The 72089-nt window shown below is 38.8% G+C and overlaps 1 protein-coding gene across 1 annotated transcript; it reads right to left on the reverse strand.

Annotated features, from left to right (window-relative positions):
* Window positions 1-13419: 13419 nt before the first annotated feature.
* On the reverse strand, window positions 13420-54756 carry LOC121519911 (junctophilin-1-like). The gene is made up of 7 exons (XM_041803016.1): window positions 54197-54756; window positions 35748-36507; window positions 25154-25272; window positions 21706-21972; window positions 19647-20077; window positions 16298-16394; window positions 13420-13960 (listed from the first exon to the last, which is right to left on the reverse strand). Exons 1-6 carry the CDS (start codon window positions 54573-54575, stop codon window positions 16314-16316), a joined length of 2037 nt encoding a protein of 678 aa, XP_041658950.1. The 5' UTR covers window positions 54576-54756; the 3' UTR covers window positions 13420-13960; window positions 16298-16313.
* Window positions 54757-72089: the final 17333 nt, after the last annotated feature.

Here is a 72089-nt window from a genome sequence, read left to right on the forward strand (position 1 = left end):
TTCCGGATAGTCAAACTTAACTTTTAAATGTTAAAACCACTTGCCATATAAAAGTGTGATTATGGAAGCAAAAATCCCATTTGTTTTCTGAATGGGATTTTTGTGAGGCCTTGCTCCATGCTAGTTCCACCCACTTTTCCAAAAGTTTGCCACCAAAGGACATCAACATGGGGTAAAGACAGTTGGTATACAGTTTGTGTATGAGACTGAGTCTTTCATGAATGAGCCTTTTCTATGAGCTGGCTCTTTTATATGAACAGGAGTTTGCTCCTATTTCAGTACCAGTTTCCTTTCTTCTATTTTTGTTATCTATCCACATTTGAAAAGCCTTTCTGGTACCAAATGAAGGGCTGTTTGGGAGCCAAAAGACCTGCTCACAAGACAAATCAGGGTTTGCAGACCATATGTGAGCGTTTTCTAACGCCACCCCTCCAGACTTTAGAAGGAAGCGTTTAATCTATGTTAGCCACCATTTCTCAGTGAGGTTTTCAGACTGTTTTTGCCTGAATTTGTCACAAAAGTAGCGCAAGTTTTTTTGTTTTTTTTTTTTGACCAAAGCAGTAAAACACTATTTATGTGCTGAGTTGTATTTCTTTTTGGCTGTAAGGTGTTTTTTTTTTTTTTTTTTTTTTTTTTTTGAAGACCACACCCTGACATGGTAAGTAGCATTGACTTTGGGGTCGATGGTACTGGTCTGGGGTACTGATATGAAACCATCCTTAAAAGGCTGTCTACCACATGTATCTAAATCATTTTTTTCCCATTTTACCTCCATAAGCAGTTCTTTCATAGTGACCAAATAGTTGTGTTTCTTGTGAAGTGAAGCTTTAAAAAATGCACAAATGCAGAATTTAAATGTAAACCCACTTTTTTAATTAATCACAATAGAAACATCTTCAAAAATCAACACAGTTTTGCTGTAAAATAAGCAGAGATATCATGTGCAGTGTCACCAGCAGCAGTTCAGATTGTCATTCAGTGAAGCCCAAAGTTTCACACACAGCCCTGAAGGAGTTTAGAAAAACCGGCCTTTAGAAGAAGCCGTCAAGATATACAGCAATCATTTTCACACAAACATACACAGAGGGATTGTCTCTGAGAGCAGAAATACTGTGGGCACATCAGGCAGAAATAACATGAAATAACTGTACAAATCTTAGAAATGTTTCATTCACAAACATTCATAATAAAGCTCCATTTGAATCAGTTTTCATCTTTATCAACAAGGCGCCAAAAACTAAAAACCAGAGTTTAATTAAAAATATTTAAAAACCACAAAAAAAAAAACACCTTCAGAATAACCTTCTATTCTTCTCTTAAACAAACATTTCTTCTTCCCTTTGTCTTTCTATTAAAAAAACATTTTTTTTAATCTCGATCAGAGCAAAGCATGACGGCAGAAACAACCCGCTTTCCTAATGATAAAGGCACAACACGCAGGCCTGCCCACAGACATGACTGGGCCCCTAACAGCCCCACCTCCTCAGATGTGATACATTAATATCAGTACATTTGTGCTGGATCAGTAGTGTTGTTGCTAGCCTTTGCCACTTCCCGGAGCCAACAAGAATCTTGACTAGTTATTTTTGGGTCCAAAAGCTCCCTACAAAGTTGTCTTTTGTGCAGCTTATGGCATGGAAATGAAGTCTGACATTACTAGCCAAAAGCTGTGGTTTAAATGTCCCAACCACATTTTAACACTTCAAAAAAAAAAAAAAAAAAAAGAAAAAGGCCAACTTTTAGTGAAGCAAAAGTCAATAAAACATGTATTTTTGTTCTTTTGCTAAGAATGGTGAGTATTTAGGTAATAAATTATGGTTATCACAGCTTGACAATGGACCAAGGTTTTGCTGATCTCTACTGGACCCCCAAATGGGCTGGGCCCCTGAATATTCTCCCTTTTATTTCCTGCTTTATGGGCGACCTTGACAACACAATCTGTAGTCATGATTCTTGTTAATATAAAGATGGGTCTTGATTTGTCAAATATTTTCTTAAGAATCTTAATCCACCATGTCTGAAAAAGTAAATCAGTATAATATTGAACCATCTAAGAAAGAAAAAGAATTAGGGCCACTAGAATTCTTTTTAAACACCAATTTTTCTCAATTTCTGAGAAAAAAAGTAAGAAAAGAAGAAAGTAAGAATTCTGAGATCACAGTCATAATTCGAAGATTGAAGTTGATTTCTGAGATCAAAGGCTGAATTTTAAGATTAAAGTTAGAACACTGAAATTAAAGTCAGAATTCTGAGATCAAAGGTAGAATTCTTAGATCAAAGTCAGAGCTCTGAGACAATACTCAGAATTCTAAGATCAAAGTGAGAGTTTGTATTTTAAATTCAGAATTCTGAGATTAAAGTTAGATTTCTGAAATCAAAGGCAGAATTCTGTGATCAAAGGCAGAAATCCTAGATCAAAGTCAGTGTTCTGATTTTAAAGTCAGAATTCTGAGATCAAAGGCAGAGTTCTGAGATTAGAGAATAGATTAAACTCAGAAATCTGACTAGGTTCTTCTTTTTATCTGAGAATGCTTACTTTTTTATAACTCATCCGTCTTGGTTTGAAGAAGGATACAAGTCATGCATAATAAGGGATATGGCTGATATGACTATGAGCCAGCATGTTGTAACTGTTCGTCAGTGAGATTAAGACCCGCCTCTTTGTCTGATTGTAGGCTGATCTAAAGTTAGTTTGAGGCAGCGTTTTCAATATGGTGGCAACTGGATTGGACTCAAAAGACAGCTTCACTGACATCATTTAGGCTTTAGCCAATATTTAGATCTACCATCTATGGAAAATATTCCTGTAGGACACGCATCTTGTAAATAACTAGATGTTCCTCATTCATCATCCATGTCAACACAATAAACAAGGAAAAATAAAAACACAGTGACCAGGCTAGGCCAGTGTGTTCTGTGTGCATTTAGTGGATTATAATGTTAAAAACATTTGAAGCTTTCCTCTTGTTCTGGGACTTCCACATTTTTAAAATGGATAATATTTATGCAACTTTCAACTTAAGGACTTCAAACTTTAAAAATCGTTAAAAGCCGATGGATTGTCCAGATTCCATGCCTGTCATCAGGCCAGTCCATGTCTTAAAGTAACACCCTGACATGCTCGTTGGCGGTGAGAGAATGACCAGACCAATCAGCATCATTTGAGGAGGAAGAGGCGTGGTTTAGTTGAATTGACTGGAAGCCAGTAAAAAATGGCTGCCAGTAAAGGGATTAGCATGGATGCAGCTATAGTATCAGTGTGATCAGAACAGAATAGACATTTCTGCTCTTCTCCTGACCAACTTCATCAAGAATTTAATTTACCAACAAGCTACACTGATAGCTACGGCTACGGCTGCTTTACTTCTTGGTGGTGGTGCACACCTACTATGTCTTATGGTTTGTTGCTGGCTGCCCTGTAATAAATGTTGTGACAGGCACAACACTTACCCAGTCACCCTCCTTGTTTTATTTTAAAAGGTTTTACCCTTCCAAAACACCTACGGGGTCTACGGGGTGTTGCCAGGATGGATGTGAAATATATCCCACATGTAAAACAGGCTATCTGGCCTGTCACATTTGTTATGTTTTAGGTTGACCCAAGTCATTCAAGTACAAAATGTGACAAAGTGGTGCTTTTTATCTGGTTATCTTCTTTGAACCCTACAGCTTCCACACTCTCTATCTTTAAGAATAAATTAAAGAACAAGAAAATTAACAGTAGGCTATATCTAATGCACTTCCCAAAATAATGAGCTAATAAATATATAATATAATAACAGGCTATGAGCCACTTTATGGCTTTAAACTTCATTCATTCTTTAAAGTCACTCATGATAAAAAGCTATTGCAAACTGTAATCAGCATACAAAATCTATTAATCTAAAATAATATCACCAACGTTAAAAATTCAAAGATTTAGATCCATGTATAATTAATGAACATTACATTTCATTTACATTAAATATGACAGTGTAGAATCAAAGTTATAAAGTCTACGGATGCTAATCCATACCATGCTTGAGCATGTTCAACCCCTTAAAGACCAGTTTCTTTGACTGGTGTTAGTGTTCCTAAGAGATCTGGCTGCAGCCCTCCATGGTGGGGCATACAGCTGCAGACCTCCATGGTGGGGCGACCTCAACCGTGGTGCAGGAAGTGACATACTAAATTACGTATATTTTTCACGTGCTATCAGAGGTTACGGTCAGTGGCTATTATTCACAACAGCAGAATTTTATGAATAAAAATTTACTGATGGGGTTAAATTTCAATTTAACACAACACAAATCAAGGAAAAACCAAAGAGGGTTAAAGGTTAGGGCAAGGATAAAAGGGAAGGGGGCAAAATTAAAAATAACCTACCACAAACTAAAGAAAAACCCAGCGAGGGTTATTACGTCTCGCCCCATGGTCAAGGTTGCCCCATCTTAGAGGTCTGCCGCCAAATGTCTCAGTGTTCTGTACGGCCCTAGAGCAGGGTACACTTCCTTGGCTCTGGCATGAATAGAAATGGTTGGCTTTAGCATAGGCAGATATGATGCATACAGGGTGTCTGCAGGGTCTGGAAAAGTATTTTAAGTCGATAAATAAATTAAAAAAAAATTAAGGCTTTAAATTTGTTTAAGTATCAAATCCAAGACTATAAGGTCTTAAATTTTCAGCTTTGTAATTTATGTATTCGTGATGATACTGTAGGCTACTTTTATATGGTATTTAGTTTTATTTTTAACAAAATACAGTAAGAAGATGTGACAGTCTTAAAATGTATGAAGAGTCTTGAAAAAGGTATTAAAAAGTATTGGTAAATTACTAAGAGAACCCGGGATTAAAATCAGGACTGGTTAAATTTATTAATTAAACAGATAACCCATCACATCATCTTTTAGGTCGACCAAAGAGTGTACAAGACATCTTGAAGGTTTTCATAGCCAGCTAGCCCTGCCCTCTGCTCTAAACGGGATCATAATTTCATTAATAAAATGCAACGCCATCTTTATTTTTAGAAGCACAAGTGACCATTAAAACCATCAACCCTGGCTCCACAATCACATTTCAACGCTCGCTCTAAAAACACGTTTAAGACCAGACCTTTTCTTCTCCTAGTTAACGTCATCAAGAACTCAAATATCTAAACTTTCATCCAACATATAACAACATCCAAAAGTCGTCATGCAGGTAAGTTAAATCTAAAATCAGTCACTAAAAAGCAGTTTTTAAGAAATTAAATCTGCCTTCAAATGTTTTTAAAAAATTAAATCATTCTTTAATAAAATGCAATTCTACAAGAAATGCAGATATCAAACACTAAATAAAAGCTCATGTCAAACTATAAATATACATCTTTTTTTCTTTTCAGAATATTTTTTTCCTTAAGAAGTCATCACTAAAATCATTAATAAAGCACACACCTAGAAGATACAGATTATCTACAATATTAATAAGATTAAATCTTTACAGTAATCATGAGATTAAAATGTCTCCTCTCACGATGACTAATCTAAGTTTCATATCAGAAAATAGATAAATAAATAAATAGTAATTATTATCCGCATATTGCACTCTGTGACTCAGGAAATGCCGCAGAGATTAGAGTCTATTAAAACTGATGTCAACATCAATAAAATTCATTTTAGTGGACAGTTATCTTCTAGTAGGTTAAACATTGATACATTCATACAAAGATATTATTTCCTAACACCCTATAAAAAGTCTTCATCGTACTTGGACTTAATTTGCAAATTGAGTCTTTTTTAAATGGAAATTTAAAAAATAAATAAATAAAATTGATCTCATGTTGTTTTCCCTTTATGTTTGCACACTGACGCCGTAGATTTCCTTTTTTTTTTTTTTTTTTTTAGAAAAGGTTCGGTTTTATGAGTGATTGATGATTCAGATCAGTGCCTGTTATTTTCTTCTCGCTCGCTCACCCTGCCAGCCCCTCCTCTCTCTCCCTCGCACCTTAGGCTACGTTCACACTGCAAGCCTAAATACTCAATTCTGTATTTTTTCTCAGATCAGATTTTTTTGGTTTGACTGTTCACACTGCAGTCGAATTCCAAAAGATCTGATATGTATCTGATTTAGAACCACATGAAAGGCTACTTTCATACTGCAGTTGAAAGTGACAAGAATCAGATTTTTTTTGTTTGCCTGTTCACACTGCATACAATTTCTAAAAGATCAGATATGTATGTGGTTTAGAACCACATATGAAAGTAGCCTGAATCTGATTCGAAACATCAGATTCAGTGTGACTTCTGCTGTTCACTTTTGTCAGAAGAAAATCAGATATGAGTCACATATGAGCAAAAATTGGATTCGAGTCACTTTTAACTGCAGCGTGAACGCTGCCAAAACCTCCCTTTAAACACCGTAGTTGTATTATGTGGATATCAACCATGCAAATATAAAGGCTGAAGTTTGTTCTCACAGCCACCTAACAGAGACTGAATTAAAAGTTGCTCTATCTCTCCAACTCAGCACAGCTGTGACGTACGAGCTTGGCGTACGAGCTCTACAGTTTTTGCAGTGAATACAAAAAAAAAAACGCAACGGACTTAGTGTGCAAGGCTTGGATGTGTGACGTATTTTTGGCGTACGGATCCAGAGAAAATCATGCCCAAAAATAATGGACTCAGTGAGCAGAGACCTTTTGGCTGGTTATGCAACAATTGGCCCCCAACAATCAGGGAAGTGTGACCTGATTGAAGGTGAGTGACATCCAATTGGGCTATAAAGTAGGGATGCAACATTATTGTTAATTTTGTGGTATCATGGTGACAGAAGTGTGGCAATGCCGTCTTGGACATGTGACGGTTCATTTGTTGTTTGTTTTTCCTTTTTTTGATACCTCAATAAATACTGTACCGTGGGCCTGCTGCCGAGCTATTTCGTACCTTGAGATTTGATAGCATTACATCCCTACTAAAAAGACGCTCTGCTGTAGCCATGACTGCCATGCACTGACCTGCCTCCACAAGGACCTATGAACCTGCACACGGCGGCGAAGACGAAAGAAAAAGTCACAACTACTGGTCAGGATCTCACTTGAAGTGTTGACAGTCTGTTGACCGTGACAAGAATTTTTGTTAAGTCTATCATGGCACCAATATATATAAAAAAAATTAGTGTCTGATCTGGCCATCAAACCTCGCTGGAACAGTCAAGCCAACAAACTTCAAGAGCAGTGGTCTTCAATTGGAGGGTCAGGACCTAAAAATGGGTATCAAAAAACTCATGAAACTCTACAAAAACTAAAACTTGGCACTTCTTTTACCCTATGAGGTCCAAACTGAACTTTTCTCTTTAAATAAATCTGGTTAAAAAAAAAATCAGAAATTTGGTACACTTTGAGAACCAACACCTTCATCCAGCGCCGTGACCAGGGATGGCTGAGGAGAGTTAAAAGGGGGCCTTTGCCATCCCACTACACCGCTCTGTAAAACACCTTTACAATAATATCTACACCACCAGCTGGCTTAAAATCTTTCAAATACGCCATGTTCAGCTTCTGATGTGTTAAAATTGAGTAAGGATAGATTTATGCTTAAAGTCAGTTAATTACAGCAGTCATATGACCCAACCTGGTGGATTATTACTGCTGTTGGTTGTAGAATCAAAGATAAAATATAACAAGATTGTAAAATGTCCAATATTTTGATGCCACACTATTTTAAACGATATGATCTCTGATGCTTTTCAGTACTGTGGTTATTAAAATAACAATGTCTAATTCAACCTAGGTATTGGTGTAAGAAGAGCAGCAGTGGTTCACTCAAATCCACACATTTCTTAAATCCTTAAATAAGCTCAAAGAGATGCTAAGTTAGGTTTATGTCTCTAACAGCGCTCTGTACAAAGTAGAAAAATACTCCGTTTAAGTATTTCATAAGACACATGCGTACGATAAAGATGAGTCCATAAAAATTGCCAGAAATCTCCTGCACATCTTTTGAAATGCATAAATACATTGGTAAAATATATTCAGCATTATGGTTTAAGATAATTTTTCTCTTATATTGCACTTTGTGACTACACTACTACACATTTTCTCTGAAGAGAAATAATCACTGTTAGTTTAGACATTCATGTACAAAAACATCATTATACAATGGCTTAACTGAACCATCAAACCCTCGTCTTTCTCAGGCTGAGGCAATACACCAGGCAATTTTGGGCCCAATTAAGGAAGCATGGCCCAATTCAAGGCTTGTTGCATCTGATTATTCATCCAAATAATCCCCAGCGTATGATTACTGTCCTGCTTCTGACTTCAGCAACCCTGACCGAGGAATCAAAAATATCAAACAGCTATTCATGTATGATTCATAATGTGGAGCCTCCAATGGACAACCTAAAAAGGCCAGGTAAAAACGGATGGCGTAACAGACATGATGCTGCACAATTATACAGCACACAAACATGGCTAATTGTATGTTGAGACATTACCATTATATTTCTGCAGTCTAGAAGTGTGGAAGCTTTTACTTGAAATTTTTGAAAACAGAAAATTACCCAGTAACTGGTGTCTGGGGTCAGTGTTTTCTATAGCCAACAGATTTTTAATATGAAAAAAAAAACAAAAAAACGAAACAAAACAAAATCAAGAAAGGACAAGCTTTTTGCCTGTTACTGTTAAAAAATAGGCAAACAAAACAGAATATTCTGCCCTTGGCTCTCCTGGCAGTTCATATTAATTTTAGAACTGTTGATGTGAAACTGTTTTTAGTTTTCTGTGTCCAAAATGAAAAGAATAAAAGAAAAAAAAACATTTTTTCAATGTATTTCCTTTTTTTTTCATTCAGGATCAAAGAACAGAATCCTGGTGATGCAACATTCTTTTTTTTTTTCCACATCTGCACCAAGTAACACACACGGGAAGAAAAAGAATGTTACATAGCTAGTGTTCCATTCTTTGATCATCCCTTTTCTTGATCCGGGCCCCCTTCATGGACCCCAGCCAGCTTGGATTTTTGCATCTTGCATGTTTCCACCAGCAGCCAACAGGTTTATAATTTCTAATGAAAAATACAAAATGACACAGGCAGTTTCCCTATTACTCTTGGTTTCTGTGTAAAAAATAAGACAATAAGTTGGAAAACAAAAAAAAGGGAAATGGAAAATGAAAAACAATGTTTTTGTTTTCCATTTTTTAAAATTCCCAATCAAAAATGAACAGCCCGAAAGTCAAGCTGTAAAATACACTGACCATCTAGGTTTCCCTCTTGTCTCCCTAATATATAAACTCATTACATTTTTTCAAATTTTTAGAATAATCATTTAAGTTTAAATTCTGCTTCCATGACAGCTCCTAGTTATATAGAGATAAACCATTAAAAAACAAGAACTTTCTTCTTAAATAAACATCCATTCATTCTAAAAATACAGTCCTTAAAAATAAAGTTAAGGTTTATTTCTGCATATGTAGCTTTCTTCTATCATTGTGGAGTGAAAGCAAGCTGACGTGGTGCATAAAGCAGTGAGCAGAGATAAAAACAGATCGCAGCAGATCGATAGACAGACGGGTATAAATAGCGGCGCTCTCCCAGGACATGGCAGAGGGAGAACATTCCTGCCCCGGCCCTTCTCACCCACCAACACGTCACTCTGCAAAACGGTAAGGCAGCTGTTGGCTTCCATCAGCTCAAAGTGCATCTACGAACAGATCCAGAGCACCCGCTGCCCACCCACACACTCTCACAATCACACACTAGTATAACTCACACTAAGATAAGCACACGCATGGCCTCCATCCAAACTGGTTTGTGTGGATTTTTATGTAAGAGAAAAGAAGAAACAGAAAAAGATCATCCCCCGTTATGAACGACGGCCGTGCTCACAGGAAGCAGGAAGTGTTTTTAACAGGCTTGCTGCGGCAGGCGGCAGCACAAAGGCTTTGATTGGTGTGACTGACCTGCTGAGCGGTTCAATTAAAGTGCACCACAGTTCAAAATATTTTATGTAACCTTCCTGATCAACATTTCTTCTTCATGTACTGAAGTGTGGAGCTGAATGACTCATGACACCAACAAAAAGGAAGCCTGGGGCTCAATAATCATATCCAGTCCTAAATAATCAAACCGTGTCTGCATTTAGGACAGTGGTCCTTGACTGGTGGGTCATGGGGTTATTTCAGTGACTTAAGGAAAAAGCCTGTCTCAAAAAGTTCTAAGATATACGGAAGCCCACAGTGGACACACATCCGCATTTTCTATTTTACAGCATGTCCTAAAGCATGGGGGCATCAGAAATATCAGACCCTTGAAACAGCATCCATTGAACTCTGGTCAGTTAATTTCCTTTTCACTATGATGTTCTGGGCTTCTTTTTGAAGATGTGGAAACAGAAATTTGATAGAAGGGGTCAGAAAAGCTAACTGCAAACCCCTAACCTTGCAAAGCAGATGGATACGCCCGTTTCCTTGTTTCTCACTGGTGAATCCGTCTTGCTAAGCTCTCGTCTGAACCGTTTTTTTTTTTTCCAAAAACGACAAAAGTCGTGTACTGACACGTCATGATTGGCATTATACAACTCTAACGGAGCTTACTCCTTCGGTAGGGGCGCAGCTCAATGGCAGCTACATCACGTGTTTTGTTGCTCTGATTGGCCTGTAAAGATGTGGCAGATGAAATGTTCATCCAATCACCCTCTGAGTTGTTTTTCAAAGGCTCTGCCCTTTCCAAAAGGCTGTGTATGAGTGGTTTTCCATCCATCTGACCTGCCAGGTCAGCTAACCCCACTTTGAGGGAGAAAATGAGAAAGAAATCAAGATTATCTCCCTTTAGGATACTCCCACTGTCGCGCAGAACTTGGTTGTGACTTGATTGTCATCCATCTCAACCAGACAAAAGAAACAGAAAGGAAAATAGAAATAGGGTGATGCGTCTTCAGGATAAACTCCAAGCTAGTTTTTAGGGTTTCATTTAAATCGTTTTTTTGTTTTGTTTTGTTTTTTAAATAATTTAATACTTGCGACCTCAAATCCTTCTGGCAGTGGCTCCGTATTAGAAAGCATCTTCCTATTCTGGGTGTGTTTGCTGCTCCTTTGGCACTCTAAATTGAAACAAGGATTTCGTCTGTCATCGGAAGGCTGAAAGTTGACGCAGCGTCTCCCAGCCCTAACTCCAAGCTCAAAGATCATTTAAGATGTGCTTTGTCCACCTGTTAGTAAGACTGCTGCTCTTGGGTTTAACTTGGATGCAAACCCTCGCATGAACTCCACAAAGTTCGGGAACTTCCCTGCTTGGAAGAGGGAAGCCTTAGGGAGCTCTAGGAAACGTACATATGGGCCATAATCCCCTAAGGCTGAGTGGGCAAAGCACCCCTTTATACCATTTGAGGTCACTAGTAAAAATGGCAAACGTGAGCTCAGGCAGCCTGTTCTCAATCAGCAGGTTTCTTGAAGAGCACGAACATAGCAATTCCCACATCCTGAAGGTAGGTTGAAAGATGCTCAACCACCTTCACCCAAAGCTCAGCATGCTCGAATGTAAAGCTTAAGGATAACCCGACGATTACCTACCTTACCGTTATTGAGGTCCTGATCGGTCTAGTGATCAGTCCCATTGCAAGGCTGCTCAGGTGAACATTTGGGTCGAGAGCTGATGATGCCCCTTCGAGCATCTGCTTTATCCTTGTCATCGGAAATGTTTTGATACTACACAGCTTTTTGAGCCAAAGCATAGGTAAAAGCACAGATTGCCATGAGAGAAGCACTGACTGTCAGGTGGGTTGGATCAAATTCACAAGGATTTCTCATACATGTCAACTGTCCCGCTCTGAGGGCTCAGGCTGCATCAATCATAGCTGCTGCAACAGCTCTTGCAAGAGGATCCCTCAGGTTATCCAACAGCAGCAAGCTACCGTGCAGTGTTAGCAATACCGGTTTGGAGGGGCACTGCACCCACTCAACGCCCTTAGGTAGTCCTGGCTGTCCCTTATGCCCACCGTGAGAAGCGCTCCCAGCAGCCTCGGCACCCGGTCCGGTGTTCGGTATTCTGACAATCGCCTCAAGAGCGAGTATCATCGCACGCAGAGGATCAGGATGATTTAGACACCGCGGGTCGTTAGCATAGAGTGTCCTCTCTTCTACATGAAAAGTTGCTAGTGCAAAATCGCCATCTTTAACTGCTCGTCTATTGGCTGCCTACATAAGGGTGGGTTCGCCCAGCCTCACTCCTGGGTGTGGATTCATCTTGTCTGACAAGAATAACTTTCTAGATGAGTTTAGCGATGAAGATCTTTGAGTGCTCCATTGAAATCTAATTTTGACAACTTCGTGATCTTTGGTGCTACCTGACCCTGGGTTTGGAACTGTTGTATAGAGTCATTATTGTTACAAAACTCAGGAGCGCATTTGAATGCATAGGGGCCATAACTTATTGATTTTGGGATCAGATTTTTCTTCAATCTTTCCATTAAAACATACTTTTGTTTTCTAAACTGCCTGACGACACTTTCTCTGTGCATGCTTGAAACATTTGCTGCTCTTCGATTTTTTTGATGAACCGACCAATAGGAGACAGATACAGGGCGGCCCAACTATGTCTGCTCTGCCTTGCCTCCCACTAAGAGAGTCCCAACATTCTATCACATACACAGTCATTATAAGTCAACTTCCAAGCCATGTAATTCCAGCTCAGTTCTTCTTACAGACTTCATTTTGGCTAAAAAAAAGTAGACAAATTATTCTCAGACTCAAACTCAGACTCTCAGACTTTTATAATGTGCGTATGTGGTCGAATGTTGCTTTGATGTCTTAGTGAGATCAAAGCTCCTGGAGAACAGCACAGCAACAACGGGCAGAGCAAACCTGATTGGTCGATCCTGCACCTGTGTCCTATCAGCTGGTTCATAACAAAAATCCAAGAGCTGAAATACATAAAGAGCATGCAAAGGAAGTTTCATACACACACAGAGAAAAATCAGTTTCAGTTTCACAAACAAGCAGAAGCAATTTGAATGAGAGGAAACTGTTTTAGCACGGGCGAAGAAAGTTTAAGCACCAAGAGAAAATCTGAGCAGAGGAGGCATTTTAGGGCACAAAAGAAGAAACTTCTAAGAAAAATCAGGGAAAAACAATATGCCTTGCTCTCAAAATGTTAAAATGTGCTCTTGAATTTTGCAACAATAATGACTCCATACCAGTAAAGTAATAATAATGATGGTGCTTTTCCCAAGATATTAAGCTAATTTCTGAAGATCTTGATATCCTACTTATGGCAAAATGGAGTCAAATGCAATCTACATATGTCCTCTTCCTGCATCTGTAAGGTCCAAATTCAAGTGTCAATGACATTTAAATGCATCTGACTGATGTTTCTACATTTGAGTCCTAAATAAGGATGTGGAGGGTCCTGAGGCTGGACCAGTTAAGAACCACAGGTTTAAGGAAACAAACTGTCTTCCACTCAGCTGGACGACGCACAAGCTTTTTTTATTGCAGCATTTCAAAGCTTCAAACGAGCTGAACAGTTGGCTGAGCACACACACGACGCAGGCACGCTCGCACACACACGTTACAGGCATTTATGGTTACGGCGCTCACTCGCTCCCATTCACTCTCCTCTGCAGGCCTCCTGCTATTTCAGCCCGCGATGGAGGGGCTCAGGGGCCGTTTTTCTAAACAGCGACTGCTAGCTTCAGCTGTCACTGCGCTCTGAGTGGAGTCACAAATCATCGCCAGTCCAATCAGGGTCCACCCTGCACCCCAGGGGGGCCGGGTGGGTGGGTGATAGTTGAAGTTTCATCTTTCTCTCTCTCTGCTTTTTCCTTCTCTCTCCTCACTGTGTTCTCTCTCCCTTCACACCTCCTCCTACTCCTCCTCCTCCTCCTCCTCCTTCCTTCGTCTATTTTCAGTCCTCCGTCCTGCTGGTGTCGGCCGTTTGACTGGCGGCATTTTTTGTAAAGGCCCCTGTGGCTGACGGAGAGTTAGCGACTCCTGGTTTGGATGAGTCCACTGCAAAGCAACAAGAGTTAGAGATTAGGGATGGCATCTCAACATTATGTCGAGTCAGTGACTGTATCTGCAGCCATATTACAGATATGCTCACATTTCAACTTTTCTATGCTACTGTATTATACAGTCAATAGATTTTCAAAACTGAGATGAGATATTCAAAATCAAGAAGAAAACTGTTTCCCAATTATCGTTTAAAAATAGAGGCTCAAAACGTGGAAAAAACCCTTTCCCGTTTTTTTTTTACATTTATTTTCATTCCGATCAAAAAACGAAGAACAAAGAACAGAAAGCTGGGACTTTAACATTCTTTTTTGTTGTGTGTGTTGATGCAGTCCCGGGGTTTGTTCTTTGATCTTTTCCTTTATCCTAGACACAAAAACAATGGGTTGAAAAAAATAACAAGACAGTCTGGCTTCAGACCATCACTCTCAGACGGCCCCTTTTTGCAGATCGTACTGTGAGCACTGCATTTGTCAGAACAGAAATACACACTAAAATTTTCAAAATAAAATTGGCTTAACTTTCGGTTAAGGTTAGGTCAGAGTAAGCATTAAGGTCAGGGTCAGGCTACCAAACTTAAGTTAAAAACCTGACCTGCAAAACCTAATTAGAAAGCATTTAATAAAGCAGAGTAAACAGTCTGCTTACAGGAAAAACAGCTAATCATCCATTCAAACATGCTAATGTAGCCAACGTAGCTTACTTAGCTGTGTAAGCTTGATGATAATGGAGCTAATTAGCTAACGTAGCTAAAGCCAATTTTCGCAAAGCTCATGGATATCTATTCTAGCAAAGCCAGCATTAGCTACATAAGCTACGTAGCTACATTATCTATGTAGCTTATGCGGGTATGTTAATTTTACCTACATTTGCTAAAGCTCACATTGCCAGAAATTACTTTGCTAGATTGGCTCATGCAGTAATGTTAACTATGTAGCTAGCATAGCCATGTTAGCTTTAGCTAAAGCTAACAAAGCTAACATGGCTACAGTTCAAGTATCTACTTCTTTAATGGGTGTACACATAATATAATCCCTGATAGACCTCTCACTTTTTTCCCATTTTACTTATGAATGCCTGTAATGTTATGGTTATATGGTTATGTCATGAATGCCAGATTTTGTTTATAAATAAAGAGGAAAAAAAATTCTAAAACTTGGAAATTCATTGTACCATCATATTACGGCCCGTCCGTTTTTTTGAAAATGAAAAGTAAGAAATGGAAAAAAACAGTAAACCAAAAACAGCCTGACATCTTGTTTTTTGTTTTCTGGTTCTCAATGTAATATAGACTTTCCATGTTTTGCTTTCCTTTTGTTACAACGGTAATTGGATAGCAGCTTGTTTCTTGATTTGATAAACTTGAAAGAATCTTTTGGCCTTAAAATACACTGACCAAATACATGATATGGATTTAAAAGGGGGGGGGGGCATATATGTGACAGTGATATCAGCTGGGAGACCCCTCAGGAAGCTGTGACAAATCTATTTCTGACTTCTGTCCAGAGATGTGCAACAGTAGCCAGCAGAGAGGGGGACATTGACATGTAAAACCATCAGAAGTCATAGTAGTAGTAGAGGGGATGCACAGTATTTTTAGTATTGAATTGACAGATAAGAACATTTCTGCTGATATTTACAGCAGAAATATATTTACTGTAAACATTAGCGGTGAGGGATCTGCGTAAGGATATACTCTTTGAAAGTCCTTCTCAATTATTAAAAGAAAATTCAAAGGTAGAATTGATGGCATGGGGCAGTATTTATCTTTATTTGGTAGCATGATGCTAACACATTACAGAAATTGACTCAAAGGTTTCAGACGTGCTACAGCCACCATCTGGTGGTGTAACTGTATTAAAAACAGGCGAAAAAGAAATGTGTAGTTTTAAATTGAGAAAAAAGTCAAATTAATTATTAGTGAATTAGTGAGAGGTGGGGTTACAACCTGGGTTGGTCACCAGTCAATCAACAACCAGCCCTGCTTAAGGGCAATTTAGAGTCACCAGCTCCATTATGAGCATATCTCTGGTCTGGTACCTGGAGAGAACTCTCACTTCCATAGGGGAAACTAACTCTAACTCTAACTCTAACTAAGGAGGAAGAAAATAAAGATGACTTTTTGTAGAAAAGTAAAGTAAAATAACAGAATAAGTGTTGGTTTTGATTTGAATCAAAAGAAGTGGGATCAGTTGAAAACACTGAAACATTAAACATTCAAGATGTAGGTGAGTTTTCCTTATCCACACGGGTTGTCAACACACCAAACACCAGCATAGCTTCATTTACATGACAGAAAATGAGGTGTTAATTATTAAAGAAAAAGACTCTTACCTGAGTTAAGATTTGGTCAGGTGAGGAAATGGACAAAGATGATTGCTAGACCTACATTCAACAACATCACCAATGCCACCAAGATTGAGTTAGGGCCCTGTGAAAACACAAAAGTGTTGTTAGATCATTATGTGGATGTTTATGTGCTGAGTTTTCATTAAAGCTGTCAAACCATTATTTTCAACTGCTGCGTTTCTAATCAGAATTGTGATTGATTCAATCTTTAATAATGTTTAAAATCAATAACTTTTATTTTTAGAGCTTCTCCTCCAGGAATTATTGCTTTTACAGCCATGGCAGCATGAAACAAGTTCTTGCAGTCCTACAAAGATTTTAGGTCTAAATTAAAAGGTTGTTTACAGTCACATTATTCTGATGACAGACAAATGTCAGATGAGGGTCAGGAACAGCAGTTAGGAATCAATGTAAATGGAGGAAAGTTAGTCCATTAAAGCTCTAGGTGGACCTGCACACTACATCCATCAGGTATGTCACTTTACAAAAAAGTGATTTTTCACCACAGGATGACTGATTTACTTGCATGGAGGTGATCAATATCATTAATGACTTAGTCCTCCTACCACACATCTAAACAGATGAAGGGAAACAAGAGACTAGAGGAGTCTAGTACTGAGCTAAGAGGCAAGCTGAGCCTCTTTAACCGCTTTTCTACCTCATTTTTTTATTAAAATGTTTTTAATGGAAATGTTAATAAACTAGTAAGACATAAACCTTGCAGAGTCCTTTTAGTTTGAAATGACAACTGGGGGCCTAGACTGGCCAGGGTGCACAAGGCAAGGATGGAGTGTATTATAGACACCATCTTTAAAGGCAAAAAAGGAATGTTTTATAAGCTTTGATGATTTGATCTTATTAAAGACTAAAGGATGACATCATCAAAAGCAAAGGATGGAATGCTGGTGAAGCTGGGGATGTTGGGGGCTTTTCCCCTAAGTTTTTGCCAAATAGTAGGCCTCCAGGTTCCATTTTCATCTACTTTTCCCAGAAGTTGCCACCAAAGGATAGTCAACAAAAAGGAAAAATTGTATTCAGTCATGTGCATAAGTTTGAGGCATGAAGGGCGCTAAGGAAGGCTAAGTGCCCCAATCCGCCGAGGAGACCGCCCACAATTTTCAGGCCCTTGGGACATCCAAGGTACCCTAGGCCAGTTGTTCTTAACGTGGGGGTCGGAGTCCTCTTGGGGATCGCGAGACACCTAGAAGGGGTCGCCAGATGCATACAAAAAATGCAGAATATTTTTAAAATGTATTTTTCCCACCCAATACTGACACTATTATTTACCAGTTTTCTCCGATTTTCCACAATTTGGACCCATTTTTGCCTCATTGTTGCCCACTTTTGCCATTTGACACCAAATTTGCCAGACTTTCATCACTTTCTACCACAAATTAACACATTTTTGCCACTCTAAACCCATTTTTGTCAGTATTAAACCCCTTTTCTGCCTTTTGCTACTCTTAACCAGTTTTTGCCATTATGCAATTATTGTTGCCTCTGTTGACCCATTATTGTCACTATCAACCCCCTTCTTCCAACTTTTTATGCCCATTTTAAGTCATTTTAGCACATTTGACTATTTGTTATGCCTATTTTTGCCAGTTTAACCTATTTCTGCTGACTTCAGCCTATTTTTCTGCCTCAGTCAACCCATCTTTGCCACTTAATACCTATTTCTTCCACTTTTTAGGCCCCTTTAACCATTTTTGAGTCAGTTTTTGCCACTTTTTGCTTATTTTTGCCACTTCTAACCCATTTCTGCAACTTTTAAAATTCAATTTTCCCACCTTTTCCCCCAACTTTTTTTTTGTTGCCATTTTGAACCTATTGAAATTCTGTTTTTAAGAAAAGAGATTTATATTTTTAAGATAGCTATATACTATGGCATAAATGCCAAAAAAAATACATATTTATTGCTTAGACAAGAGAGTTTATTATTAAGGTCAATTATAAAATATGGATATCACAGCTTAACTTTATAATGGATCATGATTTTGCTGACCTCCATGGTCCCCCAGTTTTGCTGGGTCCCCTTATCCCCCCTTATTGGTGACCTTGTCTGCACATGACTATTCTTAGTGTGCATGGCTGTGTTTAATCACCTTCAGTTGCAGTGGGGGTCCCTGGTCTCTGGCACCTTTATTTTGGGGGTGGGGGGCTGAAAAGGTTGAGAGCCCCTGCCTTAGGCCATGCTTACTCTCCACATCCAACCCTACTCCACCTTATAGGTGTGTTTGTTATTTTTCCAACAGATTATTTTCTTATTCCCCTGGAAATATGCAAGGACATCCAGAGCATGACCTGGGTTGTGTCAATCCTCCTTCCTGCCAGATAGTGCCCTCAGGCAAATATCTACACCTTACTTTAACCTCAATATTTGGCCCAAACATGCCCACAAGTTATGCAGAGTACTGTAAGTGTATGAGGCTGAGTAATGATGCATCTTCATGAATGAGCCAATTCTACAAGCCGGCTCTTTAATGTGAAAGACAGGTGCTGGCTCCTGTTTGAGAGCCAGTTTCCTTTCTTCCATTTTTTGATGTTATTTAATCCACATTTAAGAAGCCCAACTGGAAACAAATAAAGAGCCATTTGGAAGCCAAAGATCGTCTCGTATTACTGGGCTGAGCCAAATTATCCAGATCTCTAAAGAGAGACGAACTGCCCATTACAATGAGTGAGGATTGCTGGACAAAAGCTGTGGAAACACAGGAAAGATCAGAGTTTACTGTGACAAACTGGACTGAACCAAACCAGACTGCAATTTTCTGTTTTTGTTTTTCCAGACTTTTTTTTTTTGATTAAACTTCACTACTTTCAGGACTGAAAAGCAACTCAAGATTTCTATCCCACAGTTTGACCAGTTGCCGCAGCTGTAAATCACACAAAAATGTGGGATTTTGATAGAACTTCTCTATGCAGATTTCACTTCCTGTCTGCCATTGTTGTGACTTGACGCCATCTACAATCAACGTGTAGTAGCAACATCCAATTTCCCAGAAACCATTTGAACACCGACAGTTTTTTTTGTTTCCATTTCATACAAATAGAATCTAAAACAGAACACTTGCTATGTGATTCACCTTTAAAGCCTGTCATCATGTGCTAGTGGAGGGACTGAACATGGAACATTATTTATGCTAATTAGCATTGGCACTTAACATTGTGGTTTTAAAAGTAAAGGGCCCATTCATTTTCTCCATGCCTAATGTGAAAACGCCCTACAACTATCCTCTGAGCCACCATGACCAGAACAGCTGATAACCTTCACAGACTCTTAAGCCAGCCTTAGTTAAAATAAAAAAACATGGGTTGATGAAGTGAAACTCACTGATTCTTCTTCTATGATTTCAGGAACTATCTCCATGCTAGCTTTCTTGGTTTCTGCGAGGCTCTTTGGTTTGATTGACTCCACGCGTTTTGGCTTGGCGGTTTCTGCTGCTTTGGCGGGCTCTTTGGGCGGAGCTGGTGAAGGGCTCCGGGCTGGCAGAGGTTTAGGTGCTGGTGCCAGAATCTGTTTGGCGGGTGGCGGCAGGCGTGCGAGGCTGGACGGATGGAAGTCTTCCTCCAAACCGATTGGGTCTTCAGGAGGCGGTACTTTGACATCAGCCTTGACGTAGTAACCGTGGTACTGGGAGTGAATCTGACCATTGCTGGGCTGACTGCTGGTGGTCGTTGGAGCTGCAGGTTTGGCTGCTGGAGGCGCTTCCTGTTGCCTTACTTCCTGTCTGAGAGAGAGTTTTGATGCTGCCTTTGTTATACCTGATGACAGAAGAGAAGAGAAGATGGACTGTTAAGCAAAGAACGAGAAGGTTGACACATTTTAAGTCATGGTTGGCTAAGATACCAAACCTCCAACTGCTCCTGATCATGTGAACGATCCTGCTTTTTGATATAAATCCAAAAATTGTTGGGACTGTGCACTATATTAGAGCTTTCCTGAACTACTAGAAACTGTTTTCTTCAAATTTGAAGTTTTGGATAGAACTTACAGGAAAAGAAAAGCCATACTTATTTGTGATAGAGAGTGGAGGAGAGAGAAATGTCTCCTGGTCCATAAAATTTTTCCTTTAACAGCCCTTTTCAAGCCACAAAAATGGGCTTTGAATCAGCTACTCCAGAACATTCCCCTTGTTGTCTTTAAACCATTCTTGTGTAGCTTTTGCTGTACTCTCCGGGTCATCCTCTTGCTGGAAAATAAGTCCTCTCCGTAGTTCTCTTGAAAATAAATCCTCTCTCTTGACAGACTGAACAAGATTGTCCTCTAGGATTTCCGATATTTTGCCACATTCATGTTACCCTCCACCTTTACAAGCCTTCAGGGCCGGCTGCTGAGATGCTGAGAAGCATCCCCACAGCATGATGCTGCCACCACCCTACTTCACAGTGGGGATGGTGTGTTTGTGGTGATGTGCAGTGTTTGGTGTCTTGTCTGATGGCCAGAAAGGACCAATTTGGTCTCATCACACTGAAGGATTCTCTTCCACTTGACTATGGAGTCTCCCACTTGCCTTTTGGTGAACTTTAGTCCAGATTAATGCTAAGTTTTCTTCAACAGTGACTTTCTCTTTGCCACTCTCCCATTAAACTTTGACTGGCAAAGAACCCAGGCAACAGTTGTTGTATGCAGTCTCTCATATTCTTTACTACTACACATCATATTCTTTTCATTTCTCAATGATGGCTTTGACTGAACTCCAGGGGGATGTTCAGAGCCTTGGAATTTTTTAGGTTTCCATCCCCTGACTTATGCTTTTTAATAACTTGGTGTCTGAGTTGCTTGGAGTGTTATTTTGTTGTTGTGGGGTAATGGTAGCTAGGAATATTGATCAACCAGTGACTAGACCTCCAAGACACAGGTGTCTTTATATTACAATCACTTGAGACACATTCACTGCACCCAGGTGATCCTAATTTCACTAATTGTGAGACCACTAGCACCAATTTTTATTTAGATGACTTTACTTTGTAGAAATGTTTTAACTTTGACATTAAAAAAGGTTTTTGTCAAAAACACCAAATTATATTGACCATGATTGATTTTTACAAAATCAATAAAAGGGTACTTTTTTCTAGACAGAATGGAGCTTTGAGACCTGAACTGTCACTACTGCCAGGTCAAAATAATCAGGTCAACAAAACTAGAAATAAGCATCAGAACTTTGTTATTTTTTTCCTGATGAACCAAACACAAACTGAGCTGTGACTCAGTGAAACATTACATAACTACTGACAAGCCTTCATAATAAACCCAGATAATTGTTCACATCTGAATGTAATACATGTCACAATAATTTATCCATCATCTTAGACTGTTGTTTTCACCTTGTTTGTCACATTCAGTCTAACAGTATTAGGCTTTTTCAGTATTTTCAGTGTGACAGTCTTACCTGCTGCCAGAGACTCGGCTGTTGGAGCTTTGTTCTCTTTAGCAGCCAGAGCGATGCTTGCCGGAGTTTTACTGCTGAAAAAAGACTTTTTACCGGCCGTGGGCGAGGGTGGGGGGCTGGAGCCTGGACTCTGAGAAGGGGATTGGGTGGGTGTGGTTCCTTTCCTGTAGAAATGAGGACTTCCTGATGGAGATTTCTCCTTCTTCTCCTCCACCACCTCCTTCACCTCCACCGGCTCGTTATACTTCTGTCTGATGTAGTCTGGGCCTGGAAACACATAAAGATTATTAAAGTCAGAAATCTGAAGACAAAAGGCCACACTTTTGATTTTGAGCCAGACATTATAGTGGTGGTGTCAACTGGTGGGATAGGACCCACAGGGAAGTGGGTCCTGTTGCCATTTTCAAAAAGTCACTGAAAACAGGGGACCTAAAATCAGTCAGTATGTGGCCGGCCATCTGTCTTCTCTGTCTTATCACAGGTTCTATCCCAATTTTTCAAAAATCTGAAACACAAAACTTGTCAGTTGAAATTAAAGCCATCACATCTTCACAACCAGGTGTAAAAGTGAATGCTCCAGGCACTCCTTTGAGCAGCAGACCATCTAACAGCAAAGGAAGCCACAGTCCATCACTGTATGATGAGCTGATAGAAACCCAACAGAGAGAGGTTTGTGGTATGAGCCAGCCTCATCTGACCTCATAAAACCCAGCAGCACACAAAGACGGTCTTAAAGAGGGAATGTTTAAAAAAATGCTTTAAAACGCATTACTTCAAATTTTATAAGATTAAGCAAATCTGTTGAATTGGAAATTATTCCAAAGGATCTAAGATCCAGATTCAGAGCCAGCACAGGTTATAAAAAGTTCCACATCTGATAGATTCTTGTATTCTCTCTGGGAACACGAGTCTTACTCCCACAGCATCATCATTTTTATTTCAGGGTTTTATTAAATGACATTTTTATCCAGTAACACTCTCCTAATAGATTTTACCATTTTATTGCAAAATGAATATACAGTTTTACTTGTTTGAGCATACTCAAAAGATGAGTTAGTCAACAGGGGTAGGAGAAAAAAATCAATACAGCATAGTAACATAGTATAACTAGAAAAGCACTCAGAGAGCGCAAACCTCCGCCATTAGCCCCATCTCCCAAAAGTGAAGAATCCTTTAATAAAGTCCTGGATCCGTTCCCATGTGCCCCTCACCACAGCATTCGCCAATTACTCCCTCCCTGGTGGGGTGGAAACACAGTGAGGCAAAGCATTGGCTTCGCTATGGGTGGACTGTCATGGCGAAAGCGTCGCCTGCTGGTGCCAACAGATGCACTGACAGTCTCACCCATGGTCTCACCGGCAGACTGGAAGTCATGGCAGAGGGTAAATATTTCTTTATTCCTCCCAGCATTGTGAGTACTCTCACGACAATTCGCTGTCTTACTCTCTGTTATGCTCTGACTCATCTCCTCGACTGGGCGTGCGTCTTTCAAACTCTATAAACTCCAAAACTTTGAATAGTAACACAGCCAAAATGTGGCTGGGATTGAAGTCACTCATGTCCGCCATCTCCTGGTGTAAAGTGGTAACAGCGCAGAGCTCTGCCATTAGCCCTATCTCCCAATAGTACAGAATCCTTAAAAAAAATTCCTGGATCCAGAAAGTGATCCGGATCACTCCCAAAATCTAATCAGTTCTTCCTTATAGCATTTCTGACATTTCCTGAAAGTTTCATCAAAATGCATTTACAGTTTTTTTGAGTTATGTTGCTAACAAACTAACAAACGAACAAACAAACCCAGCCGATCACATAACCTCCTTGGCGGAGGTAATGATAAATAGTATCATATCTTGGTTGTGAAGATATATATCGTAGCGTCTCGTCCACCAAGTATCGATTTTTTCAAATTAATTGCTAATATGAACTGAATTCTATGATAATGGAAAAATAAAACCAATTGTTCAGACAATTTTTTGTTCAGTGTTGTCAGCAGAGGTGACGATCACAGAGCAGGAGAAAGTTTGTACAACAAACATGGCAGCGCCAGGGGAAGGACATTAGGAAGGCAAGCAGGGCACAAATGAGATGGACATGACACACGAGGTTTGCAAGAAGTGCTACATGAAAATAAAATACTGTGGAAATATGACAAACATGAGGGCAAGGCTAATGCTAAATCAGCTAAACAGCTGAAAAAATGGTATAGATCGCAATATATGGTATCACAATACTCACTGTATTGCAAAATGTTTAAAATTGCAGTATTGAATCATGACCAAAGTATCGAGATAGTTACGTATTGTGTGGCCACTAGTGATTCCCACCCCTATTAGTCAAGCAGCATCCTCTAACTGTCCAGGTAGTGCATGGCGGGAAAGCCCCATATGGTTACATACATCTATGACAATGCAAATGGAACAAAATAAAGTAGTTACAAAGTAATTGATCCATTGTAGCATGAATCTCAAAATGAGGGTAGAAAAAGCTTAGGAGGCTGGTGAGGGTAAAAATCCAATTGAGATGCTGTGGTATGATCTTAAATGGGCAGTTCATGCTCCTAAACCCTCCAATATGCTGAGTTAAAACAATTCTGCGAAGAAGAGTGGGCCAAAATTCCTCCACAGCGATGCAAAGGACTTCATAAGACTTCATAAGACATATTTAAAGCACCAGTTATCGCATACACTTGATATCAGTTTTTGCTGCCAAGGGTGGCACAACCAGTTATTAGGTTCAGGGGATAATGACTTTTTCACATAGGACCAGATCGGTTTGGATTTTTTTTCCCTTATTGAATAAAATCATAATTTAGAAACTGCATTTTATATTTACTCGGGTTGTCTTTGTGAGATATTAAAACTGGTTTGATGATCCAAAACATTTAAGTGGGATAAATATGCAAAAGGCGGCAAATACTTTTTCACGTCACTGTAGATAACATAGCTATGTAGCTTACATAGCTTACGTAGCTGCTTTGTAGGCTTAGCTTTGCCTGTGTTAGCTACATAACTGCCCTAGCTGTGTAGCTCTTTTATTAACATAGTTTACTCAACTAACAGAGCCACGCTTACTGCATTAGAATGTTTTCATGGGGAGCGACCTTTTTCCCTGTAAGCATGCTGTGTACTACGCTTTATTAAATGTTTTGTAATCAGGGTGCAGGCCAGGCTTTTACTTTTGGTGTCCTAGCTATTACCTTAACTCTTACCCTAATCCTAAATGGAAGTTTAATCAGATTTTATGTCAAAAGTTTTAGCATTTATTTCCATTCAGGGATATACAGCATCTCAGATGACTGGTCTGTGAGGTGGTCGTCAGAGATGAACGGTCTGCAGCCAGACTTAGAAAGATCCACTGAATGATTCCAGTCTAATAATAGAATACCTTTATTGTTACCACATTAGTTTAATTGCTGTTGTTGTTGTTCTGTTGTTGCCGTTGTTGTTACCTGGCTGATGGAAGGAGGGGGACAGCTCTCTGGCTACAGCTCGAGCGATATCTGAGTCCTGATTAGCCAGTTGTGCAGCCTGGTCAGCAGCGTCGCCTTTGGCCCTGGCGTGGGATGTTCTGAAACACACAGACACTCTGAGTGAGTTAAAGAGTGTTTACAAGCACACCTGTACTGGATCTAATGGTTAATATGTCTGGCTGTACAGGTGAGTTTTTCACAACCTGGGAGACAAACACCAAATAAGGCATGTTGATTAAAAATGAACGCATGAACAGGAAATTAAAAAATCTAAAAGATGTGTCTGATATAGAACATTTTCTAAAATTTCATTCTTGTCAAAACTACATTTAAAGCAATTAATTATTTGTTATTTAAATGATAAATATGGTGGGAAAGAATCAGATGAGAAAAAGAAAAGGATTATCTTGTCTTTTTGTGTATTGTTTGCCAGAAGGAATGTTGATGTCATGGTCTCTCTTGTAATAATTTAATGAAAAAAAAAACAAAACAAACAAGAAGTCATCAAAGGGCACCTGAGCCTCGAGGTTAAGTATTTATGAGTAAGACTTTTGTCATTTATGCAGACAGCCTTGGTTTCAATCTAACCTGTGGCTTCTATTCCACATTTAAAGCTCTAGGTGGACCTGCACGCTGCAGTGATCATCGGATAATTTCTACATCCATTAGCTATGATCCTTTACAAAAAAGCGACTTTACAACAGGCTAACTGATTCGCCTGCATGGAGGTGATTGACATCACTAATGCCTTAGTACTGCAAGCTTCCTACTACAGGTCTAGACAGATGAAGGGACACAAGAGTCTTTGACAACAGTCTTTGACTGAACTAAGAGGATAGCAATCCCTGCGAGGTAAGAGACCTAGAAACATCGTATTGTTCATGAATGAAACCTGTTCTAAGAGCCCAGCTCTTTTATTAACCAAGGAGATGGCTCCTGTTTGAGAGCCAGTTTCCTTTCTTCCATTTTTGTTATGTAATCCACATTTTTATAAGCTTTGATGACATCATACTCAAAGGCAGGCGACAGAATGTTTTATAGACATTAAAGGATGACATCATCTTCAAAGAGAGAGGACAGAATGTTTTATAGACATTAAAGGATGACGTCATCTTCAAAGAGAGAGGACAGAATGTTTTATAGACATTAAAGGATGACGTCATCTTCAAAGGCAGGAGAGAGAATGTTTTATAGACATTAAAGGATGACATCATCTTCAAAGGCAGGGGACAGAATGTTTTATAGACATTAAAGGATGACATCATCTTCAGAAGCAGGGGACAGAATGTTTTATAGACATTAAAGGATGACATCATCTTAAAAGGCAGATGATGGAATATTGCTGAGGGCTTTCGTTTAGCTTTTGAAAATATTAGGCCACAGATGGCAACTTTCTGAGAAGTTGGTGGAAGGGAAGAGGAGTGAGCATCCACCTTTCCAAAAGTTGCCAACAAAGGACCGCCAACATAAAGGAAAGATTGGTGGTATATATGTTTGACACTGAGTAATGATGTGCATTTAAAAATAAGCCTGTTCTCTTTTAGTGCACAATAGGAGCTGGCTCCTGTTTGAGAGCCAGTTTCCTTTCTTCCATTTTAGTTGTTTTTTAAATAAAAAATTAAGAGCAATCTGTGAGCCAAAAGAACAGTTCTTATTATTGAGCTGAGTCAATTGATCAAGATCTCTAAATTATGACAATTTCCAGTTACAACCAACAAGGCCGGATAGACATCGGCTGGGAAAAATTTGGGTTTAATGTGCTAAACTAAGACAAACTTGTACTGGCACAAATCAGACTGCTTTGTTGAAAGAGACCATACAAAAATGCTCGCCCAGAATTTAGACGTAAGCTCTATTATTAATCTATGTCTGCAACCATATCTCCATGAGATAAGTCACTGCTTTTGAGAAACAAAAGTAGCACAAGAATGTTTTTCATTTCCACACTTTAGACGGCTGGCATATCCTAAACAGCACAAAACGTTGACATTTTAATAGCGCTTTCATATGCAGGAATTACTTCTCGATCCCCACAGCTCTTCACTGTGGCATGACATCCACTGTAGCTAAACCACCGTGCATCATTTGTGATGTTCTTATTTCTTACCAAGTCCATTCATTCAGACAAACCTGAGGAGAGAATACACATATAACCAGGGGAACTCGATGGGACGATCTCAGATCGGGAAGAAATAGAACGTAACAGCAATCTGCTAAAGCAGTTCCATCGTAGAATCAGCTCCTTTACTCCTAGCTATTTGCTCCCTTACCCCCCCTCTTTCTGCCCCCCCCACACACACACAGTGAAGCTCCATGGCTGCTAATAAAACTGAAACTTGAATTATAGTCCTTAACTACATTTCTATCAGTCTTATACAAAGCTCTATCTTGGTTTTCTAAGCCACTGATGTGCAAAAGCATTTATTTGCACCATCTGCACAAAGTTTCAAACCTTTTTCTGATGAGCTCAGAAGACAGCATCTTAAACCGTCCTCTGAGGTGTGGACAGGCAAGAGAGCCACACTGCGGTGAGCGGAGGGAAAAAGGGCCAGGGGAGATACTGTTGTTTTAACCTTAACAGCTGACATTGTTTTACTTTTTATTGCTGTTATTTACCTGTTATGTACCTAAGTTATTACATGCCTTTCCACCTGACAGGTAAACATCAGGATAACGGAACTTCATAGTTACAGAGGGAGGCAGCAATGTCTACAAGGTCCAGTCGTCAGTGATAATTAGAAAATGCTTTAAACAGTATGATTATTGTTTTACGTGCATTTCTGTAGCCTTCATGCAGCTGCTGCATGATCTCAGCCTGCGCCTCCCTCCTCTCTCAGTCACTGTAAGCAGCACACAGGTACGAGAATGACACGTAGCCTCTACAGCCACCACTCCCTGAATTATTTTCACAACCCCTTTATAAAAAAAAATAATCAAGATTACATTAAAACAGTCACTAATTTAGTTAGTAGTTCAGTCACAAGTAATACTGTCACTACTTCACTGCAAAGCCATGTGTCTCAGAAATCAATCGTATTCTGGGTTATGTTTATATTTAGCCTACTTATTCTGGCAGTCTATAAACAACGGATAACTTGTTTAAAGATTAAGCTGTAGGAATTTTGTTTAGTGCTTTAAAATGAAAATCGAGGTGTTAAAATGTGTCTAAAAACACTTCCATGAATTTAAGGACACAAAAAGGGCAGAAATCCTCAGTTTAATGTAATTTTAATGTGGTGCAGAAAATGCAGAAATTGGTTCCATAAAGAAGATCAGATTGCAGGAAAATAAATGTTTGGATCTTAAATATTCTGGGAGAAGAGCCTCAGTCCTCCTTACCTGATGGTGCTAACTTTAAAATAGTAAATTTTAAAATAGACCATACATTGACCAACAGGTTCCTGCAGAAGAAATAGAAAAGAACCAGACTTGTGAACCCAGTATTTGTGCGTTTTGAAAAATTATACAGAAAAAGTTTTTTTCTGGTCATTAACCTACATATTTATCTTAAAAATGGAATGAAAAAGTTGTGATAAAATCAAGATCTTGATATGGCCATAAAAAAATTGTGATCTGATATTTTTTCCATATCGCCCACCCCTACATATAACACTAAATCAGTCATATTACTGTACCCTGTAAATCAGGAAATGTTGCTTGAAAAAGATGGACACATCCTTTATGGGAGTGCTCGTCCACATCCTCACTTCTAAGGGGAACTTTTGAAAATGTCAGAATCAAAGGGTTAAGAGCTAACACTCAGATGGTGTAAAACAGGGGTGTCAAACTCAAGGACCAGGGGCCAAATCTGGCCTGTGGTACAGTTATACCCAGCCCACAAGATCATATCATATTTCTATTATAACTGAATCACTGCTATGAGGTCTGTAGATTTCCTCCAGTATAAAAATGTAAACTGAACCTTGATTATTTAAAGTCATAAAAACTAGGGAAAAAAACCCATAAGGAATGAAAATGGGAAAGAAATAATTTGTGTTTTCAATATGATGTTAACTAATGATTTTGACTTTTTATTTCACATTTCGACCTTTTAGATTCATAATTTTTAATTCTAAGTCATATTTTGACCTTTTATCTCATTATTTTGAATTATATCTCACATTTGGACCTTTTTAACTCCTAACTTTGACTTTTAATCCTATATTTTACCTTTAGAACTCATGATTTTGACTTTTGTCTCACATTATGGCCTTTAAAACCCATGGTTTTGAATTCTGTTTCATATAATTGCATTTTAACAAGATTTTGACTTTTTGTTTCATGTTCTAACCTTTTAAACTAATGAGTTTGAGGTTTTAACCTTTTAACTTATTATTTTGACTTTACAAAATCTCAAAATCATTTATCATCAGTGTTAAATTTATTCCCCATAATCCATTACTGGTTTATTTTCATAAACTAAATGCAAACTGGATTTCCTTGAAGGGTATTATCACAGCCTTAAATGTGTTAATAATGAGCAACATCTATAAATTATTTTTTAGTTTTAATTGTAATATTTTAATAAATTGTTAAAATAAAGCCCCTCCAGGAAAAAAGCTTTCAATTTCCTCATACCAATTTTCCTCATGACCAAATATGGAGAAATGGCTGACATTTGGTGATGAGCAGGAAAAACTGCAAATTTACAGCAATGATTCAAGAATGAATGCCTACTATTGTAAAATACACATTTTTAGTGTGATGGCATTGGGATCAAAAACTGTGGTCTTAATGGGTTTCAATTATGGCTGAACGATTTGCAAAAATAATCTAAGCGATTTTTTTTCTCCAATATTGCAATTGCAATTAAATAATAAGGTTCCTCATCTTATATATGTTAAATATATATTTTTCAACAAATTCAGGCAGTAAATTGTTCTATATTATAACCTAAATTCAGTCAGGAACATGCTCATCATACATTTTACCATTTTATTGCAAAATAGATATGCACTTGGCATACTTGATATACTTGGCAGAGAAGCCTTTGCTCTAAAGACGCTCCTTTGGTTAGTCCAGCAGCATGCTTTGACTTTCCAGGGAGCACATATACCTAGAAACCCCCATATGGAAAGATACATTTATAACAATGTGCATTGAAAACAATCAAATTATTGAATTCCTATGAATATGAATTCATAGCAGCATGAATCAGATTATGAGGGTGCAATAAGCTTTAAGCTGTAAAAGAGGAGGCTGGGGTGGAGGAGGGGAAGATCTGTCACAGTAATGCAAGCAGGGATTAACAAGAAGTACGTCAAATTCAAGTGGACTGCTGTGTTGACACTTGAATGTTTGCATAATGTGCATAAAATCTCTGCTGTTGCAAAAAGAATATATCAAACTGGTATTTTAACAAATCTCAAGTTAAAGAAATATTGCAAGTTCTGCGATTTGGGAAATGCAGAAGGCCATATTGCGATTTAATGTAATTTGCATTTTTTTAATTTTTGACAAAAAATGTGCAGAGATTATTAATGATCTAGTAAAGGTTCAAAATGCTATTCCTAAAAAATTGCACCTTTCAAACTGTAAGTTGTTAGCATCAACACTGTCAAAATAATCAAAAAGCAAAAACAAAAAAATGACCTAAAAAAGACAGAACATGGCCTCAGCTCCCTCAGTGGGTTAACAGAGTTGAGTTGTGATTAGCTGTGCCCACCTCTACATAATTATGTTTCATGTAAGTGTTACTACGGCAACAGCCAACATGACTGCACGTTGTTATAAACAACCGCTAACACTGTGCAGCTAAATCAATCAGCAACACGAGCAACAAACCAGAAACATGAAAGCAGCAGTTTAAAGGTCACCATGTCAGCAGAGAGCCAACAGAGAGAGGGAGGCTGTATTTCTGTCAGCTGTTGATAAGCGTCCTCCTCTACGGCCCGATTTAGACAGCAGCCACTACCTCTGACGCACAGACTCACAAACACAGGAGACATAGTTTCAACTCATTCAGATAAATAACCACAGACAGTCAAAGTTACTCTCCAACACTCATTCAGATGAATAACCACAGACAGAAACTTAAATAAAGTCAGTCACACTTCTGGGATGTCAGCCTGTCTAGTTAGGAAGCAACACTGATTGTGAATTAATTCCACCTGCTTTTATGCAAATGGGACGGACAACAGGTGGAAAGGGACCCCTAAAAATGAATGGTTTTGCAGGTAGTGGCCACAGACCATTTCCCTTATCCTTTCTGGCTGATTTTTGGTTATTTTTCCATTTTTCGAGTGCCCTCACCACTAATGGCAGCATGAGGTGGTATCTGCACCCAACAGATGTTACTAAGGTGGTGCAGCTTATCCAGGATGACACATCCATGAGCACCATGGCAAGAAGGTTTGCTGTGTCTCCCAGTAGACTGTCAAGAACATGGTGGAGATACCAAGAGACAGGCCAGTACACCAGGGGACGTGGACGGGACCATAGAAGGGCAACAGCCCAGCAGCAGGACAGCTATCTGCTCCTTTATGCAAGGAGGAACAGGAGTGTGGGAGGAGGGCCCGACGTCCACAAGTGGGGCCTGTGCTCACAGCCTGATCTGCCAGAGAGCACCAGGATTGGCAGATTTGCCATTGGTGCCCTGTGCTCTTCACAGATGAGAGCTGGTTCACACTGAGCATACGTGACAGACGTGAGAGAATCTGAAGATGCCATGGAGAACATTCTGCTGCCTGCAACATCCTCCAGCATGACCAGTTTGGCGATGGGTCAGCGAGGGTTGGGGAAGGCATATCCATGTGCTATAGGTACCCTGGGATGAGGTCTTCAGACCCATTGTCAGTCCATATGCTGGTGCAGTGGGCCCTGAGTTCCTTCTGATGCATGACGATGCTCAGCCTCATGTGGCTGGAGTGTGTCAGCAGTTCCTGCATGACGAAGGCACTGATGCTATGGACTGGCCTGCCTGTTCCCCAGACCTGGATCCTATCCAGCACCTCTGGGACATCATGTCTCGTTCCATCCACCGCCATCATGTCACACCGCAGACTGTCCAGGAGCTGATGGATGCCCTGATCCAGGTCTGGAAGGAGATCCCTCATAAGACCATCCGTCGTCTCATCAGGAACATGCCAGACGTTGTAGGGAGTGCATACAGGCACGAGGAGGCCACACACACTATTGAGCCTCATTTTGAGTTGTCTAAAGGAATTTCCCAGAAGTTGAGTCAGCCTGTGTTTGGATTTTTCCACTTTTATTTTAAGTATGATTCTGAATCCAGTCCTCCATGGGTTAATGATTCTGTTTCCACTGATCATTTTATATTATTTTGTTCTCAACTCACTCCACTATGTAACGAATAAAGATACTCAACTGGAATATTTCATTCATCCAGATCTGGGATGTGTTATTTGAGGATTCCCTTTATTTTTTGAGCAGTGTATATTGATATGCATTGAGATTGTAAAAATCAAGTTCAGTACTCATATTTACAATAAAAATAAAGCTGGTTGCTCTTACTGAAAATGCTTGCTCCAATCATGCCCTGATGCCCAAATCTCTGATTCAGCAGTTAGATAGACCAGATGACAGCATTAAATAGATTGGATTAAACAGATAAACAACGTTCACAGGCATCTGTTCAAGTCACATTATTTACCAATGACCAGCGTTAGATTGAAACAGTATACAATAAGACAACCTGCCTCCTCACCCTCAGAGGGTCAGATGACTTTTGACTTGTCCACTGAGATGTCTGACTTTCAGAAAGACAAAAATCATTGCACTAGTTATTGACATTGGATAACAAAATAATCCTGACCAATGCGTCAATGCTGACAGCCCTCATTTAAAAGTAACAAACTGGTGGAAAGAAAGAAGAGATATAGAGATCTATTCATACACAGCTCATTGGAGCAGTTATGTCACTTATTTCCTTTTTTTAATCCATAACAAGCTCTTTTTTTCTGTGGCTTAATTCATTTTATAAATCAAAGGTTCACAAATGGTGTGGTGAGGCACTGTGTGTGTCGTGGGAATTTGTAGAACCAAAAAATTACCATAATACAATGACTAAAAATAATAAAACAAGAATTAAAGAGGCTCTTTATCAAGGATACGAATATGGTGTACATTGAGATTTTGGCTTGATCTCAGGTCTGCTTTGGGCAAAAAATACTCCCCTTCCAGGTACATGGAGCATTATCCTGATGGGGACAATAATAGTGGTAGCCAAGGCCAATCAGGGCTCCACTGAAATCTGATTGGCCTCCCTAAAATCCTTGAAATGACTTGCTTCATCAGACATCAGTGTTCATTTTGGCAGCCATTTTTAATTTTTAGTCTTAGTTTTAGTCTTTAAATGAAATGTATTTTAGTTTTACTCACATTTTAGTCAATTCTATCCTTTCTAGTTTTAGTTAATGAAAACTCAAAAACATTTTAGTCTAGTTTTATTCCATAAAAAGTCCTCACATTTTAGTCTTTACTTTTAGTCCAAGCATTTATTTTCTTGCCTGAATTTGGTACCAAACCATGGTAGTGTGTTCTCTGCACTCTACCAAACCTGGGGTCCCTGCTTTCTACAGCTGAGAGGCAGAGGAGCTACAGCTGCATTGTTTTTTGACAGATTTACCCACAGTGGAGAAATATCGCTGATTTTGAATGTCAGACGAAAACTAAATTACATTTTTGTCTAGTTTTAGTCATCTTGATGAAAACTTAACTTAGTTTTCCTCAGTTTTAGTCATCAAAGACCTATTTTTGTTAGTTTTAGTCTAGTTTTTGTCATGGCAAAAAGGCTGTCGACGAATAGTTTTAGTTGTAGTTTTAGTCAGCGAAATTAACAATGTCAGACATTAAACAGTCCTTTTAGCAGTTACAATTAGTAAACACATCTGCCCTAAATTGGACTGGATTTGCTAACATTACAGTGCCTATAAAAAGGATTCACTCCCTTGGATGTTTTAACTTTTTATTCCAGCCATCCATCCATTTTCTAAACCTCTTATTAGGAGTGGGAGAAAAAAATGGATACTGTATAGTATCGCAATATTTTGTCTGGTGATGTATCGTCTCGTCCACCAAATATCGATTTTTTCAAATTAATTGCTAATATGAACTGAAGTCTATGATAATGGAAAAATAAAATCAGTTGTTTGGACAATTGTTTGTTCAGTGTGGTCGGCAGAGGTGACGGTAACAGAACAAAAGAAAGTCAGCACAACAAACATGGTAGCACCAAGGGAAGGACATTAGGAATGCAAGCAGGGCACGAATGAGATGGACATGACACATGAGGTTTGTAAGAAGTGCTACATGAAAATAAAATACTGCGGAAATACAACAAACATGAAGGCAAGGCTAATGCTAAATCAGCTAAACAGTTGAAAAAATGGAATAGATCGTAATATATGGTATCACAATTCTAACTGTAAAGCAAAATGTTTTAAATTGCAATAATATAAAATTGGGACCCAAAAATAACAATATCGTATCGTGGGGCCACTAGTGATTCCCACCTCTACCGCTTGTCCTGTTGGGGACGCGGGGGGTTGGAGCCTATTGATCTTATAAATCAATCATGATCAATATAATTTGGCTTATATGGCAAAAAAATACCAAAAAATAATTGTGAAAACAAATTTCTACAAAGTATGTCAACTGAACAAAAAAGTAATGTAAATTATGTGACTGCATAACTATTCACCCTCTTCAGGTCAGTATTTAGTAGATGCAACTTTGGCTGCAATCACAGCACTGAGTCTGTGTGGATAAACCTCAATCAGGTTTGCACATCTGGACACTGCAATTTTACTACATTCTGCTTAGCAAAACTGTTCAGGCTCCGCCAGATTGACAGAAATTAGGCATAAACAGCCTGTTCAAGTCCAGCCACAAATTTTCTACTGGGTTGAAGTCTGGGCTTTGACCCAGCTGCTCCAGAACATTCATCTTGTTGTCTTTAAACTATTTCTGTGCTGCTTTCTCTGTACACTTCAGCTCATCGTCTAGCTGGAAAATAAATCTTCTCTAAAGCCGTAGATCTCTTGCAGACTGAAAAAGATTGCCCCCAAGAGTTTTTCTTTATTTGCCGTATGCAATTTACCCTCTACCTTTACAAGCCTTCCAGGGCCAGCTGCCAAGAAGCATCCCCACAACATGATGCTGCCACCACCATGCTTCACAGTGGGGATGATGAGTTTGTTCAATGTTTGTTGTCTGCCAGACATAGCATATTGTCTGATGGCCAAAATGCATCATTTTGGTCTCATCAGACCAAAGAACTTTGTTCCACTAATTGTGAGACTACTAGCATCACTTAGCTGGACCTTCGTTGTATTAGGTCAGTCACTCTAAAGGAGTAAATATTTATGCAGTCACTTATTTTATAATACATATCAATATTACTACTACTTTCTACTTCGTAGAAATCTGTTTTTTATTCTTTGACAAAAAAGCCAAAGAACACTGACCATGATTGGTTTTAAAAATCAGTCAAAAAGTAAAACATCCGAGAGGGTGAATAGCTACTTCTTGCAGGCATTGTAATTATTGTGGGACATTGTTAAAATCTTTAAAAACAACACCTGTATGACCAGCAGTATGTCCCTCATCTTACCTGGAGATAGCAATCTCCACTTTGGTTCTGGCAATGGCTGCAGCTCTCACGGCACCCTCGATGGCTCGATCCACCTTCTGTTTGGTCTTGGTGTTCTTCAGCGGGATCAGACCCTTCCTGATGCCGCGGGCCAGCACGTTGTTCTTGTACTTCCCCTCCTCCTTGGTGCCGTCAGGAAAGATCGTGCATCCGTAACCGTGGCGCTTATTGTTCAACCACTCCCCTTCGTATTTCATGCCGTTGGTGCGCTCTGAGACGCCAAAGCCGCAGCGTTTGTCGTTCTTCCACTCGCCCATGTATGACTCAGTGGTGGTGGCATCCACGTTGTCCTCCAGGGGGAGGTAGTCATCGCCCGCATCCCCGTCTCCAAAGCTGATGGTGGAGTTGGCATCACTGGAGCTGATGCGGCTCATGGTGGTGTCACTGTGCGCTGAGCTGCGTTTACTAGAAATGGAGGAGCGGGAGTCTGATTTACGGAGCCGCTGCAGGCTGCCAAAGAGTGAACCACGGCGAAAAAGACCCTTCTTTTTCTCCGAGCCCTCTCCGTCTGAGTGAAAGTTGAGTACGAAGCCTCCACGTGTCCCAGCAGGGCTGTCGGATAGGCTGTCGCGCAGAACTGTGCCATTACTCTGCTCACTGCGGAGGGACGCCAGAGACGTCCGCAGAGGAGAACGGACAACTGAGGCCATACCATACGGGACGCTCTGACGAACGCCATAACCATGGCGCATTCCACCGGTCCACTGGCCCTGGTAGGTACCTACAGCAACAACACAGAGAACAAAAGTCATGGTTAGGGCGATATAGCTCCAAGGTCACTGAAGGTCAGACATCAGTAACAGACTAAGACGACATCAGCCTCACAGACAGATCCATCAGTTTAAATAAAACCAATAAAACCCAAAAAGAAACATTTTTCATTTTCCTAAGAGAACTACACAAAGAAAAACGTTTTTCATTAGGGCTGAACAAATGGCAAAAATAATTGTAATTATGATTGTGATTTTTTCCTCCAATGAGGCCATAAATGATTCTATAAATAAGGCCATGTGTATTGAAAACAATGAAATTGGTGTCTAGCAGAAACTCTGCCGCCCCCTCCTTCAGGAAATTCCAGAGCCCAGGTTGGGAACCAATGACAAGAAGTTTTACACCAACCACTTCTCAATAATAATGCAGGCAAACTGGCATCACTGGCAATAACTATGTACTGAAACTATGTGTTTAAAAAGGTCACTTTTTCCCCAATCCTTCCTGAGCTACATTTTTTATATACTTCAGAGAAAACAAGCATCTTCAGAGCATGTCTACATACCAAACCAGCAAACAGGGGCCTCCTCAGCACCAGTCAGACAGCAGTGAGCATCAGTCTGCAGGTTTTCTGACAGCTCGGACATATTTGGACACGTTGGTGAATGTGACAGTGGCGGTGATAAAACAGTTAGCTTTGTGGCCTGGTTAGAAGCCCTGAAGCTTCAGATGGAGAATGTGAGAATGTGCTATTTTAAAAGATGGAGGTAACTCGAGACACTGGGAAGTCTGCAGAAGGGCCAAACATAACTCCAGCAGAGATCTTAGTATGTGGAGTAAGCCCCCTACACCCATGGACCCCCACAGGGTTAATGCTGAACTCTGAGAGGTGCAAAAATGAAACCTGAGCTGTAGAACTGATATGAGACATTTTTCACTTTAGACTACCCTAATCAATCACTGATAATCAATCACTGATCATTAACAATCAAGTCTTTGGAATATCAGAGAAAAAGAAAAGGCTGTTAACTTCCACCAGAAGAACACTGAATTAACCAAAGAAAAAACATGGATCCCCTCTCATAAATATGAGGTCAGGACCTCAAAGGGTTAAAGATATTTTCATGGATGGATGCATCATTTCAATCACCAGTACCTGGTCTTTGGGTATCTGCTGATACTGGTACCAGTGTTTAATTCATTACCAGGGGAGCCAAGATTCAATGCATTAATTACGATTAATTAAGGTCCATAATTAATGCTTGAATTTTTTTTCAATCAAGATTAATCTAATGCTTCCTTTTCAGTACAGGTTTAGTCAATTCATCGTCTCCCTGCAGCCCCAGTGATGTTAAACAAGTCCACACTTCTCCTTAATGTCTCACTTCACTTTAAAAAACTCAGTGGACAAGACAGAAGACATCTACAACTTGGCTACTGAATGTTTACCTTTTTATTCTACCCTTATTTCCTCTTTTATACATCACAAGCTCCTTTTTCTGTGGTAAAATTAATGTTAAAATCTTCAGTCTACATGAGACAGCAGAAACAGTGTTAAGTTTGTCACCTGAAACCGACTAAAAATGTTTGCTGACTACCTATTTTCCACAAGGAAGACTAAGCTTCGGGCCAATCCTATTTCTACCTCTTAGCCCTTATTTTGCATGTTAATGTCAGGTGAAGGGGTATATCGATTCTCTTCTGAAAGGCTAGGGCTAAAAGCCGAGGGCTCCATAGCCCTTGATACGAAGATTTTCACGACCACACTTGAAACCAAGGAGTATGAGGAACTTCCCACCATGCACCGCATTCATTTGCGAAACAGCACGACAGACACTAAGGTGGCACATAAATGTAAGCATTTCCAGCCTTTATAATTGATTATAGAAAATATGACAGTGGTGTTTTCTCATATACAGGTACATCACAAAAAAAATAGAAAATCATGAATAAGTTCACTATTTTTTGTCACTCATTTCCGAAAGTGAAACCCATGTATTATATAGACTCATTACACATAGAGTAAAATATTTCAAGCCTTTATTTCTTGAAGTGTTGATGATTATGGCTTACAGAAATGAAAACCCAAAATCCAGTGTCTCATAAAATTAGAATATTGTGAAAAAGTTCACAAAGTGCTGTATCCAAGTATATTCATAGGAAGTTGACTGGTAGGAAAAAGTGTGGTAGGAAAAGGTGCACCAGCATAAGGGAGAACCGCAGCCTTGAACGGACTGTCAAGCAAAATCCAATTCAGAATTTGGGGGAGCTTCACAAGGAGTGGACTGAGGCTGGAGTCAGTGCATCAAGAGCCACTACGCACAGACCAATCCTAGACCTGGGCTACAAATGTGGCATTCCTCATGTCAAGCCACTCCTGAACCAGAGACAACGTCAGAAACGTCTTACCTGGGCTGTGGAGAAAAAGAACTGAGCTGTTGATCAGTGGTCCAAAGTCCTCTTTCAGATGAAAGTACATTTTGCATGTCATTTGGAAATCAAGGTCCCAGAGTCTGGAGGAAGTGGAGAGGCACAGAATTCATGTTGCTTGAAGTCCAGTGTGAAGTTTCCACAGTCAGTGATTATTTGGGCTGCCATGGTATCTGCTGGTGTTGGTCCACTGTGTTTTCTGAAGTCCACAGTCAACGCAGCCATCTACCAGGACATTTTAGAGGCCTTCATGCTTCCTTCTGCTGACAAGCTTTATGGAGATGCTGATTTCATTTTCCAGCAGGACTTGGCACCTGCCCACACTGCCAAAGGTACCAAAAGCTGCTTCAATGACCATGGTGTTACTGTGCTTGATTGGCCAGCAAACTGGCCTGACCTGAATCCCATAGAGAATCTATGGGGTATTGTCAAGAGGAAGATGAGAGACACCAGACCCAACAATGCAGACGGCCTGAAGGCCACTATCAAAGCAACCTGGGCTTCCATTACACCTGAGCAGTGCCACAGGCTGATCGCCTCCATGCCACGTCACATTGATGCAGTAATTCATGCAAAAGGAGGTCCAACCAAGTATTGAAGGCATAGAGATGAACATACTTTTCAGAAGCCTGACATTTCTGTTTAAAATATCCTTTTCGATTGATCTTATGTTATATTCTAATTTTCTAAAACTGAATTTTGGGTTTTCATTATCTGTAAGCCATAATCATCAACATTTCAAGAAATAAAGGCTTGACAAATTTCACTCATGTGTAATGAATCTATATAATATATGGGTTTCACTTTCTGAAATGAGTGACAAAAAATATTAAACTTTCTCATGATATTCTAATGTTTTGAGATGTACCTGTATTCAGTCTTCAGCCACTAGGGATGGGAGTTTATTGTATTTTTGTTATCTTCACATGTAAACAAGGGCTCTTAACTGTATAAATGTATGGAGAAGATTAACATGGAATTGGTCCAAACTTTTTCAGCCACCCCTGTAAACTCCTCCACAGACAAAAACACTGCTAGTTGCTAATATTTTTGTTTTGCATTTTGACTCTTATGTCTCCTATGAGTTACCGTAGCTGTTATTAAACAATTGTTGATGCTGTAATCCAACTTTCTGTGCAAATAAAGCCAGAGCTCGACAGGAGAGGGTTCACCGCTGTTGGGATGCACGTGCTATGCTTGCTATGCTTGCATGTGCCCCTGCAGTGCTTCATCTAGTCCTTTATCAAAAGGCTTTGAGTCTAGAAAAACACATTTATAAGGAAAGGAGAAAGGGAAACTTCTCCCCAGTTCCACACACTTTTCCAAAAATTGCCAACTATGGCCTATTTGGCATAAACGCATTTCCCAACATCCCCAGCTTCACCTAACATTCCATCTTTGCCTTTGCTTAGTGAACAATCTAGGCCCCAGTTTTCATTCCAACCTAACCAATGCTCCACAAGATTTAGCAGCTAAACAGTATATCAGCATGTTCTTAAAAAAGCATGTTTATGAGGGAGAAAAGCTGTTAAAGAGGCATTACTAGCCACTTAGCTCGTGACTAACTGGTCACTCATTCTTATCAGCAGCAGACTGACTGTATACAGCATGTAGGAATACCACACCATGGTAAGAGAGCCACAGAAATGATGTATGGGCTGTTTTTAGAATAAGAGGAGGGACAGTGAGTTCTAATATCAGGGCGTCATTGACAGATTGTTAATGCAGAGTATTGACGCACAGACGAAAGTGACATCACTTGGTATTTAAATTACCAAAATGGATTGTTGATTCAAAATGTATACAGAGCATCTGTGACGGTGGTAGATAAGATCAAGATCAGCAAATGGCCCGACACCTTACTTTGATTTTGGTTAAACAACCAAAATGTTTTTTACAGCTGTCAGCCATCATATTTAGAAAAGGTGTTAAGATTCACAGATCCACAGCATTGGACTATTTTAGGCCTGATCTGAAAATTGTCTAGTGTGTGGCCAGGCTTAGCATTAAAAATGGAACTACATCTGTCCCTTTGGGGTCAGTGTATGCTACAGACAACAGAGTTTTAATGTGAGATGAGAAATCCAAAATCAAGAAACAACACAAAAACAATCAAATCAAATTAAAAACTAACCCTTTTTACTAGGGCTGAACCATTTGGGAAAATGATCTCATTGCGATTTTTCTACCCAATATTGCAAATCTGATGATTTTGACTCATATTGTAAACTGGAGATGAATTGTTATATTGTCATTCTCATATTTAATAAGAAAAAATTATAAAAATGAAGAAAGTAGGACTATTTGTAGGCCATTCTAGGCTCTTGAATGATTGCATAATTATGTAATACATAACATCTCTGCAGCAAGAAAAAGTTTTAAACTAGTATTTTGACATAAATTTCAGGTTAAAGATATATTGCACCTTCTGCGATTTTAAAATTGCAGCAGGCCATATTGTGACATAATCTAATTTTTGATTAATTTTCCAGCCCTACTTTTTACTATTGACAGTTAAAAAAAAAATCAATCAACACCTCCTGTTGTTTTTTCTCCTTTTAAACTGAACGAGTACTGACCTGTGACCCGAAAACTGAGGTATGAACTGAACCGTGACCTCTAGGAATTGTTAACAGCCCTAGTACGAAACAACAGCAGAACTGGACCAAGGTTACATCAGTACCCTGCAGTTTGGACAGATAGTTTCAGCAATGTGGTTCATACCTTTGAGCCGTGTTACAGGATACTTAGCAGACAGCATTTCCCTGAGCATGTGCCAGGAACATTTATCTCATTAAACAAGGCATAATTTCCAAATGAAGAGTAAGAAGCTATAACAATTCAAAAATTAAGTCACAGATGTTTACGAAAAAGCAGATCGGATCATGCTAAAAAGAGGAGGTACACAGTTCTAACATTTCATGAGCTTTTCTTGAGTTTGTTGCTCTGACACCCTCTGGTCTGCTGACGGCAGTGAAATCTGATTTTTTTAGACCAGAGCACTTTGACTTTGTCAGTTGTAAATTTGATGTTTTAATGTTCCTCTTACTGGAATACATAAAAGAATGATGTGGAGAGAGAGGGGTTAGATATCAGGATCAGCAGGTTGTTTTCAGATGGCGTCATGTCACAGCGGAGAACTCCAGATAGGGGCAGGCAGTGATTTTTCCATGGAGAAGCACTATCAAAATACCAAAGTTTTATGCTGTTTACTGCTGTTCCAACCATTCAAATTGGTAGGAAAAAAAGGAAACAAAAACAAATTTAAGGTACTTTTCAGTCCTGAAATTAGAAGCATGTGAAGACAAAAGGTCTAGAAATCTAGCAATGTCCGTTTCCACCTAGTGGTCCAGTTTGGAGTTTCAGTCCAATGTGTCACAGTAAACCCTCATCTTATTTGTGTTCCCACAGCTGATGTCCATCCAGCCTCACTTGTTGTGGTGGGAAATTTGTCTCTTTTTAGAGATCTGGATCATTCGGCTCAGCTCAATATTAAGAGCCAGTTGTTTGGCTCTAACTGGCTCTTGTACCAGTTTGGCTTTTAATATGTGGATTGAATAACGACAAAAATGGAAGGCAGGGAACTGGATCTCAGACAGGAGTCAGTTACTGTTGTTCATATAAAAAGAACAGGCTCATTTGTAAATGACACATCATAACTCAGTCTTATACATAAATGTACCATAAGTCTTTCCTTTATGTTTATTGTGCTTTGTTGACAACTTTTGGAAAACTGAATGGAACTATCAAGGGACAGGCAAAACCCTTGCCAGTTCCACCCACTTTTCCAAAAGTGGCCAACCTTTGGTCTCAGATTTTGCAGAAATGGGGGAAAACGCCCCAAGTTTCACCAACATTCCACCCTCCAACTGTGATGTCATCCTAAAATATCTATAAAACATTCTGTCCTCTGCCTTTGAAGATGATGCCATCCTTTAATGTCTATGAAAAGTTCTGTTCTCTGCCTTTAAGATGATGTCATCATTTAATGTCTATAAAACATTCTGTCCTCTGTCTTTGAAGATGATGTCATCATTTAATGTCTATAAAACATTCTAGCCTCTGCTTTTGAAGAAGATGCCATCCTTTAATGTCTATAAAACATTCTGTCCTCTGTCTTTGAAGATGATGTCATCATTTAATGTCTATAAAACATTCTGTTCTCTGCTTTAAGATGATGTCATCATTTAATGTCTATAAAACATTCTGTCCTCTGCCTTTGAAGATGATGCCATCCTTTAATGTCTATGAAAAGTTCTGTTCTCTGCCTTTAAGATGATGTCATCATTTAATGTCTATAAAACATTCTGTCCTCTGTCTTTGAAGATGATGTCATCATTTAATGTCTATAAAACATTCTGTTCTCTGCCTTTAAGATGATGTCATCATTTAATGTCTATAAAACATTCTGTTCTCTGCTTTAAGATGATGTCATCATTTAATGTCTATAAAACATTCTGTCCTCTGCCTTTGAAGATGATGCCATCCTTTAATGTCTATGAAAAGTTCTGTTCTCTGCCTTTAAGATGATGTCATCATTTAATGTCTATAAAACATTCTGTCCTCTGTCTTTGAAGATGATGTCATCATTTAATGTCTATAAAACATTCTGTCCTCTGTCTTTGAAGATGATGTGATCATTTAATGTCTATAAAACATTCGGTCCTCTGTCTTTGAAGATGATGTCATCATTTAATGTCTATAAAACATTCTGTCCTCTGTCTTTGAAGATGATGTCATCATTTAATGTCTATAAAACATTCGGTCCTCTGTCTTTGAAAATGACATCATCCTTTAATGTCTATAAAACATTCTGTCCTCTGCCTTTGAAGATGATGCCATCATTCAATGTCTATTAAACATTCTGTCCTCTGCCTTTGAAGATGATGCCATCATTTAATGTCCATAAAACGTTCTGTCCTTTGCCTTTGAAAATGACATCATCCTTTAATGTCTATAAAACATTCTGTCCTTTGCCTTTGAAGATGATGTCATCAAAGTTTACAAACAATACATCCTTGCTTTTGAATGCAGGCCAGTCTAGACCCCTAGTTGTCATTTCAATCTAACCAGCACCCCACAGGACTATCTTTTAATAGTATATTAACATTTTCATTTATGTTTCCTGATTCATACCTGCTGTCAGCTCAGCGGGTCAACCATCTGACTATACAGAGAAGGTTACCACTGATGGACATCCTGTTATACTTTGTCTAGAAACCCACTATGTATAAAAAAGAAAATCTCAAGGCATCCATTCTGTGTTCAAATATAGTTTAGTTTTTTGTGCTGACGTCCATGATGTTGAATATTGAGATTTGTCACATGGTTCATATTTAGCTCTACAAGATGTGGGCTAACATAAACAAGTCAAAGACAGTAAAAGTTTTTTTCTTGTACTAGGGATCTTTCTGCCTATCCCTGGTTCTATCAGTCTTCAGACAGGAGTTAAAGGTAGTGTGGGGCTCTAAAATAACCACGTAAGGTTGGAGGAGGACTGAATGCTCCTTGACTGTCGGCCACAGGTGAGGAGGAAGTGAAGAATGACAGTGTCATCTATCAGAGATGCCATAGACCAAACTTTAGCTGTGTACTTTAACTTCAATAATCAATTTATTTTTGAAAAGCATCAAACTGGTTATTTGGGCATGTGCTTCTGCATGGTAACTGGCATTATTTGAGGTTGGGCTACACAATAAATCAAGATTTATCCAAATTATGATATTGGCTATCACAAAAACTGATTGCAAAGGTCTCAATTTGAATAAAAAAATACATATTCATCCAAACAAGCCTTGCTTTCTTACTTGACATTTTACTCAATATTGATTTTACTAACACTGACAAAGACAGAAGGAAATTTAGCTCTTTGCCAGTTCTACTCACTTCTCCAAAAGTGGTCAACCTTTGGCCTACTATCTGGCAAACCTGGAGTGAAAAAAATCCCAACATCCCCAGCTTCACAAACATTCCATCCTCTGCCTTAGAAGATGATGTCATCCTTTAAATTCAATAAAATGTTCCATTCTTGCATTTGATACAGGCAAGTCTAGGCTCTGTCCTCTGATGATGTTGTACCCATAAATTACCTGGCTTGGCATTGTTTTGTTGAAACAAGCAAGACAACCAATCACCGATTAACCTTCTTACCTGTGGAATGTTCCAGGTGTTTTTGAGCATTCTACAACTTTCTCAGTCTTTTCTGACCCTGTCCCAAATTTCATGTTGTGTTTTTTAAGCAGTGATGCCAGTAGGTGAGCTCAAAACACCCCCTATACCATCTACTGTGTGTCCATAAGGACATGAACTATAGGTTGTTAGTACATGACCCCTAATTCCTGATGGGGGTTTGCAAGTGGGGGGACAGCAACCAGAAATACATGGGAACAGAGGAAAGTTAGTACTGTACAGTTCTACATGGACCTGTGCACTGCAGTTATCATCAGAAAATATAGACATACACTGAGTACGATTCCTACACTTTACAGAAAAGTGATTTTAACTCCAGTTTAACCAATTTACTTGGCATTTGTGGGATCAATATAGCAAATTTTCAGTCCTGACTGAGTTCTAGCGTCTAGTGTCGCCTGGCCAGATGAAAGGAGACAAGGGTCATGAGAAGTGTTTTACTGAGCTGAGAGGCCAGCTGAGCCCATTTAGCCTTTAAAAATACCTAATATTTTACAAACATGGTTTTAATTGAAAAAGTGATGTACTATCAACCAAATAAACCTTGTAGGGTGAATGATGAGTAATGATGAGCTGTTTATGAACAGGCTGTATGTGAACGACTGTAGCTAGTTCCCTTGAGGGCCAGTTTCCTTTCCTCCACCCTCTGTTATTTAATCCACATCTAAAAAGACAAACTGGTACCAAATGAAGAGCCGTTTGGGAACCAAACAACCAGCTCCACTGAGCTGAGTAATCTGATTCTCTTAAAAGAGACAGATCTCCCATTAAATGAGTGAGACTGGACAGACATCAGCAGAGGAAACACGGGTAAGATCAGCATTTAATGCACCAAGCCATGGCAAAACTGTACCAAACCAAACTGGGCTGCTTTGTGAAAATGGACCATACATGATCATTGCTTGATACCTCTCATCCAAGCTTTAGATAGAGGCTTTTTTAATTCCTCCATGCTGCTGTTTTTTTAAACTTTCTTTTTTGCCTAAACATTTCACTACTTTTGAGACACAAAAGTAGCTGAAGAATTAAGAATGTTTTTTTTTATCACACTTTTAACACTTGGTATAGTCATAAACAGCTCAAAACATGGCCTTTTTGGTAGTGTTTCTCTATGCACAAATCACTACTTGCTGCCCATAAGGGGTGCTCTGCTAATGCTTGACATCATCTGTGGAGAATCTATAAAGGCCAAAATGATTTTTAGAAGACTGCGAATTTGTTTATTTTTACTGTAAAAAATGGACATTTGAACATGGACCACGGATGGGACAAATGCTGCTTCAAAGACTCTAGGGAGATGAGAGGACTGTTTTATACCTCAGCATTGGTTCCTTTTTCAACCGTGGAGGTTGCACAAACTTAGGTTGTTGTCACACCTGATAGTACAGGGGACTCAGTCCATTTTGGAACAGAATTTGCAACATTGTTGCACTTTCCTTTGGTTTGGTTTGTGTTCACACTGCTCTTGGTCAAACGGAGCAAACCGTCTAAACACCTACAACCTCTGCCTGTTAGAGGTGATGTCGTCACCAATGGCAACCAAGAAGATAAGAAGGCCTAGAAGAAGATGAAACCGGAAATCCATCCCCTTCCACCAGTCTTTGCTTTTTTCACATTAACAATGAGAAAACACAGATTTTGGGGTTTCTACTCTGCATTGAGGCACTACGAGCAGCCAGTGAGGCGGTGGGCTGTGCAGCATGTTATTCTTCACTCGAGACGAATAAATCAGCGCCGACTATGGCTACACAGACGCCAAGCGAGGTACCGACATGTATTTGAATGTATTAAATCACATATAAATCCATATATCATTACGCTTTATGCTACTTCCTGCCTTTGGTTCACAAGTTGGTCTGCTTTGCTTTCATACCTCAAACGAACTGCACCAGGGTTCGTTTGGAAGCGGACTGAGACCCCCCCTGTTTTCAAGCGGACCAGAATCCGCTTGTTTGGTCCACCCAGAGTTTGTGTGAGCTTTCACACCACTCCAAACGAACCAGACAAACCAGATAAACAGACCAGAGTTTGTTTTAAGTGGACAAAACAGCTCTAGTGTTAATGCGCCCTTAGGAAAACCCAAAGAGGGTTAGGGTTATGCACCTGAACCCTTTGAGGTTAGGATGCGGGGATAAAATTAGAAATAACATACCACAAACTAAGGAAAAACCCAACAAGGGTTAGTATGTTGGTTCCTGTCCCATGGTTGAGGTCCCCCATCATAGAGATCTACAGATCTACAAAATCATAAAATAAATAATAATCAATAATACAATAAAAATGTGAAATTATTCCCCTATAGGAAAATCCCCATGTAAAATGAGATTTTATGATTTGTATTTACAGCCTACATGAATTTTTTATCATAGAGAGAAAAAAACGAAAACTCCTGATTCACAGGAGTGGACGGGAAACAAATTCAAACAATAAAAACAGAGTTGAAATAAAAACATTGGCTATTTTTTATTTTTTTTTGGCCCGGTCTTAAAGCACTGGTTAGTATTGACGTGGTGAGATGGATTAATGTCTGCCACATTAAGGTGCAGAGCAGAGCTAAATATAGGAAAGAGAGGGAGAGAGGCCTGAAGCTGAGCTGGTTTCAAGTAACCAGCAGAGTAAAAGCAGCTCCACTAAACCGTCACCTCAACACAACAGCAGACATTTTAACGCATTTCAAACATCATATTCTCATATATTCATAACATGATCTCTTTGTCTACTTAAGTATGTTTCTACTGTTAATAATGAAGGCTCTAGTCTTTCCATGTCCAGCAGCACACTGAAGAGTCCTGCAGGGGGGAGACGGATTGGGGGGGGGGGGGCAAATATGGGACAGCATGGTGAGAGGGGGGATCAGGGTCCTCATCCAAGTTACAAGTTGTTCCTCAGACTTGGATTATAAGAGGGCGTCCTGCAGCAGTCTCATTCAGTGCTCGAACACAGCGTTAGTACAAACTGCTGACAGACGAGATTCAGGGACGAGAACACAAAACATGACTGATATACAGGAGTGATGTTAAACATGAAAACACATCAACACTCAGATTAATGTTCCTACAGCTCATCGATGGGACAACAGCCTCATGTAGAGCTGGGTGATTAAAATTCATAAGCTTATGCAGGTATTTTTGCTCCTTGCAGTTACGATATTAAATCGTAGTTTAACAACACTTTTAAATGCATCTTCAGGTGTTACGACCCCCCTTCCACCCCTAAAACAAACCTGTTATGGCAGGGCAAACACAGCCAGGAGGTCTGCTTGACGGCTAACTTTATTTAAAAAGCAGAAAAATGGAAGTTCATTTTATTTGAATTAAGCAAGAAAACCCTCATTGGGATCAATAATCTCTTTTACAAGAGTGTCCTCGCCAAGACAGGCAGCAGCTTATTTAACAGAGTTACAGAGGTGAAATATAGCAGATCAAACAATCCTGCTTTCAATCTACATTTAAAAAGATTTAAAGAGACCAGCTCCCCAAGATTTAGATTGAGAGTGCCCTGTAGAAGATTCCAGTCTGCAGGAAAAGTGAAACTGCATTTACCCATCTCAAATCTAACTTTGGGAACAGAGAGCAAAGACTGTACGCTTCCAGAACTTTTCACATGTGTAAAATCACACAAGTATGATGGAAGCAGATTGAGTCTAGCCAAAGATTATAATAGTTTGGGATTTTTCATTAGTTTTTATTGTTATTTCGTTTGTACTTTTTGTTTTCATTTCAGTTTAGTATTTGTGTTTTTCCTTCTGGTTTGTTGGTGTAGTTTTTATTTTGCAAAAATGCTTCATTTTAGTTTAGTTTATTAGTTTTAATGTTAGTTTTAGTTTTATTGGCAACATGGGGAACTTTTCAGGCTTGAGACCCAAAAGGGGTCTTCACTTTTCTCTTTATATATTCAGTTTTTATATTTGTATTAGTGCTGTGACCCGATTAAAGAAAAATAACCAAGTAAATCACATCACTCCACTGTGATTAATCATGATTAATAACAGCATTTTTAAAAATAGTTTAACCCCTTAAAGCCTGTTGTATCATATTTGATACATACTTTATGATTCCTCTATCTAATTAATATGATCAATAAATTACTTTTAAAAATTCTGAATACAACCTGATAAATGATAAAAATGCCCTCAAGTGGATAATCAGTTACCAAAACCGCCTAATGTATCAAATGAGATACTAATATATATATATATATATATATATATATATATATATATATAATTTTATGGAAATTTGGATTGTTTTTCAGAAGAAAGTTCCAAAAAATGAGAATATTCTGGCTATAATTTGTGTTTTCAGGCCTTAAAGGGTTAAGTGTTTTTTTTTTTTATGTTTTTACATTTTTAAAGGTTGTTGTTGTCAAGTGTTTTATTTTTATTATTTTAATTCTATGTACAGCTCATTAAAGTGCTGGTCTGAGTCCTTATCAATACCACTATCGATACTTTCTTTAGTTTGTTGGAAAGACAAAATAAGGGCAAATATTTCAACTACAAGTGGACTTAGCTGAGTAGTCCTTGAGTTAAAACGCTGATTCAGTCCATCACAACTATTGTATATCCCTCAAATATAAACACATATTCACACTGTATTTATTGAAGTTTCTCATCAAAAACTAAATTTCCCATTTTTATGTGACATTTGAACACAAAATAACATAGAATACAGTCGTCTAATTTACTGAGGTTACCTGAACGCATCATATTTTCCGTCTTCAGCTTGTAAAGTTTGCTAATTAACTTCAGTTTTGCCAATTCCACCGCAGATTTCTACACTGGATTAATACTGTTAACAAACAGGACTTTGAAGAAGTCCTGAAGCTGAAGAAGAAAACTGTCCTGAAGCAGCTGAAGAGAGCGGTATGACCATGGCTTGATCCCGTATTACTGTTAGCATCTTTGCTAACATTAGCAAAGATGTGCTTTGCCTGAAGGTGGAACTTAAGACTCGTTGTGCTTCGGTGTAAAGACAGTTCATCACTGCAGCATGTACCCACAGTATTTGATTTATCTTAAAGGGATACTTCAACATTTTGGCAAATTCATCCATTGCCATAATTCCTATAGTCTTAGCAATAGGTTTGTTACCTTCAGTTGTCGGTGCAAGTTGTTCTTAGATTGGCCGCTGCCAAGTTCGGACCTGCTGTGCCAACTCAATGTAAGCAGACGATATTCTGGCTTTCCCTCATCAAACTCATCAAATACACAATCCAACAACTCCAAAACGCTCTCGTGGACAAGTTGTGACCTGTACATTCACCACGCTATGAAATAATCATGGAACATTACAAGACGGTGATATTTTAAAGCTAAATGCAAAGCCGGAACTACACTCCAGGCATGGCTGCTGCACTGTGTCACTCCACCCAGTGGTTTACTCAAGAAATAGTTCCTAGTATTTGCTTCATGCGTCGTAATGTTACATAATTATACGTTATTATTTCATAGCATGGTGAATGTACAGGTCACAACTTGTCCATGAGAGCGTTTTGAGTTGTTGGATTGTGTATTTGACGAGTTTGATGAGGGAAAGCCAGAATACCATCTGCTTACATTGAGTTGGCACAGCAGGAACTCGGCAGCGGCCGATCTAAAAACAGCTTGCACTGACAACTGAAGGTAACGAACCTATTACTAAGACTATAGGGATTATGGGAATGTACAAATTTGCCAAAATGTTGAAGTATCCCTTTAACTAACATTCTCCAACTTTTTAAAAAGAAAATTGCTGTTAAGCAGACCTGGGTCTGTCTCCTCACTCATCGCTGCTGGCTGTGTCTTACATTTTAGTTTTAGGTATTAAGTTAGTTTAATCTAACTATAATAACCTTAGTCTAGCCTTATAAATAAAGATATGCCAGTGATTTAGCCTGTGCTTTGATAATGAAGGCCAACCAACTCAGTCATACAGGATACAATGATGAGTTAGGAACGTTAGATTGGTTATGAACCTCGCTGCCCCCATGGTACAACATATGTCAATACTGAAGGCATTAAGAAAACGCATGCATACATAAATCACTGTACTCAATCAGAGGCAGCAAGAAGTCTTTTCTTAGCAGTAAACCAAAAACAGGCCTTATTTCTGAAATAAAAAATCTGCTGAAACTTCTTTATAAGTTGCTGAATATGAAGCCTAAAAGTCAAAGAATCATCAATCAAGAATCCAAGGCATTTATAAGAAGACACTCAATCACGTCACCCTGAGACATAGTAACAGAAGGAAGGTGTGTTTTTTTTTTTTCTTTGAGTTTGGTTCTGTCAGGATTCAGAACCAATACTAACTCCTTATCCAAAGCTTCTTTTAAGCAACAGAGAGCCCAATAAAACTAAAAGTTGTTTTGTTATAGATGGTTATTTTAAACCAGTCCTTTCTGTTACATTAATCCATGATTTCATCAATGACTAGTCTGAATTGACTCAACTTTTATCCCATTAAAGTCGACTTTAAAAATAGTCCTGCAACCCCTAAAGCACACTGTAACATCTGTCCCTTTCTAATAGACCTATGGCAGCTGAAGTCTTTTTCTCTATTTAAAGGGGATATAGTTTACCCTATTAAGACAAGTTTATATTGGTCTCAGAGGTCCCCAAAACATGCCTGTGAAGTTTGTTGCTGAAAAAACACTCCAGTATTGGATTATTGTATATACAAAAACCCCTCTGTTTCAGCCCTGCTCAGAACAATCTGTTTCTGTTTCTGTGGCTTTAAATGTTACTTAGCTGTCTGACTCCGCCCCTCTCAGGAAATGGATGTGGTTCTCCTGATCCTCCTCTCAGCTGACAGCTGAGAGGAGGATCAGGAGAGGAGGGCAGAACTTGCTCCCAAGTGTTGAGAACCAACTGAACCTGGGGGCGGGGCTAACACCCCACTTGACATCATGAGGAGAAAATCTGAGAATGGCTTGTTTCAGCACACATTTTCTGAAAGGTGGGGGGAGGAAATGGATTTTTCTGGTATTTGAGGGGGTTATGGACAGGCCAGGGGCACATATTTTTGTTAGAAAAGCCTGAAAAAGTGATTTTTGCATAATATGTCTGCTTTAACTTCATTCTTTAAACTTTAGTGTGTTAAAGGACTTAAATTTGTAAATTTGTCTATCCTCAAACTTTATATTGTGAGTTTTAAGAACTGATGTTTTGGCCTGAACTACATTAAAATATCAGTAACAGCTAAATTTATTTCTATAAATATCAGCAAAAATAAACAAAATAAAAACAATAATGTGTGTCTATTTTTATTTAATTTTTATATGTAAAGTAATTGTCAAACATATTTTATATTTTGGTTTATTGATTTTAAATCTATTTTTTCCCTAAAATCAAACTTTGTAATTTCTTTGAATATTATGTCTCTTTCAGGAATCTTTATCACATTTTATTCCCTTATTTATTTAAACATAACACCCTTTCCTCATCCCTTAGAGCCTGATACCTCAAATAAAAGCCAGAAAATTCTAATTTTTGGGAAATGATATATTTATTTATCCTTTGACAAAAAAAAAAAAAAAAAAAAAAAAATCACCAAAATACTTTTGTATCAAATTTGCTGTATTAGGCATTTCTAGCACTGGGGGGCATTTTTATAATTTATCCGAATGTATAAAAAGGTTTTTAAGGAAATTATAGAACATGTTTATTGGACAGAGGTATCACAAAACTGTGAATCAAATATGATATAACTGGCTTTAAAGGGTTAAACTGAGTCACTTTTGTTTTTTAATAGCTTGTACATTTATTACATCCATTTTGAAATCTCAGACTAATCTCAATCTCATAACTATACTGTGATGACAGAACATGACTCTGATTTTTTATTATACGATTTTATTTTGAAATTCCAGCTATTCCTTCATGTCACTGCTCTTTGAAAATGTCTTTTTTCATATCATAAAGTTATTTTTTGTCTTAAACAAATTTTGAATTTTCACATTTGATTACACACCAGTTAGTTTTTATAAAGTCAGCACTTTATTTGATAATGTCTCTTTCATTTGATTATGTAACTTTGATTTCATAACAGCTGATATTTCATAACACCCCTCTTTCATATCTTTATTTCATAACATCACGCCTGTGAATAAAAATGCTTTTATTTGATCACTTTTCATGGTAGTGATGATGTCACAGCTCATCAGCTCTCAGCCAATCACAGGCCCACAACTAATGCCATTTAGTGATTAATTAAACCCAACTGTGTGGTTGGTGTCATCTTTGATCGGCTGTTTACGGTCATGTCCATCTGTCATTAATCCACGGTTACTTCAGGTGAGCTGTCTCCAGGAGATTACCTGTGGGTGGGTTTACGTCACTGAGAAAGCACAGGGAGCCAATCACAGCTCCCCGTGTTGCCAGGTCGCCTTTTTTAAACATCAGAGGCCGGCAACAGAAGGCCTATGTATGTCTGAGGAGGGTGACCTGTGGCCTCAGGGCCAAATGTGGCCCGTTTCCTCACTCATGAGGCCTCCTCGAGTCCTTTCACATTGTAAATACTAAAAATGGAGAAAATGTGACAAAATCAACCATGAAGCAACACGAATGCATAAAGACCAAAAATACTAGACTCGAGTATGAATAAGAAAAAGATCCCTGAAAGAATCTTTGACTACTGGTTTAGTTTTGTTCTGACATCATTGATTATAAATGTTTGTGTGTACTCTCATGAAGCATTATTAAAGGAAATTGGAGAAAAAAAATAACTGGTAAATACTCGGCTCATTGCATTAAAAATGTTGGATAAATGACTTTAAATCTGTTTGGCTGATGATATTTAGTATTCCTGATCGTGTTGGGGATCAAACAGAGAAATACTGGTACATTAAATTCGAATAAAGTGCATTTATATGCGTCGTTTCTTTCATTAAAATGCCTCATTACTGTCTCATTTGAAAAACGGGATAACATTTAAATTGCCTTGTTGACATCAAAGTTGCCCAGCCCTGGTTTATGTGTATGACTGATGTGTTACGACTGTGTTTATAAAGCGTGCGCGTGCGCGTAGCAGATTTATATCTCACATTTAATCATCATGAACCCCTCTGTTATCCCCCCCCCCCATGACGACCCGCCCCCTCACCTCCGTCGCCGTACGTCTCCACGCCGTATCCATCCTGCAGCCCGTTGCTCCACGTGCCCTCGTACCTGGCAGGTGTATTCAGGCTCTGTCTGACCCCGTATCGACCCTTGAATCCGTGGGTCCACTCCCCCCGGTAAATCCACCTCCCTTTGGTCTCCACGCCCAGCCCGTGCCTCTTCCCCTGAGCCCAGTAGCCCTGGTACAGGTTCCCGCTGGGCCAGGTGTACACCCCCACCAGCTCGAAGCCGCTGTTCCAGGAGCCGGCGTACTCCCCCTGGCCCTTAGGCCCCGTGCACACGCCGTGCCCGTGGGCTTTCCCGTCCTCCCAGCCCCCGCAGTACGTCCCCCCATCGTCGAAGTCGAACCGGCCGCCCGTCATTCAAACACCGAGGGAAGGAGCACAGCGGGGGGGGAACGGAGAGGTCCAGTCTGTGAGAGCGGGGGGAGGGTGAGGGAACAGCCGGGACCATGAAGACAGAGCTGACCGGGAGGAGGGGGCAGAGAGGCGGCCTCCAGCAGCGCGGTCCTCCGCTGACTGATGAGCTCTGTCCCGCTGCTCCTCTCCACCTCCGTGAGGAGTCGACACACGGGCTGTGACGTCGGCTGTCAATCACCTGCGAACCACGCCCAGCTTCCTAAGTGATCTTTCAAATTAAAGGCCGACCCTTCAACCGAACAATGAAGACTTTTATTATTTTATTTATTTAATAACAACCTTTATTCATCAAGCGCTTTTAACATCATAACAGAAAGCTTTACAGAGAGCCTTAAACACTGTTTACATAATCTGAACATTTACTAGCATACAGGAATGTAGCAGGTTACCACTGTTAACTAAAACTAACAAAATTAAAGAGGAGGATCAGGGTCCCTGAAAACGTAATGAAGTCAGAGTTCAAAGATGTAGACAGAAATCTGAAATTAATGCCAGGATTCTGAGAATCAAGTAAGAACTGAAGGGATCAGGTCAGAATTCTGGGATTTAAGATGCTATTCTACGATTAGAATCAGGATTCTGAAATTAAAGACAGAATTTTGAGATTAAAAACAGAATTCTGTGATTGAAGACAGAAATCTGACATTTATGTCAAGATTCTGTGAATCAAGGGGGAATTCTACAATTAAAGATGAGAATCTGGGATTAAAGGCAGGGTTCTGAGACCAAGGACAGAATTCTGAGATTAATGACGGGATTCTGAGATTAATCCCAGAATTTTGAGATTAAAGACAGAATTCTAAGATTAAAGACAAGATTCTGAGATTAAAGACAGAATTCTGAAATTAAAGACCAGATTCTGAGATTTAAGACAGAATTCTGAGATTAAAGGCAGGAAACTGAGAATTAAAGACAGGATTCCAAGAATAAAGACAGGATTCTGAGATTAAAGACAGGATCCTGAGATTATAGACAGGATTCTGAGATTAAAGACAGGATTCTGAGATTAAAGGCAGGATCCTGAGATTAAAGACAGGATTCTGAGATTAAAGACGGGATTCTGAGATTAAAAACAGGATTCTGAGATTTAAGACAGAATTCTGAGATAAAAGACAGGAAACTGAGAATTAAAGACAGGATTCCAAGAATAAAGACAGGATTCTGAGATTTAAGACAGAATCCTGAGATTATAGACAGGATTCTGAGATTAAAGACAGGATTCTGAGATTAAAGAAAGGATTCTGAGATTAAAGACAGGATTCTGAGATTAAAGACAGGATTCTGAGATTAAAGATGGGATTCTGAGATTAAAGATGGATTCTGAGATTAAAGACAGGATTCTAAGATTAAAGACAGGATTCTGAGATTAAAGACAGGATTCTGAGATTAAAGACAGGATTCTGAGATTAAAGATGGGATTCTGAGATTAAAGATGGGATTCTGAGATTAAAGACAGGATTCTGAGATTAAAGATGGGATCGTAAGATTAAAGACACGATTCTGAGATTAAAGACAGGATTCTGAGATTAAAGACAGGATTCTGAGATTAAAGATGGGATTCTGAGATTAAAGATGGGATTCTGAGATTAAAGACAGGATTCTGAGATTAAAGATGGGATCGTAAGATTAAAGACACGATTCTGAGACAAAAGACAGGATTCTGAGATTAAAGACAGGATTCTAAGATTAAAGACAGGATTCTGAGATTAAAGACAGGATTCTGAGATTAAAGATGGGATTCTGAGATTAAAGATGGGATTCTGAGATTAAAGACAGGATTCTGAGATTAAAGATGGGATCGTAAGATTAAAGACACGATTCTGAGATTAAAGACAGGATTCTGAGATTAAAGATGGGATTCTAAGATCAAAGATGGAATTCTTAGATTAATTACAGGATTATGAGATTAAAGACAGGATTCAGAGTTTTAAAATGGGATTCTGAGATTAAAGACAGGATTCTGAGATTAAAGATGGGATTCTGAGATTAATTACAGGATTCTGAGATTAATTACAGAATTCTGAGATTAAAGATGGGATTCTGAGATTAAAGGCAGAATTCTGAGACAAAAGACAGGATTCTGAGATTAAAGACAGGATTCTGAGATTAAAGATGGGATTCTGAGATTAAAGGCAGAATTCTGAGATTAAAGATGGAATTTTGAGATTAAAAACAGAATTCTGAGATTAAACACAGAATTTTGAGATTAAAAACAGAATTCTGAGATTACAAACAGAATTTTGGGATTAAAAACTGAATTCTGAGATTAAAGATGGAATTCTGAGATTAGACTGGATTCTGAGATTAAACATGTGATTCTGAGATTAAAGACAGAAATCTGAGATTAAGGACAGGATCCTTAGATTAAAGACAGAATTCTGAAGTAAAGTCTGAATTGGGGAAAAAATGCTGGACCTTAAAAAATAAAATAAAGTAAAATTAGTGGCCCTATTTGTCTTCTGTACCACAAAACTAAAATTGAAATGTAGAAATAATTTTTGTTCATTGAAACTAGAATAAAAATGAAGCTCCACAAAATACAAAAACACCTATATGAACTTTATTGTGTCCTTACGAAACCATCCAAACTAAATTATGTTGAAGAAAACTGGTGTTGGATTAACTGGTGACCCCACTTGAACAAACACATTAAACTCTCTACTGTGCTGCACACTTCCTGATGAAAAGACTTTAGCAGTTCATTTTGAGACCTTATGCAACTAAAGACAGACTTTATGGAGTAACAGTTTGTTAATACAGACAAATAGAAAAAATAAATTAAAGCTGACTTCACTGATGCCTGATCAAAACAAAATTGTTAATTGTACTTTGTAAATCAAAAGCCCTTTCTTAGCAGTGTTAATATCTCTGAAGACTCAGTGCTCACACTGAAATACTGTTTTTATGAAATGAAAATCTGGATGCAGTACAGTGTTTGGGTCCTTATACTATAGTTATACAGGAATGTTGGGGCCCCAGATGATTCCAGGTGTCTAATTGGGTCCCAGTATTTTTAAGTTTGAAAAAGCCTGTAATAAATAATAAATATAGACCAGAATTAATGTATCTGTTGTGTGTAATAGAGCATTTATAAAACTGATTTTTAAAATAAATATTCTCTTTAAATAAAACCAACATGTATAACTGCTGCATGTATGAGTTCTTGTGCACTGACAGAGAAGTGTGCTATGTTTTTAATCCAAACAGATTAGAGCTGGATGAGGAGTGTCTCTGGATAAATCCACTCCAGCACTCTTAGTAATGTGTCCTGTTAGAGAGCATTAAACCATTTAGAGCCTCAGGACAGGGTTGGACGTCATGTGATATCAGCGCAGACTCACCTGGGTTAAAACAACAGAAGATATTCATGATCTGAACAGGTGAGACCATGAAAACAGACCTGCAGCTGTCCTGGACCACAGATCAGCACTGACATCTTAATGTTCTGTCCTACAGCCCCATCTGCTGAATGATACAGCTGTTACACCTCCTGAGGTTCACATCCTTTTAGATCTGGGTTTTTAAAAATGTTTCTGATTGGCAGACTGTGGGGATCACATGAATATGTGCAGAATATTTGTTTAATTTACCATAAACACCAAAATGGACACCCTGAAGAAAGCATGAATGAGATTCATAAATGGTTTATTAATCATCAGGGGAAATTAGCTTCTATCAGTGGCTCTTAAACACAGTAAAGCAGTAGAGAATACAGAAATATGAGCCAGACACAACAGATAGACTGTTGAATATTTCCATCCATCTGGGTAACAGCACATACACGGTGTATAGGCAGGACAGAACCTTTCAAAATAAAACTCAGAAGTTGATTTGACCTGATTCTGTCAGTCACATTCATTACTGGCCAATCAGACCAACAAAAACATAAGAAGTAATACTGGGCGAAGGCCACAGCCACAGGATAAAATACAACAACAATTCCAAAAAATTTGGGGCACCGTGTAAAATGTAAATTAAAAAAATGCGATACATTGCAAATCTCATAAACCTGTATTTTATCGTAAATAGAACATAAACAACACAACACATGTTTAAACTACCATTTCATGGAAAATATTAGCACATTTAAAATTTGATGACAGCAACCCATTTAAAAAAAGTAGGGACAAGACTAGAAAAGATTTATGATTGATTTTATGGTTTTACTCATTACTTTTAAAGCTCTTGATTCCAATCTATATAACATGACTTTTTTTTTTTTTAATTTTGGGCTTTTCATGTCTTTAATCAATAGGGGAGGACAGTGGATAGAATTGGAAACGGGCCTGTGGCAAAGGGCTGCAGGCCGGATTCGAACCCAGGCTGCCCGCGTACATGGCACCTTAGACTGCTAGGCCATCTGTGCATCCCATAACATAACTTTTAACCCCTTTTGAGCCAGCCTGCTGCCTTAGGGACTTCCTGGTTGTTCCAAAGTCAAGACTCAAAACTAAAGGAGACAGGGCCTTTTCCATCAGGGCCCCTTGACTTTGGAATGACCTGCTGGAGGAGATAAGGCGTGCAGATTCCATCACCTTTTTGTGAAAATATGTGAAAACACTGAGATCTACATGTGACTGAATTTTGGATTTAGACAGAAAGTTTTCCACCTTGCTCCTGGCTGGATTTGGGAGGGGCAAGTATGTGGGCTGCTAATAGAAGCCCACGGATGGTAGGTTTCTACGTCCTATAAGCCATGGCTTCTCAGAAAAGATTTCTCAAAGCAGATGTCTGAGCTAATTAAAGCCATAAAATGCAGATTTTTATCAGTTTGATGCAAATGTCAGAAATAACACTGTTGATGTTTTATCATCGTTCAGTCAGAGAACTCAGTGTACAGCTGAAAAAAATGTTGAGTGTTCACTACCTCTTTCATTTTATAAACTTTTTAATTTGAGTGCAATTTGACCTGGGGTTCATAACACATCGGCCTATCATACAGCAAACCTAAACACAGATTTATTATCACTTTACAGGGTCTTGCGTGTTGCCAGCCATCCCTAAAAATACAGAATCGTCCCGTATTTGATAGTAAAAAGCTGTGCCCCGTTTAGAGTCCTGTAAAGAACATCATAGTGAAGTCACATATTTATTGATATAAAAAACACAAACGTGCTAAATTGATGGAAATGTAGTCTTCCTTTCTTACATAAGAATATTTATGTGAAGATAAGTAATGAATCATTTTACCACCATGATCTCTCTAGTGTTCCTCTATTTTGTTCTAAGAACAAACCACAGAGCTGAGCTGAACCTCCTTAAATCTGTGTCCTTGGGTGTAAAGAATAGATTTCTTGTGTGCAGTTGTCCATGAGGCCCTAAGTCCTCTCTTTAACTGTAGTAGTTAACATTCAACACTAGATGGTGGCGTCACATCTTCAGTAATCTCTTTCATTATAAAGGAATGTTGTACTGACACACGTATGAATAATTTAAAAATATAAAAGCTCCCTCATGTTTAAGAAGAAATTATGATGTCCTCAAATATCTTTAAGGTGGTACAGAGGCTGACATTAATAAGGAGCCCACACTTGGTGAGTTTCCTCATTTAGTTATTAAATTTAATGTTTTTCTGCTGACATGAGATGATTCAGTCCGGCTTTAATGGAGTATTTTATTTCTTTTTTATTTCATTTATAATCACTGCTGTAATTCCACTTTAATTTCACATTTCCATGCTCTGTAAATGGTTTTAAGTATTACTATGGTTGTCAAATGCTTAACATTTTAATTATTATTGATTTAAGAATTTCTGTAGTTAATTGTGTTGAATCTCATCCTTCATCACATTTTAAAATTCATTTTTTTAAATCTGTAACTGTTTTGCTGTCATTTTGATTTTTTGAGCTGTCCCAGACTAAGGATAACTGACCTCCTACATACACACCTGCTCCTACAGGTGTATCAGAGATTATATCAGAGATTATGACCTGAACTTCACCACAGAAAAATCAGCGTGGTCTGGATCTTAAAGAAACTGTAAAAAGGTAAGTGTTTGGTGATTTCTAATGTGTCCACTGAGCTGTCTGTGATTTTTGCTTTAATTTAAGTGAAATGGGACATTAAGGAGAAGTCGTGGACTTATTTTACATCAGGTGGCTCCAGGGAGACGTTGACGTGGATTAGCCAAAGAGAGGGATAATAAAGCATGGGATTAAAATGAATTAATGCACTTTTTGTGGGTGTTAATTAATTGTGGTTAATAAGATTAATCTTGAAAGCACTGGTATTTACATTTATTTCTTATAGTGACCAATGCTTTTTTCCCATTTCATAAACACTTTTTCATGCTAGAGTTTTTTATTATGTTTATATTTCTTGTGTCACAACCAGTTCAGAGCCAATGTTAAATAAAGGGAGAAAACACAGAGTAACTGGAGTAATGGGGTAATAGGATGAATTCATCTATAGAAATAGAAAAAAGAAAGCAAACAAACATAAACTAAACTTTGATTGACTTTATGGGTTGTAACAAAAAACCTGAGAAATGTGGTGCATGGCTATGATTGGCCACAGTAAAAATGATTTATAAACATCGGAGACAACAGACACAAGGACAGTTTCATCATCATCATCGAAACATTCTTTTTCTGAACACCTGCACTAAATCACACAAGAAAAAGAGAAACAGAATGTTACAGCCCTAGTGTTCCAGTCTTTGGTCTTCCTTTTTAACCCAATCATAAACAGATATGATGATAAATATTATTCTTCCACAACACCTGCAACAAGTCACACAAATAGGAAAAGAGAGACAGAATGTTACAACCCTAGTGTTCTGGTCTTTAGTCTTCTCATCTTTATAGGAACTTCCCTAAAGGAGCCACAGAAGCGTGTTCCATGTTTTTCTTTCTTGTTTTGATGGTTGTGGGAAGCAGTGTGTTTCTAGATTTTGGATGTCTCATCACAGATTATAAATCTGTTGGTTGTAAAATACAGTGGCCTGTTATTTCTGGTAACAGGCCGTTACTGGCCGTTCACTATATTTATGTTGTGTTTTTTTCTTTGTAGATTGTGTTTTTAAGTCCCTCAGTCCTTCATTATTGTTCTGACTGAATCTGAACTTCTGATTGGTGCTGATTTGTCTGATGACTGAATGTAAATTTGTGTGTCTGAACTTTTAGAAGTGACACACGTCTTGTCTTATGTGACTTAACAAAGGTGTCCTGGTACACGCCGTCCGCGGCCTCTTCAGCAGTAATGGCTTTTTTCACTGGCAGATTGGTTCTTGAGTGTTCTATTACAGCGCAGCTGGAGGAGAGAACACATTTTCACAAATGAGATTTGATTGTCTTCTACCTGAGCAGCACGGCAGGATGAGTGGGATCAAACGAGCTGGAAAGATTGGACGGCTGATTTAAAGCCTTCCTAACGTCTGAGGGATCAGCAGCAAAGGATGAGGCTGAGTTTGTTTCTACATTTGATATGACACCAAAAAGGATGACTTCATTTACATGTGATATCACAACCTCGTATCATGATCAGAGGCGTAGCTAGGGCCCATAGAAAGATTATTACACAGGGCCCCCCTTAACCGGCTTGCCAAGCAACAAATGTGCCTCATTTTAACAGATATCACTGCATTTTAATGTATTTTTAAACCATAACTTCCCCATTTATGAGCATTATTTTTACTCAATTTACTTGCATTATTTTGCAGTGCTGGACCACACCATTTGGACATTTTTAAGGGAGGAGCAGGTGCCCCCAGTATTGTAATTTACTCTATTTCAGTGATACTCAACGCATGGCTCTTGAGCCACATATGGCTCTTTTGTGGCGATTTAATGTCTTAATTTGAAATATTATTCCCTCAGAAAACCTTAAATAATTGGGGAACTTTGACCTCAGAAATTATCCATTGAAAGTCACATTAATCAGTTTGTTTCCCACACTTATACAGTTAGCTTTAATTGTCAACTTTTAAATTTGTCTGTGTATGCTCATTGCCCTTATTTGCATTTTTTTTTGCCACTTTTAATCATTTTTTTACTGCTTTAAGCCCTTTTATCACTTCTTTTTGTCCAGTTTTTGACTCTTTTATCCTACTTTTTTGCCGCTCTGTTTTTTGCCCATTCTCCCACCTTTGGCTGCTGTTTGCCTATTTTAGTCACTGTCCACTCATTTTTTGTCATGTTTTTACCACTTTTTGACCACTTTGCCACCTGTAACCTATTTTTAGTCATTTCTCACCCACAATTTGCCATTTTCTGTTCTTTTTTTTTTTTGGCCACTTTTTCTTCCACGTTTTTGTCACTTTTCATCCAGTATTTGGCTTTTTGACCATTTTGCCCCCTTTAACTTATTTCTATTACCACTTTAACCCATTTTTGCCACTTTTCACCACTTAGGTTGTGGCTCTTACAAAGTTATTTTTCAACAGTTTGACTCTTTGGTTGAACAGGGCTTAGTAACATTGCTCTATCTGATACACATTTCACATTTCTGAAATTTTTCCAGAAAATACACTATTTCTCCCAGAAATTGTTGCAATTACAAATGTTTTTGGTTTACACGTTTATTTCGTTTATGTGCATTGGAACAGCACAAAAAACAGAAACAAAGCCAAAATTGACACAATTTTACACAAAACCCCAAAAATAGGCCGGACAATATTATTGGCACCTTTTTAAAACGGTGGGAAAATAATTTTATTTCAAGCATGTGATGCTCATTTAAACTCACCTGTGGCAGTAACAGGTGCTGGCAATCTAGAAATCACACCTGAAGCTAGTTAGAATGTCTAAAAGTTGACTCAACCTTTGTGCTGTGTGCCTGTGTGTGTCACACCAAGCATGGAGGAGAGAAAGAAGAGCCCAGAATTGTCTGAGGACTTACGAAGCAAAATTGTGGAAAAATATGAACAATCTCAAGGTTACAAGACCATCTCCAGAGATCTAGAAATTCCTTTGTCCACTGTGTGTAAAATAATCAAGACGTTTATAACCCATGAAACATTGGCTAATCTCACTGGACATGGTTGGAAGAGAAAAATTGACAAAAAAAAAGCAACGCAGGATAGTTGGAATGGTGGATAAACATCCTCAGTCAACTTCCACACAAATTCAGGCTGTCCTGCAGACTCAGGGTGCAAAAGTGTCAGCTCGGACCATACGTCGTAATCTGAACGAGATGAAGCGCTATGGCAGGAGACCGAGGAGAACCCCACTGATGACAAAGAGACATAAAAAAGCCAGACTGGAGTTTGCAAAAATGTACCTGAGTAAGCCTCAATCCTTCTGGGAGAACATGTTGTGGACAGATGAGACTAAGGTAGAGCTTTATGGAAAAGCACGTCACACTGTTTACAGAAAACTTAATGAGGCCTACAAAGAAAAGAACACAGTACCTACAGTCAAACATGGTGGAGGTTCAAAGATGTTTGGGGTTGTTTTGCTGCCTCTGGCACTGGGTGCCTTGACTGTCTGCAAGGAATCATGAAATCTGGAGACTAGCAGAATATTTGGGCTGCAATGTAGGGCCTAGTGTCAGAGAGCTGGGTCTGCATCAGAGGTCATGGGTGTTCCAGCAGGACAATGACCCGAAACAAACCTTAAAAAACACCAAAAAATGGTTGGAGACAAAGCACTGGAGAGTTCTGAAGTGGCCAGCAATGAGTCCAGATCTAAATCCCATTGAACACCTATGAAGAGATCTTAAAACTGCTGTTGCAAGAAGGAACCCTTCAAATCTGAGAAACCTGGAGCAGTTTGCAAAAGAAGAGTGGTCCAAAATTCCAGTTGAGAGGTGTAAGAAGCTTGTTGATGTTATAGGAAGCGATTGGTTTCAGTTATTTCTTCCCAAGGGTGTGCAAACAAATATTAAGTTGAGGGTTCCAACAATGTTGCCCGGCCTATTTTTTGAGTTTTGTGTAAAATTATGTAAATTTTGGCTTTTTCTTTGTTTTGCTGTGTTGTTCCAATGCACATAAATGAAATAAATATGTGTATACCAAAAATTTTTGTAATTGCATCAATTTCTGGGAGAAATGGTGTATTTTCTGGAAAAATTTCAAGGGTGCCAATCAAGGTTATAGTTAACTAAAACTACCTAAATAACTAAAACAAAAATTCGAAAATCATTTGAGTTAACTGAAACTAACTAAAAACTGAGCTTTACCAAAAAAAAAAAGAAATCTAACTAAAATTGTATTGTATTGTGCTTACAAAGCTAACAAAATAAAATAAAAATGGAGACAAAATATCCTTAGTTTTAGTCTTTGTCACGACCATACTGACTGGCACTGACACCCAAGTCTGGAGAGTGCAAAATTGCCTGACCTGATGGGTTAAGAGTTCACAAATGGTAGTTTTATGTCTGGAGTTGTATTCAAACATCATCAAGTGAATGAAATAATAAGTGAAGAGCAGCCTGTTTCAATATGTTTTTAAAAATGTATGACGCTCACTCAGTCCCGACATCTATCCGTAAAAAACTAAAACTAACACTAAAACTAATACAAACCAAACTAAACTAACAAACCAGCAGTCAAAACTAATAAAAACTAAACTGAAATCAAACACAGAAAGTGAAAACAAAATAAAAACTAATAAAAAATCCAAGACTATTTTGACCTTGGTGCCAATACTGTCGTCCATGACTGTACATTTTCGTTTCGATCCACCAAATGCTCCTCATTATGGTGGTGTATGGGAGAGAGAAGTGAGATCAATCAAGTCTGCCTTTAGAGCTGTTTTAGGATCTCAAACTGTAGCTGAAGAAGTCCTCAACATCGTTCTGATTGAAAAAGAAGGCAAACTAAACTTTAAACCCGTTGAATATGCATCAGCAGCTCTGGCTGATCCTCACCCCCATTACCTCAAACCTTCTACTCATGGGAAGGAGAGTGGACTAATTTATGTTTGAAGAACAGGAAGTTGAAGAACTATCTCACTCCTTGTGTAACCTAATGGATGCATAAATTAATTTAAGTTAATTCCTGTTTGCTTTAATTTAATAGTGAAATGTGCATGGCAATGTATTGATTTGTTATATCTGTTCTTTGTACAGAAAATCCTCCTTTCATCCTTTCATCACTAAATCCATTCATCAATCCATCCACTCATGCGCTCTGCCCTCAATGGTTAATATGACTACTGGATCCATGTGTTTAAATGTGCACACCACCTAGAGGTTCAATGAGCTAGAATTAGGTAAAATCCACTAATTCAATTCACAAAATCTTGACATTTTCACATGGAGAAAGATTTCTTTGAATTGTTCCACATTATTTAGACACAAATTTCCTCAAGCTTATTTTCTTTGGTACATCTTACTTTTCCAGCCTTTTGTTGTCCTGTCCATACTTTTTACTGCCATCAAAGTCAAAATGAGCTCATATTTTTCATGAAATGGTAAAACGTCTCAGTTTCAACATCTGATATGTTGTTTATGTTTTTATGTGAATGCAGATGTTTGTATTTCTTTACATTTTACACAGCGCCCCAACTTTTTTGGAATTCTGATGTAGATTTTAAGCATCTATCCACACTTGATGGTAGCAGGATTGAAAGGGTTTACTAAAGTTTGTTTTATTGGTTGAAAGCACAGATTATTTTCAAATGTGGGTGGAATGAACGTTGAACTTTGATAAGGGTCTGTGACATCATACATCAGAGCACAGAATGCCTCTGGAGTTTTTTTTAAATACCTCTCAGTTTTCACATTTCAGTGCAAAAGTTCAGGAGTACAGGAGTACTGGAGTACAGGATTAAAGGAGTATGGGATTACATGAGAACAGACTGGTCAAGGCAGAGCCTAGATCAGATGTAAGTCCAGACAGACTAGCAAACAAAATGTCCAGCAAAAAGGAAACAGTGCTGAAGTGCCAAAAATTCAATCAGTGTGCCAGAGCATGCAACTCAAGCCCTATATTCCAAATCCTATATCCAATACTGGAGTGTTTTTCTGCAACAGACTTAACAGGCATGTTTTGGGGACCTCTGAGACCAATATAAACTTGTCTTAAAAGGGTTATTTATGTCCCCTTTAATACTTTTTTATCGGCACTGTAAAAGCAGACCAACGGGAAAGAAAGGAAGGGGGATTGATCACACCTCCACATGGTACAAAACAATCGTTCCTAACGTGAAAACGCCCTCAAACCACACACGCTTACAGAAGGAAGTCCACTGGGAGGTCACACATGACGGTGCATGAATGTGTGAAAAGGAATCTGACCCCTGCTGAGTCTCACACCGACACATGCTTGCTTCCATCTCCCTGCCTATAAAACCTAAAAACATTACCAGAAGCCGCCATAGCGCCATAACTGTCTTTTATCTTCAAATGTCGACACACACATTAGATAGATTTACACACACACACACACGCCAGTTTCCACCCCACGGCGTGGAAAAGTAAATTGTGACCCGTGGCTCGCTAATCTCTCTCTTTATGACATCGGCGGAGGAACAAACATGTTCTCGACGGGAAGTTAATTACTCGTTACAGTCAGGCTCTAATAAAAAGACGGAGTGATATGCTGTGACACCTGAAGCCATTATCCCACACAGACACAGCGGCTAAATGAGAGCGAGGCGTGTTTAGTCACTGTCCAGGAGGTCTCTGTCACCTCTGCTATAACACATCCTCCAGGTGTCAACTGACTTAATTAAAAAAGCACACGCACACAAGCATCCCTGCTGCCAGCACATTTAATTAGCTTCACCTACATCAACACACAAACAGAGTTCAGAGGATGGACCTGATTTTCTGCTCGTCTGAGTCGTGTTTCTGTGCACACGGACGGAAAACACGCTTCTAATCATTTCTGCAAACAAACTTTTATTTTAAACAAATGTTCAACAAATGTTTAAATCAGCCAGAACCATGACGATCTGTCCTTATGGCTTTCGTTAGAGGTGTAAAGAGAAGCTCTGCTGCTTTTTTCATTGCTCATTTTGTATCGATTATTTCCTGTCACAGTGACATGTGAGTCAGATGTGGGTCAGAAAGTGAAAAACAGCAGTCAGGAATCGATGGTAATGGAGGAGAGTTAAAAGCAGCAGCTCTAGTTGAACCTGCATGCTGCCATCAGAACATTCCTACATTGGCTACGATTCCTAAACTTTACAAAACAGTGATTTTTACCACAGATTGACTGATTATCCTGTATGGAGATGATCAATATCACTAATGACTTAGTCCTAAAGACCTCCTACCATATGTCTAGACAGATAAAGAGAGACAAGAGTCTAGAGGACTCTAGTACTGAGCTAAGAGGCTTGCTGAGCCTCTTTAACCGCTTTTCTCCCTTGTTTTGTCATTGTTGAAACAATAGGCCATGTGTGGTACTGGTTAGACTGGAATGACAACCAAGACTGGCCTGCAGTCAAAAGGCAAGAATGGAAAAGAAAAACGGCAAACAAAAAATGATGACAAAAGAAAACAACGATGAAAAAAAAAACAACTATAAAAAAAAGAAAAGGACAACAGAAAAAAGAGACATCAAAAAAGAGGACGAAAATGAAAATGCAATAGGACCATTAAAAAAAACAATGAAAAAGAAGATGACAACAAAAAGAAAATATAGCTGATAAAGAGGACAGCAACAAAAAGGAAAACAATCGTAATAAAGAAGACAACAATGAAAAAAAGATAAAGACAACAACAACAAGAAAATGATGATAAAAAAACAAAGTCAACAAAGAAAAAGATGAATAGGAGAAGACAAAGATGGAAATGAAAATGATGATGTAATGAAAACAAATATGAAAAAGAAAACAATGACACAACAAAAACAAAGATGAAAAAGAAAATGACATAAAGAAACCAAAGACTTAAAAGAAAACAATGACTAAAAGAAAACAAAGAACAACAAAATCATTAGAAAAACAAAACAAAGACAAAAAGAAAAAGACAGAAAGAAACAAAGATGAAAAAGACAACAAAGATGAAAACAATATGAAAAAAGAAAACAAAGAAAAAGAAAACAAAGATGGAAAAGTAAATGATTACAAAAACAAAAAAAAAGACATAAAAGAAAATGATGGCATAAAGAAAAGACAAATGAGAACAAAAAGAAAACAAAGACAAAAGAAAACAAAGACGATAAAGACAATAACAACATAAAGAAAACAAAATGATGGCAAAAAAGACAATGACAGAAAGAGGGCAGGTCTAGACCTTACTTCTGTTGTGGTCTATCATAATAAAGACTACCATGGGCACAGCACTTGCAGTATTTAGCCCCGTCACAGAGGCTACATTAACCATCCTTTTTAAAGGGCGGGACTATCAGGAAGCCAACCTCATATTCACAACTGCCATCTGTACACAGACTCTGAGCTGCAGGGCAGGGATTCTGATTTATGTGCTTTATTGCTGTTAAATGCAGGTTACTGGTCACAGAAGCCTAAATAAAACAAATGTATGGTGGTTAGGTGGCAATTCTTAAAGACTCATTTTGGCAAGGAAGAAAAAGTCTTGTTAAAACTCTGACTCACAGTAAGAGTCTTGGTGATTTACAGAAATACTAGCAAAAGATCTCCAACTGTAATTAGACTATTGACTTCTTTTTAATCCATAAATCTTAATTCCTTAATTTTTTTCTATATTTTGCCTTATTAAGTTAATTGAGTCCTGAATGTAACATCAGAATTTGACTATAAATAAAGATTTACCTAAGAAAGAATTCAAATGGCCTTCAGTGAATCCTGGGATTTGTTAGGTCTTGGAAGTTTCACAGGCCATCTCCTCTGTTATAAGAAAGACTACATTTGGAGGAACCTTTAGATCAGGACAGCCTTCAACCCTCTAATGTGACATAATCAGGGTTCAAATGTGCACGTCGTCGGCTGCAGCCTCTTAAACAGAACACGCTGTGTAATATTAAAAACTGTCAGTACAGAGGAGATGTTCTAAGGGGCCAACCTCTCCTTTAATGACTTGTTCTTGGTTAACTTTGAATCAGATATTTAATGACCCACGACTAATAACACTCATTACTTCCTTATAAAGAATGGATTAGTCACCGTGTGTGCCCACGCGTGTTCAGACGAATCAATGAGCTGATACTGGAAAAGAAACAGGTTTCTCACCAGTCACTCTAACACTTACAGATTTAACTTCAAAGTGCTAATTTTTACTGACGTCTGAACACTTAAAGCTGACGAGATGTGGAAAATAAAGAGGATTTAGAAAAGGTCCAAGAAAAAGACAGGCATGACGAGACAAAAGAAGTCATCCTGATTCACACGAAGAAAGTCCCAGAAAGACAAAAAGCCTGGTGATCCAATCAGGTCGCTTCAAACGGCCACAAACATGACGGCTTTTTGTTTCCTGGCAACATGGATTCATCCTGTGAGCGTGAGCGAGCATCATCTAGTACTTCAGAGCTCTAACCCTGATCTTTTTACCCTTTCAGCTCTGTGTCTGTGTTAAACATCATGCTTTGACTGCAGTGTAGCACCAGTTTTATCTGGATTGAACACGTTGACCGGCCTGCTCTCTCTCCTCTTTTAGATGAAAACTCATTTGTACAAATAGTGGTGATTTTGGATGTTTTTATTCTACGTAATTGGGATTTCTATGCACAAAGCTGTTCATGACATTTTAGAAATGCATCTAAAGAAAATGTGAGTTTATGCTTTGTGAGTGTTAGGCCAGCCACACGAAGTATGAGACAAAGTAATGATGTGTCGTTCATGAATGAGACTTCTCTGCCAGCTCTTTAGTGTGGATGATAGGAGCTGGCTCCTGTTTGAGAGCCAGTTTTCGCTCCTCCATTTTTGTTGTTACTTAGTCCCCACTTAAAAGCTGCACTGGTGCCAGATCAAGAGTTGTTAAGAAGAGAAAAGACCAGCTCTTATCACTAAGCTGTGCCAAATGATCCACATCTCCAAAAAGAGACAGATTTCCCATCAAAATGAGAAGCTGGACGGACATTGCCTGTGAAAGATCAGGTTTACTGTGACAGACTGGACCGCTGGTGGAAACTGACCAGATGTGAGCATTGTCTGACTCCGCCCTCTGCTTGGAAACCCCTCACACAGCTCTCTAGTCCCACGCTAAGAATTTCACCAGTCTTTCTACCTTTGTCCAATGATCTTTCCTTCCTTAAACGTTCCACTCTGATAGGCTGATCCATGACCCTGGGTCTGCAAAGACTCTGACCTCTCCTTGGAGGTCAACGGCCTGGAGTAGAGTCCTGCATGGGACTGTTTTTTTTAATCCTGCACCTTCTTGCTGAATATCATCCAGTCCCACCCATGCCAGCACTAATTCTGACCATCTAGGTTAAATGTTAAGAATAATAAACTCTTCACTTTGGTTCAGCACCAGACATGACAAATGACTTTTTCACTGGTGTTTCTTCCCTGACGAGGCCCACAGACACAAACACAGACACAAACAGCTGTTCAGATATGCTGAGGCAGAAGAACATGTAGCCAGTAGCCGAAGCTCCTATTGCAAAATAGTTCCAAACACAAAGGATTTCAGGGCTAAATGCTTCAAAAATGTTTGATATGGTGTGCACTTCAGCCAGCATTGTTTTAACTTAGAGCAGTGGTTCTCAATGTTGAGGTCAGGACCCCCATGGGGGTTGAGAGACACTGAGAGGGGGTCACAAAATACCAAAAACACCCCCTAAGAATACTTTTTAAATTACAGTGTTGTCACTGTACAACAATTTTGCTCAATTTGAACCAGTTTTTTTTAATCACTTTTTCCCACAAAGTTTGCCAATTTTATATTTTTGCCACTTAAAACCCATTTTTGTCCATTTTAAACCGTTTCAACCATTTTTTTCCTGCCTTTGTGTGTCACATCTAAACCAAGTCTTGCCACTTTTCACCTAATGTTGCCTCTGTTGACCCATTATTGCCTCTACTAACCATTTTTTACCTCATTTTATACCCATTTCAACCACATTTCACCATTTGATATGCTCATTTTTGCCATTTTATCCCATTTCTGCCAATTTCTGCCTCACTTAACCCTTGATGTCAGTGTATTTCAATTTTTCATCCCATTTTACTAAATTTCCACCCATTTTTGCCAACTAAAAGTCATTTTAGCCACTTTTTAATCCCCTTTTACCACCATCTACGCCCATTTTTGCCACTTTTTGCTTTTTGTGCCACTTTGATCTAATTTTTGCCACTTCTATACAATTTCTGCTACATTTAACATCCAATTTCACCACCTTTCCACCATTGTTTTGCTATTATTATCATCATATTTTAGCCTTTTTAACCTGTTTTATTTTTGTTTTTAACAAAAAGAGTTACATTTTTTAGAAGGCTTTTTACCACACTAATGAATTAAAAAAAATACTTGCTTCTTTGATAAGAGTGATTATTTTTCAGGCTTAATAGAAGATATGGATACCTCAGCCTAACTTTACAATGGACCATGAATTTTCTGACCGCCATGGTCCCCCAGTGTGGCTGGACCCCCTTTATCCCCCCTTGTGGGCGGCCTTGTCTGCACGTGACTACGCTTGAATGTGCA

This window comes from Cheilinus undulatus, linkage group 13, assembly GCF_018320785.1.
Source record: "Cheilinus undulatus linkage group 13, ASM1832078v1, whole genome shotgun sequence".
Taxonomy (NCBI): Eukaryota; Metazoa; Chordata; class Actinopteri; order Labriformes; family Labridae; genus Cheilinus; species Cheilinus undulatus.

Excerpts from the sequence above, each read along its gene's own strand:
- LOC121519911 (XM_041803016.1), bottom strand. The coding sequence starts at position 54,575 with ATGACGGGCGGCCGGTTCGACTTCGACGATGGGGGGACGTACTGCGGG. Across the intron at positions 36,508-54,196 it reads GGAGACGTACGGCGACGGAG|GTACCTACCAGGGCCAGTGG; the intron begins GTGAGGGGGCGG and ends TTGTTGCTGTAG. Across the intron at positions 21,973-25,153 it reads CCCCTCCTTCCATCAGCCAG|GCCCAGACTACATCAGACAG; the intron begins GTAACAACAACG and ends ATGTGTTTCCAG.